General features: G+C 38.7%; 1 protein-coding gene across 1 annotated transcript; it reads right to left on the minus strand.

Annotated features, from left to right (window-relative positions):
* Nucleotides 1-1,657: 1,657 nt before the first annotated feature.
* LOC146000525 (disintegrin and metalloproteinase domain-containing protein 10-like) lies at nt 1,658-39,731 on the minus strand. The gene is made up of 6 exons (XM_083138271.1): nt 39,688-39,731; nt 35,619-36,292; nt 33,939-33,951; nt 27,841-28,580; nt 11,439-11,632; nt 1,658-2,506 (listed from the first exon to the last, which is right to left on the minus strand). The coding sequence occupies exons 1-6, from the start codon at nt 39,729-39,731 to the stop codon at nt 1,835-1,837; spliced, it is 2,337 nt and encodes a 778-aa protein (XP_082994397.1). The 3' UTR covers nt 1,658-1,834.
* Between the last annotated feature and the right edge of the window lie 22,267 nt (nt 39,732-61,998).

Raw genomic sequence — 61,998 nt, forward strand, 5'->3', positions numbered from 1 at the left:
ACTAAGAGTCTCTTGCAAAATGATAGCGAAGGGTCAGTCTGCCCGCAAGTGTCCGTGAAGAAAAACATAAACAGGAAGGGGAGGGGAAAACCTTTAAAATGTTCGGCGCGGAACTGTCCCGAACCCGCAACATCCAAAGGCAATAATTACAAGTCGGAAACTGAGAAAGCAATACTTTTAATAAAGGATGTCAACTTGACTGTGAGTGTGATGTGCAGTTCAGTTAAGCTAAGCACACGTTTTCCTCAATTTATATTTCAGTACAGCGTTCATTAGCATGTGTTATATCGTGTGGTAGTCGTAAGGAATGAATTCATCTTGATAAAGAGAATTATATTGTTCTCATTCTACTATAATTATAAAGTCTAAACTGACAGTCAGTTGTAAAATATAATTCTTATGTGTGGTTTCAATATAAACTTAATATGCATAATATCTTTCTGAGGTGCTACACTGAACTATCGGAGTGAGAGAAACCACACCATAAATGATATGACTGGGTAATTATCTTGAGGATATAAAGTTAAGGGTGTGACCTGACTTTTCGTCAAGGTATCGTATCATTCAGCTGTTGATGCAGATAAGATACTGTGAATCTAAGTATAGAAAGATACATTAAAAAGTTTCTTATTTGATCGTACTTTTCATGATAGTGCATGGATAAATAGACTCTTTTGAAAACAGATGTAATAATGAGGAATTTGATAAATAACTTTTTCTTAAATATATTTTCTGAAAATATTTTAATACTTGTGCTTCTCTGAATGTTAGTGACAATGTGGTTCTTTATTAGCATGCAATGCAAATTGGATATTATCCATTGTCTAGTGCTTATACTGTGCTTATACCTACGTTTCGAGAGAAAGCATCTCTTCTCTCGTCTTCAGTAATAGCCGGGTCGACTTCCGTGGCGGAGTGGTTAGCACATCGCGCTACGACGACAAGGATCCCGGGTGCGAATCCCGACCTGAGCATGTTCTTTGTGAGTGTCCCTTCATCCATCCCATCTTATCATCATCACTCATCCTCATTTTCGCGAATTGCCCAAAAGTGGCAGAAAAGCGAAGTAAAAATACCAAATTAAATCTTTCAGTTGGTGGTGAGGACGACAGACAGGAGTTGGTTAAAGCAAGGGATTTGTAGTAAAATCACAGGTCTAACGTAGGTTCGATCAGTGGCGTGCCCAAGGGGGTTTGGTGGGGGTTATAACCCCCACATTTAGCCCAGTGTTCCTAAAAAGAACGTCAAAAGCAGGAAAGGAATGCAAAATGTGTACTGATTACTAAAAAAATATATACGTAACCCCTCCCTTTCAAAAATCCTGGGCACGCCACTGTCTTCGATCCTCACTAGGCTTTTGGGTCGAACTCTAGATAAGGCATGGTTAGGCCTATATCATTATATTTGTTCCATCACCCAATTCATCAGTTCATATTCAGATTCACGAGGACCTCCTCGATGGCGCAGTGATAGCGCCGTCACTTGTAATCAAGGGGCCCCAGGTTCGATACCCGGCGGAGGCGTGACTCGGATCCCACTTTAAACTGTAAGTCAATTCCCGATTAACCTTACTGTGCATAAAATGGACCTCAAACACCAACTCAATCAATCAGTCTAATAAATATGCTTGATTCCTTATACGAGTTTATTGATTTTCTGATTACAAATTACACCTAGGTATAATAAAAAGTATGGAAATGTATTAAAACGTAATGCGATCTAGCAATTAAAATTTTAAAGTTTTTGAGAAAATTGATACCTGTTTTGTTTTTAAAAAAAGCTACAAATGTGCTATCGAACCTACTTTGATAACCAAAGTTAGCATCTTGAAATTTTAAACAATCAAATGGGCAATAAAGTAATGAAAAAACACATAAGATAGTAAACGGAAAAATGATAAAAGTGAGAGCGAAGCCTTTGATTGGTAAACAGCAACGCTGGGGAATATTCGAACCACTCTCTTGATATCACAGGAACCCTTATTACAAACACCAGAGTGGCCATTTGCAACACACAGCGAATCTGTTTTCCATATCCTGAAGAACACTGTTACACAGTCCTTGACAACGCAGTAGGTCTTTCGAAGAGATATTATTGTGGAATTTCCATCCAGATAAGGGTCGGTGATGATTCTTTCAATGTCCTTGGGATTCACTGTCTCTATTTGCAAACCGTTGCCGGTGCCGTATGAACCTGGTGCTTGACGAAGTTTTACCCACAATCCACCGCTCTGGTTTCGCCCGTATTCTGCAGCAAGTTCGTCAGTCAAGTTTAAAGCTGGCAAGCATCGTCCGTCCTTCGCAGAGCAACAAGTGACACAGTACTTGGTGTGTGCGTCATCGCATGTGCACTCGGTGAGGTCCAAACGCGTGCACTCCACGCTGTGGCATCCTCCCCGATCCGAGCAGGCTCCGTATCCAAGTCCTAGCACGCCGCACGGGATGGTTTCGTTCCGCGTCGCCAGATGACTCTTCGAGCAAACGTCGTTAAAATCCTCGTTGCAATTCTGCAAAGTGGAAAAAGAACGTCACAGATATAAACATGGCATCTATTACCGAGAATTACATGAAATTCGTGAAAATGTTAATTCAAACCAAATGAAAATAGAGTTTAGTTATATAAATGGTAATGTTCACGCACATTCATCGCCTAATGTACAGTGGGATGCACAAGTATTGAGGACTGAAAGTGGTAAACGTTGTAAGTGCCAAAAGCGAAAGTGTTGGGAAATCGCATCGTTCAGCACATCAGCCCGTAAGAACGTTCACACTAGTGACCTCTTTACACGCCCTATGAACTACTTAGAGGGCTACCAGCCACATTTCACATATACCACATGATAAAGCATGGTACATTTCACAGTTTAACGTGAAAAACGGTGTTTGAATTATTGTGGCACTTACAGCGTTTACCAATTTTAGTCTTCTATTGTTCGGCAAATTGTTCACGACTATTTTCGTTAATTTTTCTCTTGCTTCCTACATGTCGTTAAGCAATGGACCCTTACTTGATTGTAGTTTTGTTCCACTTCTTGATCTCACTGGGTAAAAAAAATAGAAAAGAATATAGTGATGGACAAGTAGCTCGGTAATACTTATGAACCCCACCGTACTACTACAATAAACTTGCTTTCATATACTACTATAATTTATTAATTTATAAATTATTATCGCTTTATACTTATAAAACTAGGATATCTGAAATTTTCAGATCTCTAGAACACTTTTGATCCTAGACCCCGAGCACTTAATAGCTATGCCCCAGACTCACTGTCTACCTGAGTAAGGTAGATGAATCAAAGGTGACTCTAGTTAAGCTTCTAGGGCAATTTACAAGTCTCTAATGAGAGATAAATTTCTGATATTAGAAGAAATAACTCCTATTACTTAACAACGTTTACCAAATGGATATTTTCTAACATTCCTTGTAACTTTTTTAAAAAAAGATTTACAAAACCGTTACATTTGTTCCCAAGGTGGCCCACGGCCAGTGATGTGCGTCTACGCGTAAACAACGATTGTCTACATTCTACGTGTAGACAATGTAGACTATGTAAACTATGTAATCTACGTAATCAACGTAGACAACATGGCGCTCGGCGTTCTCCGTGCAAGGCACTCGCATCATTCTAGAAGCAGCAACCAGCATCAGCAGGTGGACATAGAGAGCGTCAAGTATTAAACTCTCCAGAAATTAGTGTTTTTAAGTATTTATTTACATTCAATCAATTCAGTTGGTATTAATTGAACTGCAAAATAATCTTGTCGCGACATACCCCAAGAAATGCGATGTCCATAGAATGATAATATTTGTTTTACTTCTATTACCACCATTTCACGCGTGGAAAAATCTACTTTAAAGACAAATGCACTTTCCTATGCAGTAATAAGACAAAAAAATATTTTTAGCCTTCGCTTTTGTCAGTGTAAAACATAATGTCAGTTTTCACTATGGCTGTCATGTTTTTCTTCCGGCAGTCCCTTTTCCCCTCGTTAGTGAAAATTCAATAACTTTGATTACGTCCGATGGTCTAAGTTGGTTATAGGCCCAGATTATAGACATATTTGAAGAAAAAAATACTTTCTCTTTCAAAGACTACTGGGATTTCCTTTTTTCCCTGTTGTTTGCATTGTCTACAGTAGACCAAATAAGCCAATGTAATCTTCGTGTAAATTACGCGTAGACAACGCATGTAGACGTAAACTAATAGTCTACGGCACATCACTGCCCACGGCTTGTAGTTGGCTTAGAAAATGATGCTTAAGAAAACATATTCATTCATGTTTAATCACGTTTCTACTTCTTATTAGAGAAAATTGTTGGTTTCAAACTTTTGATTGTTGGTTTGAGTTTGGTTTGAGTTTCTGTTTTAAGTCCACTTTATGCACAGTAAGGCTATACGGGACTGGACCTACAGTTTAAAGTGGGATCCGAACCACTTGTGCCTCCACCGGGTATCGAACCCGGCACCCCTTGGTTACAAGGCAAAGACGCTACCACTGCGCCATGGGGGAGGCCTTTTTGATTGTTGACATGCATTATATACGACAGTATATATATGTCTTACAGTAACGACGAATAGCCGACCTCCATGGAGGACTGGTCTGCGCAGTCCCTACAACACCAGGGGTTCCACAATAACTAAAATAAAATGGCTGCTGGAGTTCGTTTTTTGCTTGGTGCACCTGAGGGGGACTGCGTATATAAATATTAGCTGTGTTAAATACTAATATGATTTTCGTAACGTGGACCACCTTGGGAACACGTGCTACCATTGACTCATCTACCTTACAGCAGTCAAGAAACCTATGGACGCTGGGAAATGTGAGTGTGCATACATTTATATTAGGGGAAATTGATCAGGTGGAGTAATACTTGGCCATGCGATAAAGGCATCCAAGCAAGGTTTGTTCCATTCTCATTCTTAGCAATCCCTTAGCTAGAGTTGACCTTTAGAGGGGAGGTACGGGCTACTGGGGGAAGTGTAGTGGCAGATTAACAACCTTCTCCTGTGAGAGGTAATTTAACGATTTTTCATTATAAGCCATGATATTCATTGAGGATTTTTGGTTACCTTTTGCATCGCATCCTTTCAGTGTTATCGTTTGATTTTAGGTGACGAGAGAGAGAGAGAGAGAGACAGCCGCTTGAAGATAATTTTTCTTCGGTTGGGCTCAGGGGAGGACCAAAGCAGGTGGACCCAGCTTGGGTGGTCATGGCTACTAATATTTTCTCTATATCGCTTGCTTTACCTCTTTCTGTTTCTCTCTCTCTACGTTTTCTTTCAATCTATTTCTCCCTTCTTCCCATCTTTCTTATGCTTCCCTGTTCTCTTCTTTCCTACTTTCCTTCCCCGCTGTTCATTTCAATTTTTCTCCATCTATTTTTTTCCTTACATATACGTATATATTTTCATTCTTTCTTTCTTCTGCTTTCACGTCATCTTCCCTTCTTCTCTGTTTCTTACGTCTCTTCTATCTTTTCTTTCTAACCATCACTCTTCTTTCTTTCTTCTCCTTCTCTGTTTCTCGTTCTACTATCTTTTCCTATTTCTCTTTCTCTCTCTCTCTTCCTCCTTTCTTTGTTTTCATTCTTTCTTTCTTGTTTCTCTATATTTCTCCCTCTGTTCTTATATCTTTACCTTCAGTTTCTCTCTTCCTTTCTTCTCTGAACCGAGTCCGGCCCATAATCTGTAACATCTTGCCACAAATTTACCTTCCAGGAACATTTTTTTTTTTTTTTGCACGGTTGGATTTTCAGAGAACAAACAGCGTTTTCTGCAAGTATGGGCACAGTGAAAGTCTTTGGTATATGTATAGAGGCTTAAGGCACTTGTAATGTCCGGCTGCTGCAATCATGGAGAGACTCTTCAGCATAGTTTGCAAGTGTAAATCGCTCACGAGTTGGTTTTATCAGCTATTATCAAGTTACATGCAACGCTGGTCATTTGCTGATGATCATATTTTAACTACATCTTGTCCACTGCCCAATAGTTACGATTAAAAGTCAATGGGTTTGTACAAATATTTCCACTTAAACTAAAAACTAGTTCATCCACTCCTGTTTCGGAAAATGCTGAATACATACGTACTTTAAACATGTACTGTACAGTGAATACAAGATAAAAGTGAGGTAAAATTCCCCCCCCCCCCCATATAGCAACGTGCCGTGAAGGCCTATTTAGGGGATGTGGGTGTGGGACTCCATTCTCGATCTCGGCCATTTTGAAGACCGCCTTTACCCTTACCAGGGTTGCCAAAGGTATCCATTTATTTGAGGCTGGGTAGGCTCCAGAGCCGCTTTATGCGGGAACAAGGCCGAAGACATTCCGACCTTAGATCACACACCCCGGGAATCGAACCCGGGTCTCCCACGTGGCAGTCAGATGCCATACCGACTAGACCACCGCGGCTCCACGTACAGTAAATATAACCCAATAAAATTATAAACGGCACCGCATTGCAAAATATACGTTAGTTATAGCAACGGAAAATATATTTCTGTGTAAAAATTTGGGGAAAATCGTTTCGGATAAACAGCATTTTCGGATTAGCATAAACATGTTTTTAGTGCTTATGAATTTAGCAAATGTGAAAATGGTTGCAATGTTTTGAAAAGAATGAATACGTCCCAGAAGAAAGGATCGATCAAGTCATCCTACTCTCTTGACCCTCTTGAACGTAGCTATACCATATTATGTTAGGTAGAGGCCTACAACGAAGAAGAATAGCACGCTACGCTAATTATAAACTTTGGAAACACGTCATTCACAAGCCTTGGTAAAAGAGGAAGAAGAGATATGGATTGCATCATCTTCCCTCCCTCGATCTTCTTCTTGTTCCTTGATAATGCCCAACAGAAGCTGTCGAAGTTTGCAAAGTTTTAAATTGGAGCTTGTTTTTAAATTTACTTGAACAAGAATTCACTTCATCCACGGGTATCTGTCGGTACAAGTTGGAGGATGTTTTTCAAGTTTATCTTATCGTGGTCATGAAGATAATGAATTCAGTGTCAGAAATGGCAATAAATAATGTGTGTGTATACTGGATCAATAGATTTGATATGTGACTAATGGTTTTAGCCTCTGTGCGAATGGCATAGACACTTTACTTACTTTTTCTCTCTCGAGAGAGAGAGTTTGTGTCCTTTTGTGAGTGTCCATTCATTAATTTCATCTATTCATCCTCATCGTCGCGCTGAAGGAGGTAGAACTTGTCGTAAAAGAAGAGAAAACATCTCAAATACGTCTGTCTTGACCTTAGTCTGTCTCTAAGGCGAGCCACAAGTGTCAATAGAAACGAACCTTTAGTAATAAATGCAACGTTTCGCACTGGAATGAGAAGGCAAGCTGCAATAGTCTTTTGTCGCTTTCGTGTCGCTTGAACTGTACTGTTTTCTCATGTCGCCTCGGTCTGTCGTCCAGGCCCATGCCGCTTGTCACTCAAGGTGAAACATCCGTGTCGCGTGTCACTGAATACTTCCTAAGGCGAATTGTTTAACGTAGCGTTATACGAAGTTAGACTTTGAAGTTCTATTTGAACCAATGACAGTCATCAGTACGTCCTTATGTGAGTTTGAGTCTTTATTTTTCATTATCTATTTGAACCTTTTTGATCCCAATTGACTTCAAATAAACAGGAAAATCTATATAAAATAGGTAAATTTACACAAATAAATTAAGTGACTTAGTCAAGTTCCCTTCACCAACAGTTTTTAATAGACACAACTTCCAGAAATTTACACCTAGCTAATATACCAATTAGCCCATTGGATATTAGCCGCAGGGGGGGGGGGCGAGCGCTTAAAGTGGCTGACAACCGAATATTCCGGGTTCGAGTCCTCGCCTGGGCAAAGACGTTCCTCTGCTAAAGTATCTTTATCAAATTGGTCTAATCCAAACTCATCCTTAAATGCAAATCCCAATTCAATATTAACTATTTAATATAATATTTTATTTTTATTTTCTTCTTTCTTTCTCTTGCTGGTCTGGGTAACCAAAGTCCTATCTGCGACTATAAAAATTGATCATTCCATCGCCGATGTGGTCTTCCTGAATTCATTTTTCACTTTGGGCTGTAATTTAATAATTTTCGAGGCAAACGGGTATCTCGCTTCCTCAGAACATGTTGATCCCACCTTATCGGATATACAGTAAAACCTCGTTAATCCGGACTAATGATGATGGGGGGGGGGGGTAAGTTGACCGGGACTTTGTTGTGTGTTGTTCATATGTGCTTGTGATTGTCCTATACGTCAATTTCCTTTTATCACCGGCAATTCCCCGATGGCGTAGTGATAACGTCGTCGCCTTGTAATCAAGGGGTCCCGGGTTCGATACCCGGTGGAGGAACATGGCACAGTGGTTCGGATCCCACTTTAAACTGTAGGTCCAGTCACGATTAGTTCTCTGTGCATAAAGTGGACTTAAGACAACAATTCAATCAATCAATTCACTCAAACCTTTTATCACGATTCATTCGCGATTAGCCAAAAGTAGCAGAAAAGCGTAATAAATGAGCTAAATGAATAAACCAATTTTTTTTATTTACGTCATTGTAATGCATTTTTGGCTGTTCGTGACGACGGCTCACAAATGAACACCCATGATGAGGACATGACTCGAAACCTAAACGTTAGGTGGCGAGATCGTGAGTCGAACACTCAACACACCTTCAGCCACCATGTAGGGAAACGTAAAGGTTGTATAATCTATTTGCCTCTCCGTCTCTTTTGGCGTTATTACAAGTAAGAGGGGAGGCTGATAAGTATTCAGCCTTACCCAGAAAAAAATGAGCTAGGAGGATTAAATTTGCAGGGTGTACTGGCCAGTTATTCTATATGCAATCGTGCAAAAAAAAAAAAAAAAAAAAAGGGAATGTAAAATCATAGAAAGTCGATTTGTACACCATTACATGTAGAGTAATTGGTCAGTACACCCTACAAATTTCAGCTTCCTAGCTCATTTTTTTTCTGGGCAAGGCTCAATACTTATCTGCCTTCCCTCGTATGTACTCTCTGCGTGGAGAGTCATGATCAAATTGCCGTACGGAAAGATATGCTCAGAAGGTCAGAATCAGTTTTCAGCTTGAACATCAGTCCTGTTTGGCATTTTCTAGAGACGGCACTACAAGTCGATCAGATTGTTGTACTTCGCCATTCGATTCAATTCCATAGCCTTGGCCGTAGAAGAACCTCTGCGGGGTGATTAAGACCAGTGTTGCCACAATCTGAGGGCACAATTTCCCTTCCCAAGGGGCAAAATTTCCCTTTTAGGACCAATTTTTCCCTTCACCTAAACAAATATAATAATTATTATTAATATTAGCAGTGCCCTAGTAGTAGCAGCAGTAGTAGTAATGTTTCCGTTGGTCCATGCTCGTATGAATAAAAAATGAAACAAAATGTTCACATACATGTCAGTTTCATCGCTTCCTGGTCAGATGCCCCAGGATTGAATCCTGGTCAGGAATCCAATAAATCGTTAATTCTCATCGTTACAATTAGCAGAAGATACAGAAAAGCGACGTACAATAAACTTAAATGGAATAGAAGTAGATGCAGGCTTGTATTCAAGGGAGCAGAAATAAGAAGGAATAGAAAAAAATTAAAATGTGGATATGAAAATGGAACTTATAATGTAGAGTCAGATGTCATAAAATTTTCCTGAAATTGTGGCCCTTTTCCCTTTTGGATAAATTTTCGGTCCAAATTTCCCTGTAAAAGGGAAATTTCCCTTCATGTGGCAACACTGATTAAGACTTTCAGTTCAGAAAGCCGCACTGCAAAAAGATGCTTGCAACATGGACCCCGGGACAGCACGGCAAGCTGATATCTGCAATACAGCCATATTAACTCGCAATGTTTGGATACAACTTCAAAACAAAGCGTACAACACAGAGAAATGTAGCTCACCATGAATTAATGATACCATGGATCAGTGCTCGAAGTGAAGAGGTGTGTGGGGAAATAGCATCACTCCAACTAGCGACATTCTCATTAACTGTACACTGAAATGCCCCAGGCCGGTAAAGTCTCAGAGCATTCCAGGTGCCTAATTTAATATACTTATTCCTAATGTAGATCTTATCCTTAGTTCAGGGACCTCCCAAAGTAGTCCCCGCCCGAAGATCCGAATGGGGACTTTGTTTTGATGTTGTATCCAAACATTGCGAGTTAATATGACTGTATTGCAGATATCAGCTTGCCGTGTAGAAAGATTAACGTGCCCGGGGTTCCATATTGCAAGCATCTTTTTGCATCGCGGCTTTCTGAACTGAAAGTCTTAATCACCCCGCAGAGGTTCTTCTACAGTCAAGGCTATCGAATTGAATCGAATGGCGAAGTACAACAATCTGATCGACTTGTAGTGCCGTCTTTAGAAAATGCCAAACAGGACTGATGTTCGAGCTGAAAACTGATTCTGACCTTCTCAGCATATCTTTCCGTATGGCAATTTGATCATGATTTAGCTGTCTCATTCTCACCATACTAAACCATAGGAGAATCCTCCCTACCCTCATGGATTTTAACATGAGGACCTAAGTCAAAGACCATTATTATTCAATCTTGTGCTCACAAAGAAAATTCCCTGCCGAGTGGTCGATTGAAGCCCTCGCCACCAAAAGATCCGAGTTCGAGTCTAGGTCTAGATATGAGTGCTTCTTTGTGAGGGTCCTATCCTCTAATCATCGTTCGTTTTAATCGTCGCCATTCCCTAAAGAGGCGGAAAAGCGACGTAAAATAAGACAAATACAAAATAAAAGCAAACCTACAGAAAATATTAATGAATGCAAGATACCTAGTAAATGTACAACACACTCATCCAGTATTTCCTTTACATATCTTTTCAGGAAGAATATGGAAATATTACGTATAATACAGGAGCGTATATTTTAGGCTAGCTAGGCTATCTGCGAAGCCTGGAGTCTAGAGAATAAAATACAGGAGAACAGTCGATCAGAAATTGTAAACAATATTATTCATATCAGTGAAATGATGATGGTGATTCTGGAGTTGGCAACCTGATTTCTTGTGACTTGATAACCTGATTTCCTATGAGTTGGAAACCTGACTTCTTAGGAGTTGGTAAACTCTGTATTCATAGCCTAGGACCACGAGACATAGTGAGATAGCCCAGATCTTGGACTCAGTATACGCCACTGGTATAATAGCTAATAACTATGTGCAAATGATGATGATAATAATAGTTGGAAGATTGATTGATTTGGTTCATTTACCTCGCTTTTCCGACACTTTTGGCTAGTCGCGAGGATGAGAATGGGTGATGATATGATGAAGGGACACTCACAAAGAACAACCATGCCCAGGCTGGGATTCGAACCCGAGACCCTTGACGTCGTAGCGCGCTGCGCTAACCACTCCGCCACGGGAGTTGGCAATAGTTGGATCACAGGATGCTACTCAACTAAAATACTTACCATCCCCAAATGATGGAAGTCGTTGTATTGACACATGTCATTACAACAGACACTTTGCGACGGGTGGCACTGGAAACCTTCCTCCCTGTTAACGAGGCACTGGCGAGTACTCCCTCTAGGAACACAGCAAGCATCGCGCTCTATACAGTCCACGATGTGTCCACAATCGCATTCTTCACCATCCTCCAATAGACCTGAAGATAGAGAAGCACCAACAATTATTTTTCAATGAATGTTAAAATATATTTTTCTGTCGAAGTTAAGTTTGTGGATCTTTTTTATACAATTTAAAAATATTTACAAATTCGAAATGTATGTACAGTCACCGGCAATAATAATGTGACACGAAAATTCTGAAATAGTCGCTTTCCTGCAAGGCGTTATGTGTGTGGCCTAACTCTACGGAGGTGGTAGAAGTTGCCATTGAAAATTTGCTAGCCCCACATAAGATTACACTGGCTGTGAGTCCAGACGCCAAAGCCTCGCTAGTCTGCCAAAAAACAGTTCAGGATGTATTAATAGATAAAGCAGATCTAATTCTCTTCTTATTACAGCTTCAGTTCCCATCTTAACTGGCCCTTTGGTAGGGGTTTTCATTAAATAAATATTTATTTTATAATTACTAATTTCAAGTAGTACTTTACCTAAGTAGGGACCGAATAAATAAACGTTAAGAAAAACGGAGAAAGGTCTAGAAAAAGTCAATAATTATGGATGTGTTATTTTAGAAGACACCCTGTTATTGAACTAAAAACTACCCAAAATGAATTTTCTGGAACCATTTCAAATTACGGTAATTGCTGAATATTTGTTTGCCATTACAAGTCATAATGCAAATGTTGAGAGAGTACTTTCATTACCATCAGCACAACAGACTCACGAGAGAAATGATTTTTTTCATAAAGTCTGTAAAATGTTTGGTACTGGTCCATAAAATTTCAAGAGTTTGACTGTCCACTCTAACATAAATATATTTTGACTAAAGCTGAAATTTTGATAAAAATTGGCTTCAATCATGTAGTAAGAGGTGCATTGTTTAGTATGATTGCAAGTTTTGCTTTTAAAAATTCATTAATAATTCACTTTTTAAAACTGAAAGTGTCATTTTTAATTACTTTGTAACGTGTTCTATAGAAATAGTATGTAACCCTGCCCTTCAGCAACTGCTTACACTGGTTGAAACATTCAAAATTAACTTTAACAAACTTTATAACCTTTGTGCTATTGAAATGTGCATACCCCCTTCAATGGCTGCTTGCGGCAAATCAAGTGTTACCATCGTTGGTTGAGTGCTCTGTCTATTCTGTCCTTTGAGAAGGAGCTTGTAAAATCTTTGGATTTTAACAAGGTTGTAGCTGCTCATGAAAATATACGTATCTTACAGTACTTTCTTGCTGTGCTCATTTTTGCAAGAAAAAAGTACTGACACTCTTTACATAAAAATAGTATTACGTATAGTATTTATACGTATGTCCAGCGAGTTGATAATGAGTGTAGTTTTATGGTGTATTTTGTACTGTTCATCTGTTATGTAATATTCCACTCAATAACGGCTTAGGAACAGAAAACAATATAATTATTGCATTGTATTTCACATAGAAGATTCGTGCCTAAAGGAAATTTTGTATATTATGGACAAAATGCAACATCTCCGTTCTGACTTCTTCTGACTTTAATATATGTCACTGGTAAAATTATACCGTAGTATACTATTAACTAAGTACCTTTTAACCGATATTAGTGTCTCCCGAGAATTTGACTCCGAAATCTGTAGCCCCCCTACTCATTTCAAGCTGGAGCCGTTACTGTTTATGAGGTTGATACTAAGTTACAGACTTGCCCTGTGTTTACGCGTATATGTATATGTACATTATGATTACTTACGAACATTCTCAACTTGCCAGGAAATGTCTTTCTCTGTGATCCCTTTCCGAAAAAAAAATCTGCCTACGCCACGCCACTGTTATTGTTGTAAGTTTTGCGATAGTGTTGCCATTACGAATCTTTAAATATAGGATAACCTTATTATTAATGAGTTTCTCTTTGTTTCCTCATTTCAAAATTTGTAGGATGTAAGTATCGCAAAAATTAGAAGAAAATATCGAAGGACGCACATAAATTGTCTGTGCATGGTAGTGTGTGTGTGTGTGGAGGGGGGAGTGGCATACCACAATCCTGCCTGTGGCACCAAAATATCTATACTCTGTCCCGTCTATCTCGGGAGCGAGTGAACCAAAACAAGTCTTTTCGCAAGTAACGACGCGAGACGGCTCTGCCAATAAACACGTGAGAGGGAGCAATGTGTACTGCTTCGCTCTGCCCACTCGATTTCCCCCCTTCTCTGCCTCTATGCGCGGTCTTGCTCCAGAGATAACCGGAACAGGGTATAGCTATGGGGCTCAGGAAATCTAGCACATTATGACTCATCTCGAAACGTGGTTTTGCCTCTAGCTATCTGTTGCTGGGGTCGCGCGTGTTGAAGCGATTGAATAGAATTAACTCGGCAAGACGCACGCAGAATACCAACGTGCTACTTTTCTCCAGTTTCGAGAGATCGTTCGACGCTCGCGGAAATGTTCCCAAGGGATAGGCGGGATCTTGCCGGATGCTGGTCGGGCATCGAACAGATGTACTCTGGAGGGAAGCCGGCGTCATCTGTGAAGGAAACGGTCCGGAAATCGATAAATGGATTTTTTGAAGACAGGAAGAAAGAGAAAGCACAGATAAGGGTGGAGAAAGTAATATAAAGGAGGTCAAGTTCGCGAGTTTCTGGAAAAGTTTAGAGGCCGACTGGCTTGGGTAATAAACCGGAAGCTCGTAAACGGAAGTGACGAAAACATTCCATAAGAATACGGCTGGATCTGTTGCTCCGCGTTTGTGTATCGTTTTATGGAAGCAGATATCTTGGGATCGAATCTGGGGAAAGGTATTGTCAAGGATCTTCAATTGTTGTAAAGAAGAAAGATGGCTGTCAAGTTTTGTGGTGAATCCAGATGTTCGACTACGATATAGTTTGTAAGCATTTATAAGAAAGGGTACAATACGATTGTTAAGTGACCTTGTGTGAACTTGTGCTACATCGAACCGACATTTCAGCATATTTTGGATTTCACTGAATACTTTTAAGTTCGAGAATATTATTTGCGAATGCATCTGCTATAATATGCTAATAGACTAAAGTTTTCTTAAGAACAGGCCTAGCCGAAAGTGGGTTCATCCTTTATCAGAAGCCGCCATCTAAAGGCGAAAAATTCAGGAAGGGGCTGTAGAGGAACTGAAGATGAATTTCTCAATATGTTGCAACTTATTATACAAGATGATTAATCCTGCTAATGAAGTAAAATTACCACTGTACACTTTTGAAATTAGATATTTGAAGGATTTCGGGGTTCTTCAGCCCCCTGACCCCTTCACCTGGCTACATGTTTGCTTCTGAAATACCTTTCAGATCTTATATGTGGTTATTCGTATGTTTTTAAAAATCAATTTTTAGAAAGAAAATCACGGCGTTATCATATATTTCAATTGTGACTTATTTTTCGATATCAAATTTATCGATACAGTGAATCCTCGTTAATCTGGACCCCGATAAGCCTGACTTCGCTTAATCCAGACAGGCAAAAGGCCAAAAAAAAGCAGAATTCAAGGTTTTAAATGTGGCTATAGAAGTCAACAAGAGAACTTCTCAAAGAAAAGGCAGTCAACCACTGATTAAATTCTGTTTCCCGCAGACTTTGTACTGTACTGTATAGTGTATTTAGGCCTATGCCCTTTAAATACACCATAATAAACGTGTTATGTTGCTACAAACGGAGTTTTAATGCACTTTCTACTGTTCTTTTAGGTTATTTCAGTTAATCCGGACTTTCGTTAAACAGGTCCACTTACCCCCCCCATTAATCCGGATTAACGAGGTTTTACTGTATCAATATCCGATATAAAATACCGAACATTTGGACGGGTTAAAGTTACAGTGGTGTAAGTAACTTAGACACAGAAACCAGATCTATATAAGTCAATCTGTTAACAGAAAACGTGAAGTAAATCAGAGATTCATTCAACTGTCAACAGATGGCAGTTTAAGGGTCTAGTGATAAAGGAAACAGCTGTTGTGTTGATCAGCAAAGCGCTGCGAGTCAGACTTCTTTTTCTTTTTAAGAAAATGACTTACACCACTGTAACTTTTACCCGTCCATTTCACGAAGAACATGAATTACTCATTCATTCCTTGGTTTCTGTTTGTAGCTAGATAAAAATAAAAATAAAATATTGCACTACAAAATTACGGACTACAAGTTTGAGACAATAACAGGTTTCGTTTCTTTCTCTTCTGTCTCAATTCCAACCAATTTATTTTCGATACGTAATCTGTGACTTTACTTCTCGTTGGTTTACTCAAGGTTTTACCCGTTACGTTTAACAAGACATAATGTGTTTGCTAGTATGTCACTTCTCGCAGAATAGGTGTGCCTTGCAACATTGGCACGTGCCGTTTCACGACAGGAAGGTAAGTCACAGATACGATCAAACTTTGTGTTGGGTTGCAAGCGTGCAGGCGTCAAAACGGCCTCTCTTGAACGTTCGTAGCGCTGAAACGATGCATCAATGACAAAAATGTTGCTGAGAAAAGTTGTTTGTTCTGATGTCCTCTACACGTTTCTGTGGTCCGCGGGTGCGAATTTAATGACACCCTATATATAGTCTCTCGTTCTCGTTTCCATTTGTAAAAAGAAGTAGGCTCGGTCTCGGACTCGCCTCGATACCATCCATAATTGTACAATGATCATTATTGGTGTTATTATATACGAGTGCTACATCCTGGTTAATATGGCTATCGTTGAAACTGCATAATTTATTATTATTATTTTCCCAGAGATGTGATTGTGTTCGAGTTTGCTTTGCATATTTAGGCCAACCGCGACGACGATGATGGGTAGTGATTAAATTTATATAAATTTATAAAGGGCTCCTTTAATCAGTTCTGAAGAGAGGCCCAAATCTGTTATCAGGGCCGGATTAAGGTGGGTGCTATTGATGCTGCAGCATTAGGCCCATTCCTGAAATAGGCCCAGATGAAAACAGACGAGAATTTTCCGAAAGCTGAACAGTTTTCTTTTGCTATATTATTGGATTGATTTGGTGTTTTAAAGTCCACTTTATGCACAGTAAGGCTAATCGGGACTGGACCTACAGTTTAAAGTGGGAACCGAACCACTATGTGCCTCCACCAGGAATCGAACCCGGGACCCCTTGATTACAAGGCGACGTTTTGCTATATTAACCTGAAAATAAATCTTAGAATGAAATTTGGAGCCCCAATTTTCGACGCCTAGACTCAGTGTTACTTATTATACAGTTACTATTATTCTTTGCGCATCAGACCCAATCTCGTCTTCATCCGGCTCTGGCTGTTGGTACATATTAATCGTCTATTAATATTATCAACCTGTAAATATCAAGTAGATACAGTCCTTATTAGTCTATTTATGTTAAACTTTATATTCTTTGTCAATCTGGAAAGGTCATTATCGAAATATTGCTATTTCATGTTGCTCGAAGTTTTTTTTTTTTGTTCGTTGCAGTTTCAATATATCACCCCTTTTCTGATACTTACCTCTTTTGGGGGAAGGGGCAAGTGCCTCTGTATACCCTGCTATATCTGCCAATGCGACACAACATATTAAAAATGTGCCCCCTCTAGGATTGACTTCGCCGCCCCCTACAAAGAATTCCTGGCTACGGGCCTGCTAATATCGGTCGTTTTACATGTCACCCCCTTCCCACCCACACTCCTAGGGTTGCCAGGGGTGTCTTGGAGTTGAACGGCATTGGGAGAGTCACTATTCATCTTAGCGACCACGTAAACTATGGATTCCACACTAATATCGGTCATTTTCGGAACACAAAGTCATATCAGCGTTGTGCTGGATTGCATAGAGTCACGGATGTCTGTTTGTGCGGAATTTTATATCGGTCGTTCGAGATTACTTTTACATGTCACTTCTTCCCACCCCACCCCTAGGGGTGTCAGGGGTGTCTTATCCCAAACATATTATTTCCAGATTGCAAGTGATAAGTGTGCCAAGTTTGGTTGAAATTGCTCCAGGCGTTCGAGAGTTATGCCGGAACAAACATATATTATATTAGTTTTCAATACCGTACCAATGTTTCGTAAGAGAACGATAAATTTGGATATTAAGTCTCGGTCTCCTCTCGGTTTTACAGAAGTGTGTCTCGTTCTCGGTCTCGTCTCGATAAGTCTCGAATTGTTCAGTCTCATTCTGGTTTCAGAAAGGCGTACGGTAAACCAATATACCTAGGTACCAACGGAAGAGAAACGATTTATCTGCCGTAAACCTGGCACATGCCACAACAGCTTTTCCATTCATGTGTGTGGAGAGGAGAAAACAACAAAACGCGAGCGATCGCCGAATCGTTCTGATGCAGGCAGGGCATGCGAGCACTCGCCTCTCCAAGTCAGTCCCGATGGGTGGGTAGGTGGGAAGCTCCTTCTCTTCTCGGCTATCGACAAACGGGCAGACCCCCGAATCGATTTCTCAGCCACTGGAGGCAAACCGAGCCTGGTCCGTGACGAACCCCGCTGCCGCCGTCAAGAGAGAGAGACGACCCAACTCTTTCGCAGGGTCTAAGCGAAAATTAATACGCACGCATCGATACGAGTCCGCAAAACGTGTGCGTGCATGGTCGCACGTAACGAGGTCGTGGCTTGTGTACCCGCGCCCCCTAAAAAGCATGTTCTGGTGTCCATTTGTCTATAATCGGCAGAGAAGCGAGCATTAACAGTATAAGGAAACACACACACACATAGAATTGACATTCAATGAAGCTCATGAGTAGGGAACGAATTTATCAGGAGCGTATATTCTGGGCTAGCAAGGCTATCTGCGAAGCCTGAAGTCTAGACAGTAAAATACAGGAGAAAAATCGATCAGAAATTGTAAATAATATTATTCATATCAGTGAGATGATGATGCTGATTCAGGAGTTGGCAACCTGATTTCCCATGAGTTGGCAACCTGATTTCCTATGAGTTGGCAACCTGATTGATTATGAGTTGGCAACCTGATTTCTGTTGAGTTCGCAATCTGATTTCTTAAGAGTTGGCATATTTATTTCTATTCATAGCGCAGGACCACGTGACATTGTGAGATAGCCCAGAGCTTGGACTCAGTATACGCCACTGGAATTTATACAGTAAATATGTGCTAAATATGTAAATACATATTTAGTTATTTTCACCAAAATATGGAGTTAAATATGGACTTAAAATTGTAAAAAATTACCTTTTTTAATAATACGAGACACTACACGAGCTATATATATTACAGTACGTTTACATTGACATTAATTGTCGAACAACACAAAATGTGTTTTCATTTTCCCTTTCCGAAACAATGAATAACAAAATGTTATTGTAAGTGTTCGATCATGAATTTCCTTCTGCTGTCTCTCTAAGATGTATTTATATTGACTAAAACTGCGTTCAAAATTGCAAGAAGAAATGGGAATGTATTGCAAATTTGTCAGTTATTCGCAAGAAACTCACCCAACTATTTTGGATATGGAGTATATGTTGGAAATGTTCTGGAATATGAAAACAATATGCAAAAATAACAACAATATGTAAAATATGAGCCAAAACCTAATATATGTAAAAATATGGAAATTGAGAACTGAATTTTTCGAGTCTACATACCATGATGCGCAAAGATAATACGAAATATAACTAATTTAAGCTACATACATAAATATGAATTTACATTTATGCTCATAAGTATCCGGCGGGAGGCAGTCCATAGCCAGAATGTTATTTCGAGGGAGCTCATTCCTTATCAGCAGTATATTAGAACTAGATGTTTAATCCTGCTAAGGAAGTAAAATTAATTACCACTATACACTACTTAAATTAGATATTTATAGACTTCGTGGGAGGTTTCAGCCCCCGAGCCTCCCCTGGCTACGTGACTGGGGGTGGGTAGGTTTGTTTCATACTCGCCACTTTTAAGTTGCTTTACAATATTAAAATATGTGTGTGTACAGTTACAGTCAATAGAAATGGGACACCTATATCCTGGAATACCTGCTTCCCTGCAAGGCGTTACGTGTGTTGCCTAACTCTACGGCGATTGGTGGATTGAAATATCAACGTCTACCACCGCCGTACAGTTAGGCAACACACACAATGCCTTGCAGGGAAGCAAGTATTCCAGGATCTAGGTGTCGCATTTTCATTGCCGGTAACTGTACATAAGGACACAACAACCACAATATATCACATTTATTAACATGTGAATATATTTTCATTTTAAGCAGTAATTTGTCATTAAATTAGGGGTGCAAGGAGGTGCCTCTTTCTGAAGGCACCCTAAGTTCCTTGGTTCAAGATTCGATCTGGGCGTAGGCATTCTTTGCGACTGTCCCTTCATCAATTTTCATCAATTAAAACATTTTTTTATTGGGCACAAATAGTTAGCACATTATATTTTAGTGATAAATTGAATACAGTTAAGCGCAGAAAAACACTGAAAACACTTATTCACCTTAATATTTCAAATCACTGACTACTGTCATGAATATGTGATTGTGTGTGTGTGTGTGTGTGTATGTGTGTGTTTTGTTGTATGCTCGTGAGTATAGGTTAAGTTTATATTCCCGTATGTATTTTTTTCTTATCCTTTTTTTTTTGTAATTTTATATTTCTCTTTCTTTATTTTAATATTTACCTTTCTATGTAATGGTTTAGATGTTGTTTTCTAATTTTCATATGATCAAATTTCGATGTAAACATGGTTAAGTGGTAGAAAAGGCTACAAAGCCTTAACTTCGCCATGATAAACAAGACGCAATAAATAAATAAATAAATAAACATCATTCATCCTCGTTGTCGCGATTTGCTTAAAAGTGGAAGAAAGACGACGCTAAATAACTAAATTTTAAATTACAGTTCGTGGCAGCAAGACAAAAAGTGAGAAGGCCGCAGATACCAGCACCATCCAGCTTACGGAAAGAATAATGCCAAGGTTGCATTTCCGTATTATCTTTATTTGTATTTCCTTCTTTTATATATATATCTCTCTCTCTCTTCGTCTTTTCCTTTTTCCTTCTCACTCCACGCTTATCTTCTCTTTCGTTTTTCTTCTCTTCCTTGTTCTTTATTTTCTTTCTCACTCTCTTTCTATCCTTTTATATCTCTTTTGATCTCCTTCTCTCTGACTCTTTAGTTCTAACCTCTCTGTTCTTCTTTGTGTTCTATACTTTCTCTCTCTCTCCCTCTCTCCCACTTTCTATCCCTCTCTTCTTTCAGTGTGTTTCTCTATATCTCTGTTTTTCTATCCTATCTTCTTTATCTCTGTTTTCTATTCCTTTCTGTCGCTCTTTTCTATTCTTCTCTCTCTGTGTTCTATTCTTCTGTTTTCTCTCCTTTATATCTCTCTCTCCTCTCCATTCCTCTGTTTCTCTCTCTTCTATATTATCTTCTCTTTCTAACCAGCCCACTCCAATTTATATCCCTCTGTTTCTCTCGTGTTTCTTCATTCTCTGTCTCTCATGCGTCCAGAGGTGTGCGTTATTCTACAGGGTGTACCAAAAATTCCATTACCCCCTCTTTGAATTGTAGACAAACCTGCAAAATGTTATTTTAACAGCATGCGTATGATGAGAGGATGGTAGCTATACCATTAAATCAGTCCAATGACCACTATTTATTCCAGAGGATCTGTGTGCAAACCGCCATTTTCATGGCACAGTATTATTTGCCTCCAGGTGCGATGTGAAATTCTCCGTAACGTAAGATGTCAGATCTGGATTTCGGGGTGGCCATTTTAAGATAATTCCTCAATGATGTGTTCAGAGACAAACGGATTGTACGAGGATCGCCAAATTTACCAGCACCTTTTAAATGGTCACCCCGAAGTCCAAATCTGACATCATGTGATAATGCGCTATGGCGGCACATCATACAGAAAGTCGCCCATAATCGTTACCAGACAGCTGAGGAACTTCAAGAATCTGTTCGCAGTGCGTTTGCTTCCTTCACGCCAGCCAAGTTACGGAGGATTTAACATCGCACCTGGAGGCGAATAATACTGTGCCATGAAAATGACGGTATGCACACAGAGTAAATGGTGGCCATTGGTCTGATTTAATGGTATACCATCCTCTCATCATACGCATGCTGTTAAAATAACATTTTGCAGGTTTGTCTACAATTCAAAGAGGGGGTAATGGGACTTTTGGTACACCCTATAGAGCTGTTCTACGAACAATTTGGAGAATTTCTCATGTAGCCTTTTGGACTTGCCAAGTCTCTGAGATTAGACTATTTCAAAAGCGGAGACAGTAGGCATACACTACGTTATACGATGATAAGATTTTTTCTGGAATTTTTCTCCGACAACTCTCACAATTACAGAGGAAGCTTACTCTGTAAAAGTGGGGTAAGAGTCATGTCCAGTGCGTGCAAATAGGGGTTAAATCCCCCTTCCCGCATCAATGGCGAAAATAATATCTGATAGCAAGAAATTTAGGTTTGGAAAGCAAAGGAAGAGCCAGTAATATCTCCTCTCTCTAGGAAACCCACATCACTTCTTGAAGAGATGCTTTAATGGGGCAGTAAATCGAGAGCAGATTTGATGTAGTATAAACTGCTTCCTCACATCTGTTGAAGCCTGTAAACGTACATACACGTATGGTTATATGTTTCTGGGCCCATTTTTAGAGTTGTTATGTGGTTAATGCACTTTCAACATTGAACAAAAAGAGAACCATCGGTTCGACCAGGACTCGAACGCAAACATCTGAGCATCCCTTAAATTTCTACGTTCCAAGACGTGGGGTAACATCTGTATTTGAATTTTGTTATATTCTGCCGAATATAAGAGCATAAGCTTTCATAGCTTAGAGCGGTCATTATGACAAACAATTTCTTCATATATTTCTCTCTGACGCAATGAACCCAGAAAAACGGAATTTTCACGCTACACAGGTTAGGAATTCCCACTTTAATTCTTCTTCTTCTTCTTCTTGCAGGTCTGGGTAACTAACGCTCGTTCTGCGACTACAAAAAATAATCATTCCATATGGTGCTCCTAAATTTCTTTTTCCCTTTGGCCTGCAATTTAATAATAATTGAGGACAAAAAGTGGTAAACGTTGTAAGTGCCGAAAGCGAAAGTGTTGGGATATCGCATCGTTCCGCACATCAGCCCGTAAGAACGTGCACACTAGTGACCTCTTTACACACCCTTTGAACTACTTAGAGGGCTACCAGCCACATTCCACGTGTACCACATGATAAAGCATGGCACATTTCACAGTTTAACGTGGAAAACGGTGTTTGAATTATTGTGGCACTTACAGCGTTTACCAATTGTAGTCTTCAATTTTCAAACGGTGTCGTCCTAATTGCGAACAGTCCTAATTGCGAACACTTTCTGCCTGAACAGGAATACACTCGAAGGGGTTCGTCCTAATTGCGAACACATTTTTCTGCCTTGTGACCTACAACTTTCTCTCAATTTCCTGAGTCCTTTTAACTATATTTTTAAAAGAAACTCAGTGCCACAGTTAGGACTGTTCAGTGGCCTGTGGGTCACTGGTGGTGTAAAAGTTACACCTCAAATTGAAGCTTGTCAGTTGTAACATGAAATCCGACATGATTAAAGCCTTCGTCATACATTATACATATTGTACAAAAAGAGCTTATTCAATTAATAATACAATTAATGACTTTGTCAATTATTAATGCGATGAATGTTACGACGTAACCTAGTCTAATTTCAAAACTGTTCTTAAAAAAATAGGGATATTACCAGTCTCCTTGTATTTGTCGGTGCTTTCTGCTATCCTCTCGACCAACAAAACATATATTTTCTTCCGCTTGACACCTTCCAGGTTCAATTCTATTCTCATAATTGTATAATTTGACTTTTCTACCTCACCATCTCAGCATTTAATGAGCTCTGCCACTCTTGAAAGTGACCTACCAAGCTCGCTGTTGATTTTATGATTCCATCCCTCCACTGCATTATTTTTTCGGTGCCTCCTGTTGAAACAGTTTCACATATCTTTTGGCAGTATGGGGTTTTCGAGCCACCGGTCCACAAAATAGTCGAAGAACTTCACAAGGTTTTCATTGCGAGGAGCTAGCTTTTCTAAACCTAGAAGATCTTGAAGAATGATGGCTTCATGTAATGAGGCTTTTATCAGTCACATAGTTGCACATATTATTTTGTATCTTCTGATCCCATTGCAGTCACAGAATGATTTTTTGATATGTTTTAGAGTATGGCATGATGGACCAAATATATTTTTTTCACGATTTTTGGTGTCATACGGATGCTCCTCTTTATTTCTTCATCTTCATTGTAAGATATAGTCATGCAAATTTCTTGAACTTTCCTCCAAAGACTTTGTGTAATGTGGAAATAACAACCGTGAATGTTAATCTTGGTTAAAACCTCTTTTAAAGCAGAAATAGCAGCAGCCTCGAAGTCAATATTCACCGTTTCCACTCTGGTATTTCCCTCAAGATTAATCGAAACAATCGTAAATAAATGTCTTTCTTCTTGTCTGGTGGAAACGCAAAGACTAGAGGTACGTACAACAACATTTGCTTCTAAATTCGTACTTCCCAAGTCTGCATGTATGGTAATACTCGTATATTCAAGAAAAATGGCTAGCACAGCTTTTGAACGTTTCATCCATAAAAAAATGTATTTTGGTCTTCAAAGTCTCTCTTCCTTTGGTGTTGGCAAAGACCAGAATTCTCGTGTCTTACTTTACCTGTTTTTATAAACAGGTTTTCAGTTCTATGTGTTCGCAATTAGGACGTGGAAATATTTCTCAGTTTCATGTGTTCGCAATTAGGACGATTCAGTCACTGTTCGCAATTAGGGCTTGGAAATATTTCTCAGTTTCATGTGTTCGCAATTAGGACGATTCAGGCACTGTTCGCAATTAGGACTGTTCGCAATTAGGACGCAACCTTTTCAAACGGCTATCTGTCATCCTCAGAACATGTTCATTCCACTTTAACTGATATTCTTTAAAAATTTCTTTCACCATTGCTTTGACCTTCCATTTATTTCGTAAGGTTACTCTACTTAAAGACCTCAAAAATCCCATTTGTGAACAATTTATTATACATGTTGACGAAGAGTCCAACATTCGCTACCATATAGAGGAGTTAGTTTTGAAATTATATTATGGTGTCTAATATGAATGTTGTTTCTCATTTGTCTTCCAAATTTTATTTTCAAAATTCCATTTAATCTATTGTATTTTATTAATTTCTTCTCACTTTGATGTTACAATAAACAAAGTATTGGACTTTCCTGTAAGATAGATATCAGCTTAGGATGTCTGCATAAGTCGCATACTCAATTTTGGTAAAGTTGATGTTTCTCAAATATAAACACAACTAATCTTGTCTCGATTTTAGAGAGATGTCTCGTTCTCGGTCTCGTCTCGGCAATTCTAGAAAGGTCTTGGAGAAGAAAAACATCCGTCGAATTCACAAAGCATCGTGCAGTACAGGAATCTCCAAAAAGCACAATAGAATGATTCGCAAGGCTTCGTGCCTCCCCCTCTCAGAGACAAGAGAGTGGGTGAACATCCATTCAGAGGCAAGGGGATGATAAAGCCATGAGAGGGTGGGGAAAAGGGTGAATCACCATATTAGGGCGAATCGGTATACAATGAAATAGAATCTACCAGTTCCACTGCGCGTAGCAGACGCAATTTGAAGCTTGTAACTGATATCAAGCTGAACATTTTTCTTAATGAACATTTACTCCATGAAACCTCCATTTCGAAGCTGTGATCTATTGTAAAAATGTTTTATCCGGTTCATATGCAGGTACATCCAGTGGGGAAACAATCGTATACTCGGTGTAGCTAATGCTATATGCCTAGTAGCTAAAACTGTGTTTACCCAGTGAAAAAAAAATCGCTACTATACTGATCTACATGGAAGAATTATTGTCTAACAGCATATACCAGCTCAGCAGGTTTTTAAAGTTGAGACACAATATTTTTTTAAAATTTATTTAGTCTTGAGTTTTAGTTTTTAAGTCTTCTTCGTGCACATTGCACAGATAGGAAAATCGGGACTGGTACAGGCACGTAGGCAGGGGGAGGGCTACTGGGGCTCAATCCCCACCAGAAATCCTACAAATATCTAATTTAAATAGTGTCTAGAGGTAATTAATTTTACATCCTTAGCAGGATTATTAAACATCTTGTGTAATAAGTTGTAAAATACTGAGAAATTCATCGTTAGGTTTCTACCCCCACTTTTTCGCCTTTAGATGGCGGCTGCTGCTGATAAGGGATAAGCCCTCACCTTACAAATAAAATTCTGGCTACGGGCCTGGACTGGAACTAAACTTTAAACTGGAATCCGAACCACTATGTCTCTCCACATGTTATCGAACCCGAGACCCCTTAAGTACAAGTTAAAATGCGACAGAAATACCACTAGGTCATTAGAAAGCCAGATTTATTTAGTCCGACAGGAAGATAAGTCACTCCAACGCCCTCCAGTAGAGGGCCCCCTAATGCCACCAGCAATGCTCTTTTAGCTAAGAATTTGCAATGTTTGCACGGTATTGAATGGTGTATTAATGAGGCTGCTTCCAGAAACCATTTGCAGCCCATCCCTGCTTCCTCACTTATTTTTATGGCGCTCTCACGTTTCTTTATGTCTATTTTCTCATCCCTTAAAACGTTATGAAAACACGTAAATATGACGTCATTAAATCATACTTGAAGGCACTCTTCGATTTTCGACTCCCCCTGTTGGTAAATATTTTCTGGGTGCCCTTGGATACCGGGTAATTTAGAGCACATATATCGGGTCATCTTTGTAGACGAAAAACAACACTCAAGACCATAAGCATTAGCAGTGTTTGGAAGTAACTAGTTACAAGTAACAGTTACGTTTGAGGAATTGTAGCTGTAACTAGCTACTTTTAGAAGTAAGTAACTGTAACAGAGTTACTTTATCACAATAGAAGTAACGTTATCAACAGTTACTTATACAGTTATTTACGACACTTGTACTTGAAAAGTATGAGTAATTCTAACTGTGACTCAGTTACTTCCAAAACGTAACTTTGCAACACTGACATTAAGAATGTCGAATCAATTAACCATGTCTTTGAATCAATTGTCAAACCAAGTCTAAAGTAACCCATTGGAAACTTTCAAGCCGTGTTATTCCTTGTAATTTCCTACTGGTTTACATTGAAGAGAGAAAATTGGCTTCCCGGTTCTCTACGTTCAACCTTGCACCATCATGCATATTAGCTGCTTTCAAGGTCGATCCCTGCCCTCCCCCAGGGGTGCAATCTAAATCTCCCCGTCTCCACTGCAATTTGAAACCACTGATTTCCATTGATTGAAGCTACCGACAGCTGGTTACTCAATTTACACTCCCGGGAGGAGGCAGGCCGTATATAATTACCTTGAGCCAACTTTAAAGCAGAAACTTCAATATTGTGAACAACAACTGTTCTTGAGGGACTCGCCCCCCCCCCCCCCCCGCTCCTCCCGGGTAGAGACAATGTCATCATTGATTGATTTAGTTTATTTTACTACAATTTTCTGCCACTTTTGGCTAATCGCGACGTTGAGGATGATATAATGAGTTTTTTTGTTGTTGTTTTAACACCTCTTTGTGCACAGTAAGGCTAATCGGGACCTACAGGTTAAAGTGGAATCCGAACCACTATGTGCCTCCAGCGGGTATTGAACCCGGACCAATTATATAATGAAATTGATGAAGGAACACTCACAAAGAACACCCATGCACAGGCCGGTATTCGACTCGGGACCCCTGGCATCGTAGCGCGCTGCAAACGTTGCAAACTTATAAAAATTCGGGTTGCCAACTTCTAAAACTTAAGGTTACCAACTACTAAGAATTCAAGTTGCCAACTTCAGAATGGCCATATCTTGTTTTTGAAATCAGGTTAATTCACAGTTTCTAATCGGGTTTCTTCAGTATTTTACTTTCTAGGTTTCAGGCTTTGCAGATAGCCTTGATATCCTGGAATATACGCTCCTGCTACAAAGGTAAATTTAGAGACCCAACTTTACAGTAACATGGACTTTTGGTAAAAAAAAAAAAAAAAAAAAAAAAAGCGGTATTTTTTTTGTGTGAACATTTTAGAAGATAATATGAGGTTGTTAGGGATGTTGTTAGTGTTTCTTTCAAGGTACGAGTAACTAACCTTTCCGAACACATGATTTCTAAATAACATAATCATAATAATTTTCTACAGTAATCTCCGTTATAGTGATGGTGTCAAACCAATGCACAGGTAAGAGTAGGCCTACGATGGATGAAGTTGAATGTATGAAAGAAAAAGCAGCCCTACCGTTACCGCAGAAGGGGTGTTCAGAGAGTTCAAGGCAGCTTCCTCTTCCCTTTATCACTGGAACCATCGAGTCCTTACTGCACTTGGAAAACTTGAAGTTGTTGCGCATGCCCCATTGCGAATACGGCGCCATGACGTAACCGGGCTCCTCACGACAATGCCTCACAGTTTCTTCACCATCGTGGTCGCTGCCAAAACTGTGACCTATCTCGTGAGCCATATTGGTGACAACCACGGGCATTGGGACCTTGTCTCCAGATGACAACTTCAAGGACACGAAGACAGAGTTCAGGTAGAACAGCTGAAGGTCTTGCTGCTCGTCGTACATGTACACTTGCTTCTGGCACATCCCGCCAGGCGGATCCCCCGAGGGAAACGCCATCCACGAAGCTCCGAGAGACTTGTCTTCGAAGGTCAATTGGGTGAATCCTAAGGTAAGACACGAGCGATCGTTCATGTACCAAACCTGCGAGAACTTGCTCAGGTACTTTGTGGCTGTAGGAAACGGTCCGTCGAGGAAACTGAATTCGCCCGCGTGGACGAACGCAAAGTCGACGACGAAACCGACATTGTCTGGAGCGCCGTTGTCGTCGAAATCCGTCGATCTGTAAATGGAGTTTACCTCGCTCAAGGGAATGAGCATTTCTCTGACGGCCCTTCTGACGTCACCTTTGGCAGATTCCTTGAAGAAAGTGTGGTCGGCAACGAGTATCACTGAACACAGGACAGACGGAACCACTCTGGAACAAGCAAAGAATGGTCGTAAGGCACTGAACGGTACTATTGGTGTAATGATCCAGATTTTTTATCTTCATGAGAATTTGTTTAAAAAAATTCGAAACAAAACAGAACAGTGTCAATTATAACTGTCATTCTACATTTTTAGATATATATTTAAGTCATGTGAGTGTGTATATACACGAGGGTCATCCAAGTGGAGTGTGCTGTGTCCTTTCCAGAAAGAACTTTTCCATGGCTGATGAACTCAAAGACGCTGTTACCACATGGTTGAATATATTGGCGGCAACCGAGTACAATGAGGGTATCAACAAACTGGTGTCACGCTATGATAAGTGCAAATATGTGCAAAAGCTTCTGGATCACCCTCGTATATATACATATAAACGAATCCTTCTCTTATTTTTTTAAAGTGACGATTGTATGTGCACCCATAATTTATTTACAGGGTGCCAACTGTTGAAAAAAATTAATAGGGGAACCATGGTACTCCTTAATTCATAAGCGACGTCTTATTTGTTTAATGAAATGAAATATCACTACGCTACATCATGATATTTCAATGACAACGATTCACGACCTTCTTCTGTCTTTTCTTATCACTAGCCAAGTAGGGCCTTCCCGATGGTACAGAGGTAGCATCGTCGCCTTGTAATCAATGGGTCCCGGGTTCGATACCCGGTGGAAGCACATAGTGGTTCGGATTCAACTTTAAACTGTAAGTCCAGTCCCGATTAGCTTTACTGTGCACAAAGTGGACTTAAAACATCAACTCAAACCAAACCAAACCAATAGTGGGCCCGGGTTCCAATCCTGGGAATGGTTGTTCTTTGTGAGTGTCCCTCCATCAAATTCACCATATCATCACGCATCCTCATCTTCGCGATGAGTGAAAAGTGACAGAAAAGCGAAGTAATATAAACCAAATCAGTCAATCAATCAAGCCCTGCACCTTGACCGTGCGGTCTAAGGCGTCATGCTTTGGGCTGAGGCTACGGGACGCACTCTGATTCGAGTTTTCTGGGGGAAACAACTTCTCTCGTGAGATTTAGGCCTGTGTATGGGACAGGTGGCCACCCACCAACATGAGGAAGTTGGGGAGCTAGGAATGAGTAGCGTAACTCGGTCACGGACACCTACAACAACGTCTGGGGGTTCGTCGTGCTAACCACACGCCCCTCCGTAACTGGTTGGAGGATCGCCCACCTCTGCGAGACATCTAGAAATGAAGCCGGCAGTCGGTAGGTGGGCCCTGGCCCTTACGCGGTTTTGCGCCACGGGAAATGCTACGCATGTTATATACTAATCAAAAGATAGAATTTTCAATTTAGTACACACATATTCACCATGGTGGCAATTGTAAGGAAGGAACGATCTAGCCGACCATCGTCGAGGAGTGGTTAGCACACCGCGTTACCTGCCTGGGCATGGGTGTCCCTTGTGAGTGTCCCTTCATAAATTTCATCATATCATCATTCATCCTCATCTTTGCGATCAGTCAAAAGTGGCAGGAAAGCGACGAAAAATAAGACAAATCAATCGACAAGAAATAACGCTGTGGAAGGCGGTTTTAAAAGACGGAGACAGATCGAATTCCAGGGAAGGAATGAGGCATTACTCGTATCTAGGAGGAACTAGACACCCGCCTAGCTACAGGCTTCCTTTCGGATCCTTACTGTCCTTACCGGCAACCGAGATCCATTCTCAAGAAACGCTCGAAAGAACTGTGGGGAGTAATGTGGATGAACGGGAAGTCCTCAACTGTTGCGTAAAGAGCCAACCGATTCACAAAATTCCGGCTAGGCGAATTTCCCTCCCTTGGTGTATGAGCGACGCAGTGACTTTGTGTCGATCAATATTCCCATCGCTTCCTTCTGCTGTGGGTTCAGATGAATACCATGCGTCTTGTTAACTATAGGACTACTCTCGGAACGGACGTTCTAGAGCACACGTCCACCACAAGAGCATCCCTTGTTGGAGTGAACCGCTGTACACGAATGTGCGGTAAGAAAGTCGCCGACACGATCCGGAAAACGTTTTCTGTTTTATGGGTGCACCGAGACGGATGCGGCCTCGTAAAAATCGAGATGAGGCCGAGAAAGAGACTTGGTAATGATATTTGAAAAATTCACCTCAATCAAATTTGTCATACTATGCTACTTCTTCAGACATACTAAGCAGATATCCATCTGGTAATTTGTAGACAAGTCTTACTTTTGTTTGTGCCATGGGTCCCGGTTCGAATCCCAGCCTGGACACAGGTGTTATTTGTGAGTGTCACTTTGTCAATTTAATTTAATCATCGCTCATCCTAGTGGTAACGTCTTCGCTTTGTAATCAAGGGGTCTCGGGTTCGATATACATTGTTCGGATCCCACATTAAACTGTAAGTCCAGTTCCGATTAGGCTATCTGTGCAAGAAGTGTAACTTAAAATAACAATTCATCACTCATCCTAATCGTCGCGATTAACCAAAGTGGTAGAAAAGCGACGCTAAATAACAAAAGTCAACAAATATATTCTGTTTGTAATAATTACAAAATGAATCCACTAGTGACAATTGTGGACTCTTTCTCCGAGGGGAAATTAGTGGTTAGCACACCGCGCTACGACGCCAGAGGTCCCAGATTCGAATCCAGGCCTGGGCATGGATGTTATTTGGAAGTGTCCCTTCATCCATTTCATTATATCATCACTCATCCTCATCTTTGCGATTAGCCTAAAGTGGAAGAAAAGTGAAGTGAAATAGAACAAACCCAAGCCATCCATATCCAGGGATAAAATCAGTTATTTCGAAGGGTCATTGCCTCGAAGCGAGGCTAAAACAAGGAACATCTTACAAAGATATTTTCCTTGTTGTGAATTTGAGTAATTTCACCTAGTTTTACTTGGCCTTTTAGAAGGTGTACTGGTTAGTTAATAGCCTTCGCCAGTTGCATATAGGTACAATTACTTGCTCACTTTTAACTCAGTTGTAGACACTTACTTTAAAAGTACATGTATATGCATTGGCGGATTTAGAGGTAGTGGCACGTGTTCCTCCCAAAAAGAAAAGTTAAATGTTATTGAAAGCAATATCATTATATCCCAAATTCGAACAACAAGTGATAGGATCCTTTAGCAACCTCCTTCGGTTATATATACAGAGTGGACCAAAAGTAGGTGAACAGTAGGTGATGAAGCTTCTTTCAAATTATCCGGTCATATTAACAGACATAATTGTGTTTACTGGTATAGTGAGAACATTCATTTAACATTAGAGCAACAACTAAACCAACCTGGTGTTACTGTTTTGGGTGGTATTTCAAGTTCTGGTGTATTAGGACCAATAAATGTTATCATTTACTATCCACCTACTATTAGTTCACTCTGTGTGTGTATATATAGCATAAAAAGTCTAATCGAAACTAGATTTTCTAGGCACTGGATTGTGAGCCAATAGAAACGAATCTAGGATGTCTTGATCACTCAAAGAATAAATTCTAGATTATAAATTGACACACACACACACAAACACACACACAAAGTCTCTCTAATGTTCTTGACACTTTCATCTTCGTGCTTTCTTTTTAAAATCACTGTTAAGACAAGTATTGTAGAACTACTTCACAAAATGCGCTAACGCAGTCACCTTGTACTCAAGAGGTCCCAGATTCGATTTCCAGTCAAAGTACAGTCAGCGGCAATAAAAATGCGACACCTAGATCCTGAAATGATCGTTTACCTGCAAGGCGTTATGTGTGTTGCCTAACTCTACGGCGGCGGCAAAAGTCGCCAATGAAAATTTGCTATTAAAATCCACTTATTGCTGCTGTCTGTACATGGAACGATGGTTTGGATCCCACTTTACACTGTAGGCGCAGAATGAATTAGTTTACCTGTTCGCAAAGTGGATCTAAAACAAATTTTGAGAAAACATTTTCACACACACACACACACACACACACAAACGATAGAACGACGTGCAAAATGCTACACATTGTATTTCCAGAGTTACACCCTACGGTGTCGGTATGCTTATTCTTGGCTTAATGTAATTCTGTGTCCCTCCCAAAAAAAAATTCTGGATCCGCTTTTCACAATTGCTTTATCCTAGATACGATTTAATTCGTCCAACATGCATAAACTGCAATCGGGCAGAATGGATGATGTGGAGGCAAGGACATTTCCAATTTCGGACATTTTGTGGGGGTGGTGTGATTAATGCCATGCTCAAACTTGGGATTTGAAACAGGCAACTTCGGTGGCGAGATAGAAAGTCGACCATTTAACGTGTTTGCCCATCGAACCGGCTGAAAGATAGAGATAGAAAGATATAAAAGAATAATGCAGAAATTAATAGAACGAAGAAAAAAGGAAGAAAGAGAGACAGAAAGAAAGAAACAGAGAAATGAAACAAAGAATGAAATAAACAGATAAAGAAAGAGAAGAGAGGGAGTTATAAATGAACGCAGGGAGAGAGAGAGAGAGAGAGAGAGAGAGACAGAGAGAAGTAGATTAAAAATGAAAGTGTACTACAAGGAAATGAAAGAAAAAAAAGAAGATAATCTTAGCAGCTATATGATTATCGAAGTTGAGGCCAATTCAAATCATTCTTTTCCGTCTTTAAGCCCACCTATAAACATTTCCCCCACATTTGACCCCATTAGAAAGAATCCCCGAATGACCGCTACTGATACTGACTACTGAGAAAATGTGGCTTCCTGGCGAATGAATGCAATTTTAAAATGTTCAACTGTACAACTTTTACGCATTTTACATGAGACATCCAGTGCAATATTGAATGTTCCTGCTCTCCACAGGCGTCGTTGTCAATGCTTCTTAGTTTCATCAACGTAAAGTAACCGCATTTTCCTTTATTTCCCTCAGCAGTACATCACGGCATAATGCCAATGTCATGCACTCGCAACTTGACCACTCATTGTAAAGCTCGATACACGATAGAGCCACCAGTGCCATCTTCCGCCGGACATTAGAATTATATTGTGCTACGAGATGCTCTGCGGTGAATCGACACGTTCATTCCGAAAGGAGCAGCTATCGACAGATTGACTCTCTCAGGTGAACAGATTCATAGGGTTTCAGTGCATAATTTCGTTTCTGGATACAACAGTCACATTATATAAATAACATTGTCTAAGATTGCCTGTTTTAACTGTTATATTCTAATTCGATTGTTAGTGCGTGTGGCACCCTAAAATGCCCCAAAAAGGAACATAGAATAAATAATGTATCAACTGCGAAAAGTGTGTTTTCGTGGCCGTGAAATTTTTTGGGTTGAGAATAGATTTTTAATTGAAATATGGTCTCATTGTTTCTTGTGCAGGTGAGATGATTTTTTTTCTTGAATATAGACATACTCTGTATTACTTTCTGAAAGAATAGAAAAAAAATCATGACTGGAAAGTAGCTTAGAAATTCTTAATATACGCTACAACTCTTCATTTAATCTAAATGGTTTTAGAACTGGGGATTTTCAACATTTTTATATATAAATACACAATACTGTTTTTGTTATTCGAAAATTATACACTCGTTAGTGACTTTTGCCTGTCTAGAAATCGGGGCTCTTATAATTACCAAGAAAACAAAGAATGCGATCCAAATTTCGACACCATAGGCGCACCGAAAAGAAGTTGTGGGAATCAGACACCTCCAATAGACTTTACTATGTTGAATAAAATAAATCAATTTAAGTATTATGCCCAGTAATCCTATTCATATGATGGTGGAATTGCACAAAAAAATCCAAGGGTGTGATCGCAAGGCATCGTTGGACCTTTCATATGACCCAGCAGTTACTTTTTAGAAGATTTCTCATGTTTTGAAAAAAATGTCGATATAATCCAAATTCTGAATTTACATCTATTTAGAATTCCTTCTAGATCATTCAAATTAATCTTCATCTTGTTTGATTTCGTTCTTCTCTAGATATCTCTGATAGGAAATATGGTTACGGCCAGCACGGGGGCATAAACATTTTAGAATAGGTTCCAAGAGGGTTGCAAAGTGGCAAATAGGGGTATGTAAAAAAAAAATTCAAATTAATAAGTTAATAGTGAGACTATTACATATCAATAACCAAAATATTGTTCCTAAAATCCGGGGAACGATGGAGGAGGGGTGTACGTTTCCACTTGTTACGGCGGTACGGATCTATTTCCACCTCCTTTTTATTACGCTCATGGACACTATACCAGAGCCGTTGTATCTTCCGCCGTGAACCCTCCTCTTTCATCTAAGCTGTTGGCTCACTGGAGTACGTAGACGACGTGATTGGTTACTTACGGGATTGTCTATCCTACGTGTCACCGTAGGCGCTCGAAACAGCCAATCAGCTCGAAACAGCCAATCGAAACAGCTCTTATGCTATTGGAGGCCAGGAATAACGCCCGGCCGTACTTCAGAAATACAAAAGAAATACACGGTACTAGTGTTTTTACTGCTAGTGCCTTGAGTGGGGTGATCAACTGCCCCGTATTTCCTGGTAACTCCTGTATTATAGTTATTTCTTATCCTCTCGGCTCCCGTATATTCCATTAGAAAGGAAGATCTCAAAATTTAAATTCATTCCGACATAATAGGAGTTCGGCGAGCCGTACAAAACAATTAATTGCGAGTATAGTTCTAAAGTGTTTTTGAAATTTGTCCATTTAAAAAAAAATGCTTGGTTCTGCAGCATCAGTGGACAATGTACAGTCAGAACTAAGAAACATGCAAATTTGTAAAATTTTATACTGTATTGTGACCCTATATTTTATATAAAATGTAAATTAATTCTTCTCTTGAATATTATCCATCCCATGAACATGTGCGAAAAAATTTTCGCCACTAGATCTCCCTTAAATTCATGGTCGAAGGTTGGTCACCTTGAGAGACAATATTTGAAGACTGATAAACTAACCCTACTTCACATAGTATAGATCTTATAAATGCATTAGTCATACAAATACGTGCCCCTCTATGGTTTCTTGTACAACTAGACACTACCAAGTATTTGAAAGCATTACCGTTTCCACAGAAAGGTTCGTGTGACTCACGCAAACAAACTCCCTTCTCTTCAAGTACCCTAGCTATCTTCCTTCTGCTGCAAGAGGAAAACTTGTAATTGCTGCTGTCTTTCCCCTTCAGGACATTTTTATGCATGATATGAACGCCATCTTCTTCACACGTCTCGTCGTCGTGGAAAGCTCCGAACATATGACCCAGCTCGTGTGCAAGGTTTAAGGTTCTCACCTTCTTAGGCAGCAGATCCCCTGACGGCAGCTGCCAGGTTACTGCTAGAGCGTTGTGGCTAGTTCTATCTACGCGCCTCTGGCAGATACCGCCAATCGTTGCTTTGTCACCAGCGACAAACGAAAGTCCCATCACGGCATTGACGAAGGTGTGGTAAGTGAATATAACCCCTACGCAAGCGTCGTCGAGAGTGTAGGTGCCAAATGCCTCGAGAAATACCAGAGGATCTTTATTGCCATCACCTGGAAGTATGTCGTGCTTCTCTTTCTTTGACGTGAGGACGATCACTCGATGGACAGAGAAGCCAATGTTGTCCGGAATGCCATCGAAATCGAAGTCTGTCGGGCGGAAAATGGCGTCAACTTCTGCCAGAGTTTGCACCATGAGGTTGACGGCTTGGTTCACACACTCCTCCGCCATGGCCAAGTAGAACGAGCTGTCTGCCATAAGTATTGCTGAGCACAGGGAGGATGTCGTCCTGCAAGACAGTGAGGCAGAACATATCATATCTTAGTTACAGAATGATGGTGCATTAACATTTACGGTGGTGTTTCCATTTCATTTCTTCTGAATACTACTTTCACGAGTTGGTCTCGTGCTCTTGAATGTCACGCTATTAACGATATTTTCTAAATGTCAATTATCTTCCAATCAAAACTGCACATTAAGTTTAGAATAACGTACATATGTCATTATTTCATCCTTTGATAGATATTATTTATTATTCCTGCTCAGCAATCTCTTTTCTCCCTGATGCAATCACATTGCCCAATGCATAATTCAATCAGAGATATCCTTGTATGCCTACTACGCGTACTCAGTGAAGCAGTGTTGTCATACCTCATCCAATTCAACTAAAAGGTCACGATTCCAGGAACTTTTGGATGCTTCCTCATATATGGTGGGAAGGAATACAGTCAATTACTGTCAGTAATGCAGTTGCTTTTCATTTCACGTATTTGAAAATTCTACCTCTAACAAATACGAGTTAGACAGTGAATCATTCCAATAGCTACATCAAAATGTGTGTGTTTATGCAGTGGCGGTGATTAGGGGAGCGTGTGGGGGTTAGCAACACCCTATTTTTTGACCCCATACTATGGGCTCTTAATACTAAGTCTTGTTTACCAAGAGAAAGTAAACTGTCCTTGCCCTCAGGTTTTGCCACCAGTCGCCGCCATTGTGTATATGTATGTTTACAAATGCACCAATGCCTGAGGAAATCAAGTACTATGAAAGAAAGGGTAAACTTCAATAGATTCCTTCAACCAGTTACGTGATCATATAGCCTATCGAATACTAGGATGACTCTTCAATTCTACAACATGAGGAAATGTTCACATTTCTTACATGTCATTTGATTTTTTCTTATTTAAATCTCTTTTTTCTACCTCTTTAGGCTAATCGCGACGATGAGGGTTAATGATGATTAGATAAAATTAATTAATGAAAGGACACTCTCACACTCACTAAGGAACACCCGTGTTCATTCCAGAACTCGAGCCGTGAAACGTCGCTGCCAAGATAATGAGACCAACTCGGTTACCGAAGAGTCCATAAGGAAATAAATCTTACAGATAAACTATACATTTAAACCATTCGATGTGAGAAAGCATAATTGCTTTGGAAGAGTCCGAATCTGTTTTAAGCTCATTTTTATGCACAGACAGACCCGGATTTCCCAATAGACCTCATAGGCCCGGGCCTAGAGCGGCACTTTGTTTGTTTTAAATTTATAAGGAATACCCAATTCTTGGATTGCCTTTTCTTTTCTCCGGACACACGAATCGAATGACTTAATGTAGTTGTTTTGTAAATATAAGTTAACGAAGAATATTTCTTACGAGAGATAGGCTGGCAGGGCTCGGAACTAGTTTACTAATTTATTGTTTTAATTACCGACGTTGTTGCTTCGAATGTACAGTATTGTGCTGAGCCGGGTCGGCGATTGTGGCAAGAACGTGGAGCCTGCCGCTGGCTTTTGAAAGACCGGCTTGGTTGCGTTCCAGGAACGCCGTTCCTTTTTACTGCCGGCATTGGCCGCATATCAAAGCATGTGATTCGCGTTGAATTGTTGAGAATTAAACTGTTGGCGCAAGCATTATTAAAAGGGTTTCGGATTGTACTATTCTACTGTTAGTTGCTCGAAAATATTATTCAAGAAGTAGGTGGTGCGTCGCGTCTCGCGTGTGTCAGTGTCCGACGTGCGTTTGTGGGGGGTAAGTTTAAAACGTCATTACGCTCATTATGAGTGATCAAAGAGTATGACTTATGTTATATCGCTTTGTTACATTTTTGTATGTAACTATCATTTAATTAATACTGCATGCTGTTAATAATAAAAATAGTAATACAGAAAATAATGATTTTTTTCATTCTTGATAAATGGTATAGGGGGCAGCAGAGCTTGTTTGGCCTAGAGGCGGAAAAGAGGTAAATCCGGCCCTGTGCATAAATAGACTAATCGGGACTGGGTGGGACCCGAATCATTGTGCAACTTGCTTCCACCGATTATCGATGCCAGGGTCTCTTGATTACAAGGAAATGACATTATCACTTTCAGCAACAGAAGCAAATCATAACTGTGAAGGTGAACTTAATCTACCTTATACGGACTTTACTACCATAGAAGGTAATTGACTCCATTTATACTTAAAACCTTTGCAAATATTTGTCAAACTTTGTTAAAATTCAAGTCAATTTTATGCACAGATAGGCTATTCGAGACTGGACCCTATCAGCCTAGAAATTAACACAGATTTTGTAAATACCAGTGTTCTAATTGGTCAGGGAATTTCACCCTTCTCCATTTATTTTTCTCAAGTTCTATATTCCTCAATTCTAAATTCTGAATTCGTTATCAATCGGAGAAACAAAGCCTCTCCCTAATTCTAAGAGGGTTTTCTTTCTGTCATCTAAATTATCATATTATCCATCAAGGAGAAGAAATCTGAAGCTTAACTTTAATGACAAGCGATAATTGTACTACTAGGATGTCAGAAGTTAGCTGATCGTATTACGTTAGCACGTGTAACCCAAATTCTTTATAAAATATTAGTTCATTGTGATTATTACTATAATGAAACGACTTGAGTTGGTAGGGCATAATACTTATTTGAAAAATTAGTGTCATGTGAAAAGAGAATGTTAATACATGTTCTTTACTTAGAACGTTCATAAAATGCTACTACATTTCTATTGGTGTATGCTGGAACCTGATATGCAACGACGGAAAAACAGTTAGAACCTATTCGTACGTTTGATTAATACTTACCACGACTTGTGAATATACATTTTATGATCATTTGCCACATATCCAAGCATTACCGCAGTTAAAAGTATATGAATATATATATTAATTTGATAGCATGATTTTTTAAAAATAATACGTGATCACAAAATTCTAGATTTGTTAGATATCTGGTCCGAGCATGCGCGTACCCACAGATTTGTTAATTGAAAATGAAGGAAGTGCATGTTTATATCAAAATATTGTTATAAGTCCACTTTATGCATAGACAGGCTAATGGAGACTGGACCTACAGTTTAAATTGGGATTCGAACCACTGTGCAATGTGCCTTTACCGGGTATCGAACCCGGGACCATATAACAAAATATAACTACTAGAGCTTCAGTAATATATATTTTTTGAACATTCAGAATTAACTCTACAAGAGACATGAAAGCTTTTAAATATTCAGCTTTCAAAGAATGAACTTTTGTTCCAGAAGGTAATATTCATTTCTATTTCAATTATAGTACAAAATACCAATGTGCTATGATAGTTGGTTCTAGTTGATAAAATTTTTAATCCACTGCTCTGTAAGTGAGCATGTAATTAGTACATAAAGTATTGTAGCATTAGAACCTACCCTTTCTTAGACTGTTTTGCATATGGTGAAGTCTTCAGTGACATCTCAACTGGTGTTTTGCGAAATGATTTTCCAAGTTTCGGTTCAAATTCGACAGTTGTGTTTAACCTGCTGAAGTAAAGACCATCCTTTTCCAAAAAACTATTAAATTCACCATTCTTCGTCTCATATAGTAGTCCTAATTTCCTTTCAAGGTGTATGTTCTTGCTTCGCAAATGTTTCATTATCGTTGGAAATTTGGTAATTTGCTCGACATAATATATATTTTTATTAACGTAAAGTTTTCCGAAGAAACTATTCCCTTCAATATATCCATAAACAGCACTGGAGTATGGATGATTTATTTCGTATCCGGTGGCCACGAAGATGTCCAGATCTCTCAAAGAATAAACATTTCTGTTTGACAGTTCCAAAACTACAATTTTCGTGTCAGCACTTGCAATATCCATTTCTGCCAGTGGCTTTTTCATTACACAGAACTCGTGAAGTTTTCTTTGTATATTTATACGCAAGTAATAACAAGTATCGTGACTTCTTATGTTTCTTGATGTATGATTCCTCTTTCCAGAACCACGTGACAAATAAGTGGAAACTAATTTATAGTCTTTCAACATTTTTGCACTAAATCCAGCAGTTTGTCTTGCAAGTCGTGGTGTAGTGGAAATTAACTGTTCCCTCAAAACTAGCAACAGAAGCAAGTACAATACGTAAACATATGCCATTATGTGTTTAAAATGCAAATAATATTTTCAGAACTTCACACAATATCTACAGTTTCATAATCAATTCTTGATTATAATTACTGTTGTAACTACATCACTAGCTTATTCATTGAACGCGATGTACTATAAATAATAACAATATTAGAGCTAAATTTCTTGATATTGCACTTCATTTTTCAAATAGTGAACAGATGTTCTAGTTCGATCCTTCCACTAGGAGGCACAACGATCGATTAAGTAAGTGAATCATAACAAGCCGAAAAAAAATTAAAGATTCATATTAAATAATAAAATAATTATAAATCTGGAAAATTGCTAATCGTTTTCATTCTCATCCTTATATTACCGATTTTCAATACCATGTCTATACTGGCACGCAGTGGCGGGGATTGAGTTCCAAAACTGGGGGCAAGAACAGTTTACTTTCCCTTGAAATATAAAGTTTAGCATAGTGTGGGAGCAAAAGTGGCAAAAAGTGTGGGACAACTGCACCCCCCCTAATCGCCGCCATTGCTGGCACGACAAAGGATCTTTGGTTAGAGACCTGCTGGATTTTTTTGCATTTGTATTATGTTTAGGTGTGTGCGGAATCACGAAATGTCAGTACTGGATCGGAAAAAATATTCTCGTCCCAATCCTGACTTCGGGAAATGATTTACCGAAACTTCGGAATCATCAAGAACAAAACAAAATTAAAAAGAAATAAATTAAATAAATATATAATAAAGTTCTGAGCACACACAAGAAATGGGAGAACTGTAATTCCGAGAAATTGACGTCCTGGTTTCATTTCAAGGTGCCAGGACATAAGTGCGAATCCTTGAACAGAGGCGCAACCAAGAATGTTTGTCTGGGGGGGGCAAGTACCAGGATAAAAGTACTACTACTAATAATAATAGCATCATTATTATTATGATTATTACTGCTGCTACTACTCCTACTACTACCACTAGTGGTAGTAGTAGTAGTAATATCAAAGATGTTATTATCCTCATAAATTACGTCAAAAGGGAGTAGAAGTCGCCAAGTCGGTGCCAAAGCATTTGTTTGGAAGAAACGATCAATATTTCTTCAACTAAGAAATTCCTAAGATATTTCTTTTGTACATAACATGTATAACTTTCATGTACAAGATATGTTTTACACATATGCAACATGGAGCGACATAAAATGAGAAAATACATATGAAACATGCTAACACTAAATTGTGTACGTATTCAAAGTTTATTCAATACATATATACAACACATATTATGTAAATATATTACAGAAAAGAATGATATTTGCGAGCAAGAAAACTTTTAGATCCAATTTTTGTAACTGAAAACAATATTGATTTAATAGGGTGCAAATAATTTCATGAGGCGCCATGGCATTCTCTCTTTTACAACATTTTTAATTGAGATATCTCGGCTCCTCTGTGACCCCCCCCCCCGCACGTGCCCTTGGCCGTCAATGTTTCCCCCTATTTGTCCCTAATAGGGCGAAAATAATATCACGGGGCGCCATGGCGGACTCCCTCCGCCCCTCAGCTACGGCTCTGAAGTTGACGATACCGAGAAAAGAGAAGCGAGCAAGATAATTTTACGAAATGTATTTTTATTTGCATAAAACTTGAATTCGAAGGGCAATTGCTCCTCTGCAAGTTCCCATGGACGTCATCGTTTGCCCCCCCCCCCAGAATTGACTTCCATCGAAGGTTTGACCCCCTGTGGTTGCGCCACTGCCCCTGAATGTATGTGGTTCGAGGCAGGAAGGCCAGGGGGTTCCTCCCTTCTATTATTTAACCCAGAACAGACACAGGCACAGATGTTTTGACTTTGACAAATTCTGCTCCGTGAATTTGGACTTCTTTTAGTACGGTTGTGCTGGTACCACTGCTAAACGTCACGTTACACGAAGTCGCATGTCTTTTGTCTCCGCTGTTCTTCCGGCGGCGAAATTTCTTTTTCCACATAGGACAGGACTAGCACCGGAAGTGATGATGAAATCCTGATTAAGGGGCCTCACGCAATCGTCATGTAAACAAATGAAGATCAGATACCGAAGCGTGTTGTTTGTTGTTGTCCTATTCTGTATATCAATTGAATATATGTTAATTATAAAGAAGAGTGTGAATAATTTGTCGATTGATATCATTTTCAGGTGAAATTCTTTTACAAACTCCCGAAAGTTAGTAGACAGTTGAATCAATAATGATGATAATGCAATAACTGGAGTATAAAATTATATTGAAAACTGCAAGATACAAACTCCCGAAAGTGAGTAGACAAGACAGTTGAATCAATAATGCAGTAACTAGAGTATAAAATTATGATACTGAAAACTGCAAGAGGAGCTGTGAGGAAAGAAATGTCTGTAAGAGAAACCTTAGCATTCGCGTAATGATCGTTTAGTGCAAGATTCCAGCAATATGCAACATGTTGATATGGGTATGTACTGCGAGGCAGTGATTTATCAGCACAAACCCCACATTTTTTCACAAATGCCCAATTTACAGTCACTTAGTTAATGATATTTTAGTGCAACCTTCTTGAAACATGTTGATATGAGTGTGTTACGTGAGGTAGTGATATATCCGTACAACCCCCACATTTTTTCATAAATGCCCAATTTATAGTGATTTTGGGGCCCAAGTTCCTTTTGTTTTATTGCGATTTCATCATGCTACGTACGTAATTTCTACATGGTTCGATTCCGATTTACGTCTGTTAACACACACTGTGGAGTTTGGTACCCATGACCCTGTGTACACCCCCTATAGAATGTGAAAGGTTTTGCATGGTATATGAATATTTTGTTGTTTGTGAACGTTTTCAGTTGATTTTAGCTCGCGAAAATGTGCTATAATGTACCAATAAGAGCCTGAAAGCTTCGTGCAATTGAATCTAGCACCCAAAACGACATTCTACAACAGCAAGTATAATTTTACATAGTTAAGTTAGGTTTGGTACCAATAGTTATTATCGACTTGTTCTTTTGCTATTTGAGTTGGCATATAAAGGGTTTCAATAATAAAAAATTGGCGGAAGCACTCCAAAATGGCAGGTTTTTGCTTTTGCTGGTCATACTTTATGATCGAATATCTCAGTTATTTGTGTTTTCCACACGCTGCAACTAATATTATATTACGCAAAACATCAAAAACTGTTGATTAATATAAATTTCAATGTAATTCTGGAGGGGTATGGTGGGTAAACGGCCCCATGTGCTTGACACCAGTCATTCGTGTATCAAAATGTTTGAAGATTTTGTTCAATACCCTTCTACAGGTGCCATGATTGCCAAAATACTGCAATTTAAAGGTGTTGAAAAAATTGCACATTTTGCACTCATACTTTCGTAGTTAGGTGGGTCAGGTTTAGTTCTTTTACCATTTTCACATGGAATGACCCTGTTTAGAATTTGATGATAAATTACAGAACACAAAGTTAATATGCCATTATGTCCATGATGAAAAGGACCAAAATATATACTTTAGGAAATGAGTTCATGTTAATGCTAGTATAAATTCTGCGTTTGGTAACAGTTATATATAGTGAAAACAGAATTCTTCAAATTTACAGGAGAAATGATGGGAAAGTACTTGTGGAATTGAGTTCCTGTGGACTTTTGGAAGCTGCGAATAGTGTTCTTTCGATTCGTGCAACTTATTCGGCCGGTAAATAATGTCATTTTCGACATTAATGTATCTCTGTTGCACGATAGCTCATGCCACCATTACCGTCGACTACGTGAATCAAATGTTCCGTGCATTCGAATATGTAATCCCCTGTCAGTGTAGCAACCACGCAGTCGTTTTACAAGATGACATATGAGCGAGTTTTTTTTTTACCAATTTAATTTTCTATTTTTGCTTAACCTAACCTTCTGTGAATGGTTTGTGGATCAATGTTAGCCTAAAAACCATCATTTTTCGGTTAATAAGTGTTAGTGTAGCAACCACACGGTAGTTTTACAAGATGATGTGTGAGCGGTTTTTTCCCCCAATTTAATTTTCTATGTTTGCCTAACCTAACTGAACCTAACCTTCCTTGAATGGTTTGTGGATCAATTTTCGCTTAAAAACCTTTTGTGAATAGTTTGTGCAGCATTTTTTGGTTCATAAGTTTGGAAACACTGCATATCAGCTGACGATAGACAACGTGAGTCAAGATTTGCCCGCCATATTGTGTGTCACGAAAGCGAATTAGCAACGACCAATAAATACTTGTAATGTGAAAAATTACTCTTTTTTCAGTGAAAAAAAACATAATCCCAAGTTGAAAAATGTTCCGCTATGCATATAAGGTAAGTACAAATGTAAATAATTCGGAAATAAACGAGTTAAATGTGTTTTCACTATATCTAACTGGTACCCTGCTTTTTATACAGTAACGCACAGGTTTCTGAAAATTTGATCTGGTGTACCAGATATAGGCCTATGTAATAGATGTAATATATGTAATAGAAGAAAACACTAATGAAGGCATGCTAGTAAATAAAAGAAAATGGAAATCCAACAACTTCAAATTTTCTGCTTTTTTTTAATTTTTCATAAAATTACCTCTTTACCTACAATTGGACATAGGTTTCCCTGTACCAAGATAAATTTCCCTTCACATAACAACACTGCCTCTGCCAAGCACCCTGAAGCCTCATGTTTTTAAATAACCACTCGTCCTACTTTATTTTCGTCTCCCGTACCTACAATCTGGGAGGAAACCTGGTCATCAGAAGGGTGTGATGGAGTCCAGTTTTCAAGTTTTTTAAATAATTTACTTAAATTCTGGTTTAGAAGCTTGTTTTCGTAGCTTGCAGAATATATAATGAGCAATAAACCATACTTTAAATGAAATACAATATGAAAAAAGTTGTAATGTATGTAAACGTGGTAATTGGAGAATGTGCCACTGTAATTTACATACACAGATATGGACATCCGAAAGGAGCCAAGGAAAATGACTGTCCACCTAAAAACTACATATTTCACACATAATTTCATTTCAGTCACCGTAATTCATGTTATTTATTATAAATTCATTGAAGAAACATGATAATTTCAGACTGAAATAGTGTTTTTTTTTTGGAGGGGTAAAAATATTCCTGCCCACCCCCCTCGAAAAGATCCTGGAGATGTCCATGTACACAGAAGTAAGACAACTTATAGTAAACTTTATTTATATAAAAAGGCTAGGCAATACCAAATTCAAAAAGTTACATATATTTTCAACCAGATATGATGCATCATATACATAGCTTAAACAGTTTTTAAATATCAGTAAAGTAAAGTGCTCCCCTGTGTTATGCACCAAGCCATGATGGCGTATAGGGGGTGTGAGGTTAGGTCCCCACAATATCTTGATCACAGCCGAAGGTGGGGGTGATGTGATCAGCACCACGCCCCTGGCTGCCTTTACCCCCCCCCCCTGAGTTTTCTCTAGGTACCCACTTTATACGATGCTGGGTGGGCATCGGAGCTGCTTGAACAGGTGGAAAAATTCCTGGTTCTCCCCCGCCGGTGATCGAACCCGGGTCTCTCACATGGTAGTCAGACGCCTTAATGACTGAGCTACCGCAACTACTTTTAAATATCAGTAAAGAAATTATATGGGTCATTCCTTGTCAGACCAATTTCAGAAAGTCTTGGATTTGGATGATGGTCCAGTTATGTATGGAAAGGTTCTATACAAATATTAGGTTTCTCTGAGAAATAGTTCTAAAGCTATAGCCTGTGGAAGAAGGTGGTGCACAACAAAAATTGTGACCCATATTTGACCAATAAGTATTGTAGCTAACTGCAAGGTTCAATAACTTTGGAACTATTGATCAATCACAACTTGTTTAGCAAATACAAAATCAAAATATGTGTTAAAAGGTCTTGCATGCCATAACAGGCATATTTTGTGTGCATAAAGTTACAACTGTAATCCACCCAGGATCATGGTATTAATAGTAACACTGATGTCGGCTGAATAGACACACATTAAATTATTTCAATATCTATCACATGTGGCTGAATCTACTAGAAATGGAAGAATCACTGGAAAATGTAGCACAAAAAGGGTGATATCCAAGCCAAGTTAGACACACTATCTAATCAGACTTCTCCTTAATGAGTGACATAATACTAACTTGTTATTGCAAGGCATTAGTGTACAGTAAAGGTTTATAAACATGTATTGGGATAGGTGATGTAAACAAAGTTTTAAAAATGTTGATTCGAAATCTCCTTCATTGCCATGTGCCATGATCTCATAGGAAAATCATTTGTAAATGATGAAGCGTCGAAGGTGAACAAGAAAATGGATGCTCTGAACAACAGTGGTTCTCTACATTTGTAAGCCCACAGCCCAGTAAATTCGTATTTTCAAAGTTGATGCTCCGATCCCAACAATTTTTCTCGCAAATATCATCCTATTTTTTTCAACTTTATACATTAATTAATATGTACCCTTGAAATTTAACATTAATACATGAATTATGGAATATTCAAAGAGAGTATCAGGCCGTGTCCAAAAGATGCAAGACCGTACTTGAAGCGAGTATACTTCGAGAATGATCTTGCAGTGTGGTCTTGAAGGCGTTGACTGGAAGTGTAAATCTTTCAAACTGCACTTCGACTTCAGTGCCAAATACGATCAGTAGATATAACCGAGAACACGTTGCTTTTCCACATTTTAAACACTTGTGTTTCACCACAGAAATCACATAGCAAATGTTCTTATACATACATTTCCACACATTTGAAGAACTGCAACAAACAACTTGCTGGCTTTCTACCTCTGCAATTTCAAACAAATGAACAACAACTCCACTTGTCATGTGACCAAGCATGTAACTTGGCGTGCTCTTTAAAATCTCTGTGTACGCCACTTGCAGCTCCACCTTGAATAACACACAATAGGTTATAAATTATGGTATTTTCCCTCAGGTTTTTTTATCACCCTGTCTCTGAACCGCCCATCCCAATTCTTCCATCAGGCATTAGAACACACTCCGAGCTACCCACATATAAAATTGGTGGGAAATTGAAAGGGGGGGGGGGGTATTGCACGAAATTTGCTATTGAAGTAAGTAATTTATTCTTCTAAAAATTACATGGAACTATACATAAAAATACATGGTTATTAATACATTCATCTGAAACCTTATTTGAATGAAAGCTTACACCATTTTTAACAAAAGAAAAGAAACTTGAAGTTTCTACGGCAAACCTGAGGAAAGATACTATCATTTACAACCTAATGCGTGTCATTCAAAGTGGATCTGCAAGTGGCGTACACGGAGATTTTAGAAAGTGCGTTAACTTCTGAACCCCTAGGCCAATCTAAAAAATATTGTCGTTTTTGTAATCAGCATTAAAAATTGTATAAGTATACTGAATTTAATCAAAATCGGGGACGGTGGGTGACATGACCTGGATGAATTGACATCCAATGACCCCGAAGCAAGTGTCGCTTGTTACTTGGCCTGTACTAATTTCTCAGGGAACTTTCAGACCGAAGCAACAAGTGACATGTGTCAGTCACTTGGAAGCAGACTCTCAGTAAACCATTCAACCTTTTAAAACAAAGTGTGACAACGACCTAAACATGTTGCTCGGACTGCACTGTTTTCTCAATGGTATGCACGGTGAATGTTTTGCTTTATACTGAATGCGACTGTGTCGCTCGTCATCTGTGACTTCAGTCTGAAAGCTCCTTCAATGGCGCACATCATTTCACCTCGGTCTTGCTTGTGCATGCATGGTGGATGCTTGCTTACAGACTGAAGGGGCCCATGTCAGTTGTCATGGCCCCCCCACTGTCATGTGTTGGTTTGGTCTTAATATTCTCTAAACTTAACAAGATTGTTAGCTACTTCATCAGACATTAAGATTTAATTTAGCCTATAAATCACAGAGAACAAATTGCTAGTACTATTGTTGTAAAAAGGCCGGCTTTTTGATAGAAGTTTCCTTTTATAATCACAAATGGGCCTCTGGAGTGGAATAAATTATTAATGTTGCCTTGTAACAAGAAGATTGAACCTCAGTGGTCAGAGTGCTTCGGATCTCATTTCAATCTGTAGGTCCAGTCCAGAGTTCTCAAATAGGATTTTTTTTGCTTGACATTTGCGACCAGTCTTATTTGCTTCTGCTTCAGTTTTAGTGCCAGTGTTTTTCAACCTCTGGGCGGCAAAAGGTCCGTCGTCCAGGGGTTGACGACTAATTTTTTTAATCTAATTTTGTATTTGACAGCAAGTCTATACACAATTGAACCATGATTATGCCAGAGTTGATATATAAATATTAATTAAGGGTGCATATTAATTTCCATATAAACTTTAAAGATCAGAAATGTATTTATCAGTGAAATTGTTGGCATCAGGGCATCGACTTGTAAGAAATAAATTTACTGGGCTGAGGTCTCACAAATGTTGAGAATTTTGCAACAAGCAGCGAAAATACACCACTAGTTTCTCTGTGACCAGGGTTAGCAGCCATTTATCCAAATTATGCATGATGTACTGGAAAGCCAGAATACAAATATACATATTTTACTGAACACAAAATTTAATATAAAGAGATTTGATACTAGACTTTCTAAAGGTAGAGCAGTATTTTCTTTTTTCAAATTCAAACATCGTAAATAGTATCTTACTGATCATACTATTAGGTTAAATTAAAAAAAAAACATACAAAACTATTCTAATTACATAAATATGTTTATACTACAAAGATTTATTTAATAAGCCAACCAAAATATGAAGATAACACTCGGTAGGAACCGTTTCAACAATGTTTATGTCTAGCTACGAATTTCATATTGTAAATTGCATTTTATATTATGAAATGAGTGTCCGCTTTACAGTAGGGAGCTAAACGAAAACAATGAAACAGGAAAAATACTGCCAACTCCTGTATTTTCATTGATTTGACACACTTTTGTGAAAAAATCCGCAGAAAGCCATTTTTTCCCGACCATTTCCAATTCTAATTCTGCATGGATTTTTCTGTGCACGTGAAAATAGCAACTTTTGTGAATCAAAATTCCACTGAATTTATACAGGTCTATAAATTCACTGAGGCACGTTTTTCACAGTTCAGCTTCATTTTATCAAAGAAGGAAAAGAAAGCTGCGTGGAAAATAGAACAGAATTCTCTCAATCCGTTTACTTTGTTAGTATCCTTTGCAGAACAATCTATCTGACAGATGGAAGATTATTGTAAGCTAAAATATCTTGAAGTTGATGTTAAATTGAGTTTGAAATTTTTATGCAATTAACAATCTTTCATAGATTAGTATATGCCGTAACATTTGTGATTTATGTTTGTAGATGCATTTCGAGTCTTAGTATGTTAAATGGCAAATGTAAACTCTGCACCATAAATTAAATATTTTTTGAAGTATGTACACCATTTAATTGAATTAGAATTTTTGGATCCATTGGAATGACTCAGATCCTTTATATTGTTACTATATCTGTGTGTGGGTGGTGAGAGACGGTACTAATATGTAGGATTGAAATAGAGAGAACATCTATCTGCATGTACCCTTGAATTTTTGGAAAATTCGCCTTTAAAAGTGGGAATTATACTTGAATATTACCATGGTCCTAAAGTTGCCATCCTGCAAGATCACTTAAACAAAAAAATAAATGTTTAAACAAAAAAAAACAAATGTATTTTTGTTTAGTATCACTTTTCTGTCACTTTCGTCTATTCATGATGATGAGAATGAGTGATGATATGGTGAAGATACAGTCATAAAGAACACCCATGTCCAGACTGGGATTCGAAACCTGGGACACCCGCCATCTTAGCACACTGTGGTCACTCGCTGCCACAGAGTCAACTAAACAAATAATGAATACTGTTTAGGAACAACACAGCAATAGAATTATCCAAAGGCACCCAGAAAATTCAATAGTGGTTCTTTGCAAACAATTTTTGTCAGACAACAAAGAACAAGGAAAAACATGTTATGGTGAATGATGCAATGGCTAAATGTAATGAAGACAACAGTATTGAGCCATGGGAGATAACACAGGTCAATACAAAAGAAGTAAAATAGAGGTTTGTGATAAGGGATGGAGTTCAATCCAAACTTAACAATTGTAATGTGGTACAAAGGTGTCCGCAGGATTTTTTCTCAGGGAGACTCAAAGTAAGATTTCATATCTTGACCCTCAGTTACAGAAGTTGTTACCTTGTTATTAATTTTTTACAAATTATAAAATTGAAATTGAGTGAAAATACCTTGGCGCTGTTGACAAATTCTGACTTGAGTCCACTATTTAAATAGAATTCGGATTCGCCTTGTTTCCTTTACATAAATATCTATCACTTTGATGATGAACAATTCTTTATCATTTTGAAATTTTTCATGATGCATTGATATCAAGCAGAGTGCACTTAATCTGCTCTCCATCGTGGCACCAATGATCAATGTTTTTATGCATCAAAGGTTACTGTATAAAATAAAAGTAATTCAAAATGACAGCATGAGAATTGCCAACTTGGGGAAATGATTTTCGACTTTTCGAGATCCCGAAAAATCAAGAAATTCCAAAGGATTGTGTTGGGAAATGGTTATTTCTTGGTATTTTTTCTGCTAAAAGTGTCTAAATTTTTTTTAAATTAATGGCTTTTTATTTCAGAAGTGCAAAAACAATCACTTAAGAGGGAGGGGGATAGTGTGTAGAATTCAAGATTTTCACGGTGAGATCTCTTCGTCAAGATGGGGGAGGATTTTCTCTTTATCGTTAATCAAATAGACATGTGTGCCAATTGTTGCGAAAATAGTCGCATACTCACAGCCAATGACTCCAGCTCCTACAGTTCACAAATATTGTAAGTTTCCCAAAACATGATTGGGGAGGGAAATCTTATCATACGGAACTGATAAAATTTGCCATTTCTGGACCAGTTTCGGGAAGGGTAAACTTGCAAAATTTGTGAACATGGTGAAAATCTTGAATTTTACACATGTTCTCATCACAAATTTTTATCCTTGGACACCCCTAGTTATGGCAGTCAAATGTTCTTTCCTTACTTTGTTCGACATGGCAGTAATTGCTATAACTTACAGTTTGCAAGTCACAAAAAAATATTACTCCCTCTGTCCCATAATTATTGTCCAGTACAACTTTGTTTGTTGTCTCATAATAATTGCCCGATATTCAAACTGCGACATTGATGTAGGCAGAAGAACATGAAACAAGGGAATGAGTCATACAACTTTACTACTCAAGGATCAGTACAAATTGTGCTTTCCATCTGCCTCTTCGGCTGTCATTCCTGTACTACCATTTTGGCATACCGGACTATAATTATGGGACAGAGGGAGTAGTATTTATCATAAAATGTCACCACTTGAATTACATGGTATTTTCTCATATCTTAGCTTTTAACAAGTCAGAATATTTTAATAGTTTAGTAAAATAACATTGCAATTATGCTATTTTAGTTATGGTAAGGGCTGGACCCCGTATAACGTGACAGGTGCAAAATAGCCTAGGTGCTGACGCACCCAAAATTTTAAGTTCAAATTCAAATAAATGTATCTCCAGAGTTTTTTACTCCTTAAACCACTCTATTCTTGTGAAAACATTGTTGCGATTGCTGTACAGAAATCTGAACAATTTTGATTGAGTTGGTGTTTGAAGTCCACTTTATGCATATTAAGGCTAATTGGGACTGGACCTGCAGTTTAAAGTGGGATCCGAACCACTATGTGCCTCCACCGGGTATCGAACCTGGGACTCCTTGATTACAAGGTGACAATGCCATCGGGGAGGTCAGAAATCTGAACAAGAATTCATAAAAACAGTAGGACGGAGCCATGTTAGTATCGATAAGTATCTTTTGAATTTTCTCCACTGTTGCCAATGATCTTGAGTGACTAGACGAGCAGCCAAGAGAAACAACTCTTTAGTCAAGATATGTCATTTTCAAAGGTTCCTTCACCTTTGTGACTTGGGGGTCCAACACAGGAAGTTCCACATAGATTTTCGAGAAATGCTGTACCCTTCTGGAAAGCAGATGACAAGTACCAAGGCAGAACTGATGTGCTGCACCCAAATGTGACATCGAAGGCATGTAACTGCCTAGTGGTCAATGCTATGTGGAAAAATGAAACAAATCATCCATTGCCAATTCTTGCTTGCAAACTCTTGGGTAAGAACGTGGACATTTTCAAAACCACCATTATCATCATGTGGGCCGATTCCAGAGTTCTTGATAAAGGAATGAATGTCACTGTGTGGAGGGAGGGTTGTGGATTCCTACCCTTCTGTGTAAGTCTTTTGTGGGACTGCTGACTGATACCTACACTGCAGCGGCTTGTTCTTGTTGCACATGACAGAAAAGAATGAGCAGCAGGGGCATAAACAGAGCTGGTCAAATTAGCATTATTATTTTTCCGTATTTGTATATATTTCTATGCCATTTTCCTCTCTCTCCAGGTTAACCCAAACAACAAGAATCTTGATTACATCAAATTGAATAATAATCCACCAATTTTTCGGTGTAACTGCAACACTTTAAAAAGGTTTGCAAACTTTCAAAAACTTCTTCTTCTTTTGCATCCTGTGGGTCTAGAAAGAAGTTCACATAAAATGTCACAAGACATTTTAAAGTGCTATAATGCTACATGAGAACAATTTAGGAGTTATTTAATGTGATGTGATGAGTTGTCATAACTCAGTAACTAGACTTTCTTATTTTAAACTGCTGAAATTATATAATCACACAGCCCTCCATTTTGGGGGAAAAATTTGGATGATTTCAAATCAGTATGCGATTCTGAAAGTATAATAGTATTTTGAGTGCAGATCACAGAAATGGCATCCATTTTTTCCACATCATGACAGGATTTTTCAAAATTTCACAATTAAAATTCTCACATTCACCATTCCATTACACTTATTACAGAATGCAATAAACTAAATTTAAACATGGGAAATTTCGGTTGTTTACAAACCAAAAGGAGATTCTGGAAGTATTTTGAATGCTGATGGAGGATATGACAAATTTCTTCCCATCATGTCGGATTTTTCTCCATGTCATTAGGTTCAATTAAGCGTCACCGTATTATAACATTCTGTTTTCAACACCTTCCCAAACACTCAATGTGTAATGAGAAGAAAGTAAAACATGCCAATAATGTTTTCTCTTTGGAACAGTTCTTCATGTTATGAATTTGGTATAATATCACATCTTTTTTATTTGGAGTTCTTCATCTTGTTTCATTTATACATACGTGTATACATATCTCTCTCTCTCTCTCTCGCACACACACACACACACAGAGAGAGAGAGAGAGAGAGAGAGAGATATGAAGGAATTGGGAGCATAAAAATTGAAATCTCCATTTGTTAAAGCATAGCTCTGAAGCTCATTGGTTGAATGCTCATTCACCCAAATTTCTACCGGATGCAGAGCCTAGTAATAAGAAATTTCCACTCGGCTCTGCACAGTCAGCAAGGCAACGACCCTTACCAGCAGTGATTGCACCTCCACTATAACTTTCCACCAGCATCAAGGGATACCCCTGGTGAATATCTTGAGGTGCAAAGTCCACCACATCTCAAAGGAATTCTGAAGTATAAAAATAAACCTGGAGATGGTAAATAGACACCATCGATGCTGATTGACAAGATCACATCATCACGAGGTCGCAACAAGCATGCGGTACGATTGCAGCAGTCTGGACTACAGAGAGCCAGAAGCCAAGAAGCCAGCCCAAGTCCGGAGAAGTAGTAGCGGTCCAGCGATAAGTCACCAAAACTCCTGCTGCCTCCTATCGTTGTCAACATCTAGGCCAGCAGTCTCCAGCATCTCCAGCGCACCCATCTCTGCCCAACTGTCGCCGATGCCAATAGCCGAGGGCCAAATCATCACGCAAGTGGTGAGTATCATTAAACCGACTAAGGCTCCCAACGTCCTTAGTCCACACCATTCAGGGTAGAGGTGGTCAAGCGTGACCCAAATTGAAATCTTATGTTTATTTAATTGAGCTACGTCCCGGCGTGACTCGATCCCATAATTAACCAGATGCCACACTACAATATACATACATATGTGTGTGTGTGTGTGTGACACACTCACACTCTTCAGATTGACCCTGCAAAAAAATAGTCCAATCTCATTAAAGAACATTACAGGAGGCAAAATATTTGTTGCTATTTTAATGTTTCAAAGGCATTATACTAAAATTCTGTGCAAAGAAGCTGTTTAACAACACCTGGTACGAGTATTTTTTTGGTATACTCAATCTAAAATTTTGTGTCAAGACATTCTTCTGAGGACGACAACTACCATCTTTCTTTAGATGACTCATGCACTGTAAGTAGACTTCTGTCACAATATCTTCTCAACTTTCTAAACCCAATCCTTAGACTTATTTATGCACAACCATAATTCCTATTTTCCATATAAGGAAGGGGGAACACTAAAATTTTGTTGAAATTCAGTTGAAATAGCCATGCTTACGAAGGGTTTGTGGTTGCTGTGCATGAACAACATGAGTATGATGATAAAATACAGTTATGTGCCCAGTTTCTTCATTTACTGTGGCTTCAATTCTTGCTGGACAGTTTACACGTTCGATTGCTAGTTGACGAACATACCACTGTTTTATGCATCCATCCTGAAATGTTTTTTGTCCTGATCTGTTGAAATAGTTGGTTCTATTCAGTTCCTGTTTCCACTTCAAAAATTCTACAAGAATTGTACATGCTTGCAGTTGTAAGAAATGTAATCAGTGCATTAAAATCTCATGGTAATAGAAGAACCATCACATCAGATAATAAATACTTGCAGTAGTGGAGTGTCAATAGAGATGGGAGACAGTGTCTATCTCAAACTTTTCATTAGTAAAAGCAAATAAAATATATATACTGATTTCTTTAAATGCTGTATCTGGCAAAAGGATGAGTGTAGTGCAGTTCATAATCTGACAGTAAAAACAGAACACTAATCCAAAACAAACTGAACCATACCTCGCCGGAGGCTGCAGCAGGAATGGGATGAGTACTGATGGATGATGTGTGGTTTCTATTTAGACAGGTTTCTATTTGCTATGCAGAAGTAAACTAGCTGATTGGAAGAATTTATTTAATTACTAGTATCGACACCATCATTCTTGACCGATCCTCTATTGCTTGACCAGAAGTTTTGTGGAATGAACAAATGATGTAATTGATTATTCAGTTTGTGTCCTTGATTTCTTTGTTTTGAGCTTCCTCCATTGTTTGTGAATCCACTAGGTTTGGAAAACAATGTGTATCTTTTCTTGTTAGGCACAGTGCCAATCATTATTAACTTCAGTAGTAAACATGGTATCCCCCAGCTAGCAAAATTTTCCCAAAGCATCCTTCAACAGTCCCATTGTCACCATGTCAAACCATAAGAGCATCTCCCACAGGGTGTTTACCACAATAACATCCAAAATTCTTGACTTTTTCATGACTTTACATTTTCTTGACCCCCCTTTTTTTCTTAACATTTATTTAATTGTCCTCTAATTAGGTGTAGTAAAGAAAATATATATTTTTATTCAATGAAAAACCCCTACCGCAAGGCCAGTTAAGATGAAAATTGAAGCTCTACTTTAAAAAGAGATTTAGACTTGCTTTAATTATTAATACATGTAAAACTTAATGCTTCAGACTTCATCATGGATGGGGAATGGCCACATTACTTTAATAGTTTTACAAAACTTCACGCATACAAGAATGTAATTCTTGAGAAACAGAGTGAACAAATCTTTACCACAACTCAATACAATTTATCAAATCTCAGTACAATGTACATTCACTATACTGTAAAAAAAAATAGCAACAATTCTTGACTACAAGCATAATTTTGTGACTTTTTCTTGGCCTACCTGTTAATTTCTTGACTTCCTTTACATTCCTAACTGATAGACACCCTGCCCCAGATAAAATTTTCAACTTCAGTGCTAGTTTAATGCAAATATTACATCAAACTGCAAGTTACGCCTGCAGGCTTCATTGCCAACAATTTTTTCTGGCCTTCACTACATGCATATTTATCATATTGGCAGGGCCTCCCTGATGGTGTAGTGGTAACCATCTTGTAATCAAGGTGTCCCACGTTTGAAACCCAGTGGAGGTACATACTGGTTCAAATTTCAAATTAAACAGTAGATTCAGTCGCGATTATCCTTACTGTGAATAAAGTGGGCTTAAACTCAAACTCTTAGTGGGTATTGTCGATGTTAGATACAAGCCTTTTGATCATATAAGCAAATATCAGGAAGTAGTTTGGCCCCAAGCAATATCATTAGCTCAGGAGCTTGACAGTCAACATGTTAAAGGATCCCACATTCAATTTGAAATGGAGATACATTACGCAGTGGTTCAGATCCAAAGAGGCCTGAAAACAAAAATTTGGAGACCTTGTATTATTCTGTAATACTGTTTACCATCAAATCGAACATGGCTTCATCACGAATATTTGTTTTAATTGTTTTTACTAATATGCATTTTAACTTAGTGGGTCCATACACATGGTTTAAATTCATGTAGCAATAAAACTAATACATTGTGCGAGAGATTTGCATCCTTCAAGACTCTTATTCGTTTCTCAGACAGTGTATCCACATAAAGTTATTGTGTTCAAATGTAAACATAGGTTCCCTTGAGTTTGTTCTGAAGAATAATCCACATTTTTGAGAGATCTTAGGGAGAATTCACACCATTTCGTCATTTCGAAGTGACACCAAACTGACAAGTGATGGGAGACACTTGTAACTTGATGATTTCACCAATCAAATGTGGCCTCCAATGGTGCTATGGCTTGGAAATCTCCCTCAGTCTCATCTTAATGGACTTAATCACAGTACACCCAATCTGATTCATTTATCCTTGAACAACTATTCCCCAAAGTACCAGACAGTGTTTGCTTCATCTCTACTTGTGGATATTTGCCTTCTGTTATTGAAGGCTTTGTAATTTTTCAAGTATACGCGAATGTCTATAATCATATACAGGGGCATATCCAGAAATAGAATCTTAGGGGGGGGGGAGTCCAGCCAGGGGTGCCCATTCCCAATGGCATGCCCCCCCCCCCACATCAAGTATTTAATGACGACAGCGTATCTATTATTAATAATAATAAAATTTACTACATACGAAGTGAATCATGTTTTGCTTAAAATCATGTTTCACACACTAACAAATAGTGTTTAATAGAACGAAGAAGAAAAAACAGTTTTGCGGATAAAGTGAGTATTAGTTTCTCTGTATTTAAATAGTGTTTCTTACTGCCTGGTAGTAATGCAATATATTGTTTTTAGGAATTCACCACTGCATGTATTATTCTGAAGGAAAAAAAACAACTTTACTTACTGTACCAAAACAGTTTCTCACGGTGGAGTTCGACATGGCTGAAGATAGGGCTACATTTACAGTATGACTGGCACAGTGTGCACACATTCCTTTTGGGTATTGTTGATTTATTCACAATTGAACACATCTGCCACTCACATCATAACCTTGACCTGTGATTTTTTTCATGTCAAGACCAAGTTTGTGACATTGTTCAAAAAGAACTGATGTCAGATTTTCAGCTGACATATCACCACCCAGTGTGTAACTTGTAAACTTTTAGTGGATATTATTCTCAGAATCCACAAACCATGCACACAGAAAGAATTCTTCTATACCTGCTACATCGTGTCTCATCAGGAAGTATTATGAATCAACCATAGTATTTTCCAAATTTGGGGGGGGGATGGAGTTCCAGACCCCCTGGATATGCACCTGATCACATACACACATGTATGCATGAAACAATATTAACTAATAATAAGCATGGTCATTTGAAATGTTGTGTGTTCATTTATAAGAAAGTGATTAGGGTGGAGGCACCAGGGCATGAGTTTACAATACCGGACCACTCTCCAATTTCTATAAAATTTCGCCTACTTACTAATTTCGGTGTCCTGATGACGTAACTGTAGTTCATATTTGGCAGTCACTTGTTAATATTGTACATTTACGTCTAGAAATTGTAAAATAACCTTGCGATTTACCACGGTGATTGTCCCTACACAGCAATTCGGAACTATCTTTCTTTCGCATTTCATTAATGGTGTTCCTTTATGCACAACAATCTTGCTGACGTAAGACGAGGAATACCTAAGAGGTTAGGTTAGGCCTGTTGAGTTAGGTTCCATTAGCATAAATACAAAGAAAAATTATTTTAACTACGAGAACTATACCTTGTCTTGCCTGTTGATTTCTTCATGTTGGGAAAATGGCATCTTCCGTGGAGCTATTGTTCTTATGGTAGGGTTACGTTACGTTAGGAAAACACAGTTTATTTAGTTTTTTCCTCGATTTCCATACTTGACCGCCAATTATTACATGCAGATTCGTGTTTAGGAGTTCACAATTAGTGAGTAGGCGACATTTCATAGAAATTGGAGAGTGGTCCGGTATTGTAAACTCGTTGCGGCAACGATTATGGTCACCTTAAGACATTTTTGTACTATGTAATTTTGTATCATAAAAAAATAGATATTGATTTTGGAAGATTTGAAATGTATAGTTTGAAGTTTTGTGAATCTTGTTATATGGTCAAATTTATTCTATACATAATTCCCAAAAGATGAAAACATTTTAAATTTTTGATGACATGTTTTCCCACTTTTGGCCACTCTGTATCTAGTTATGGGCATCACTTTCTCCATCTCTAGATTCTCTAGATTTTAGAAATTTCTTTCATAGGGGAGCTACTTTATCTGTGCCTTCACTGCCCCTGTTGCAGCCTCCCGTTTAGACAGAAATCTGTGAATTTGACCTTGATGTCATAATCCACATTCCTTCCACATCTGCGTCAAAGATCAACAGCTCACAGGTTTTGGGAAGGAAGGGCTGGAATACATGGTAGGCACTATGATTGAATATTGTGCATTCATTTTGTATGATGTATATATCTGTATCATCAAAATTATTTTAGTAGTCAAGTGTGTAGTAGAGGATGATGTCAGTAGCAGTCAATTAACACCTCAAGAAATGTTTTAGAAGATACATAGAAAAACTAGTTTTACAACACACACATTTAATACTGTTAAATTTTGTTAATTTTAAATACATTTAAATTTTGACTGATTTTCATCTTTTTTATACATTTTTTCCTTGCTGTAGAGGATATTGCAACGATGAGATGAAATAGAACTGTCTCACTGCAGTACATGGGCTGCTTTTTTCCTCTAAATAGACCAACAAAATTTATATCCCCTGAAAGTACGTACCTTCTACATCCATTTTCCGGTGGTACTTTTCCGATTACTATTATATTATTGCGCATAAAAAAAGTTTTTCCTGCTACTAAAAGCAATGCATTTCTCCATTTGTTCGCGTCCATATTGTTTACACACAGTTGCTGTCATTTGTTTCGGGGTCTTCCTCTCCGCACAAGAATTTTGCTACCTAGTGTTCCAATGTCAGATGAGCAATGCCTGCAAGGTTAGGTGAGGCCTGTTAGGTTAGGTTCCATTAGCATAAATACAATGAAAAATTATTCTTTGGGCTAAGAGAACTAACCCTAACTACCTAACAACGTAGGCACTTTTTGCTTTCACTAGATTTGTGCAGAAATGTGTGCCACTTTTTCCTTCCAAGAGCGCCCAACCTGGATACGAATTTCTAGTTTCTTTCAAAGAAAATTTTTAATCCGCACCTTCAAACTTACTTTTCCCGATTACTAACTACAAAACATTACCAAAAAATTATGAACTACGTTCCTCCTAAGCAGCCCATATTCTGCAGTCTTACCGATCTTCCACTCGTTTCTCATATCCTGTGATATTTTCAGTTTTGGAACGGTCTCACTGCAGAACATGGGCTGCTTTTTTCATCTAAATAGACAAACAAAATTTATATCCCCTGAAACATCCATTTCCCGGTGGTACTTTTCCGATTACTATTATATTATTACGCATAAAAAAAGTTTTCCCTGCTACTAAAAGCAATGCATTTCTCCATTTGTTCGCGTTCACATTGTTTACACACAGTTGCTGTCATTTGTTTCGGGGTCTTCCTCTCCGCACAAGAGTTTTGCTACCTTGTGTTCCAACGTCAGACGAGGAATGCCTGCAAGGTTAGGTTAGGTTCCATTAGCATAAATACAATGAAAAATTATTCTTTGGGCTAAGAGAACTAATCCTACCTAACAACGTAGGCACTTTTTGCTTTCACTAGATTTGTGCAGAAATGTGTGCCATCATGTCACTTTTTCCTTCCAAGAACACCCAACTTGGATACGAATTTCTCATTTCTTTCATAGAAAATTTGGTAAATGTCTGTTATATCGGAGACACATTTCTTCATTTTTACGGAAGAAACTATTACGGAAATGAGTTTCTGTACCATTTGGAAAGTTCGTGGAGGTATTTTCTCACCGTAGAATGCTGCACAACAAGAAACAAGCACGTTTGATATAATAAACTTATGTGCAAAGCAACATTATGCTGTTGTTTGCATTATGTACCTGCAATGGCGCGAGCGTCGAAAGTCACGCAGTCTCGCCAGTGTTTCCAAAGGTGCCTTTTTTTATGAGATTTTTTTTAACTATGCTTACCTAACCTAACCTTGCCGGAAATGGTCTGTGGGGCTATCGTGAATGGTTTTTGGGGCTATCCGTCAATGGTTCGTGGGGCTATCATGAATGATTTTTGGGGCTATCCGCCAATGGTTTGTGGGGCTATCCGTCAATGGTTTGGATGACATAATGAACATGAAAGTAGGCATTTTTCGGTTAAGAAGGTTGAAACACTGCATACCCACTCCAAATCGACAAAACACAAGCCCGACGCGCGATGATCCACAGCTGTGCGTGGCATATTGTATGTTCCGCAACGGAAGAAAGGAACCAAAAGATTTACGTAATCTGAAAAATCGATGTTATTTTTGTGTAAAAAGCATAATGGCACCTTCAACTATGTTCCGCAATACGTAGTTGGTACGTATGAACCATCCGAAACACAAAATATCCGATTTTAATGTGTGTCCGATATAACAGACATTTACCGAAAATTTTTATTCCGCACCTTCAAACTTACTTTACCCGATTACTAACTACAAAACATTACCAAAAAATTATGAACCGCGTTCCTCCTAAGCAGCCCATATTCTGCAGTCTTACCCTAACAACACACACATTTAATACTGTTAAATTTTGGAAAAAATGAACTTTGAGATCAATTCTAGCTACAGGCTTGGTATAGACTTTGAGATTTTGGTACTATTATAGTATAATGGAAACACCTAGAAATCATATATTTCGCACTTTTTTACATTACTAAAGTACTATTCTGCATTGCGGAACATTTCCTAAGGTGAAATAATGAATTTCTAACGAAAATAATGTATATTTCTTACATTAACGAGTACTTACTGTTGTGCCTTATTTCCCACAAACCATCGACGGGTAGGCCCCAAAACCATTGATGTTAGCCCAAAAATTCACGATAGCCTCACGAATCATCACGGGGACGAGGTGTGCCTACTAGGTTAGGTAAGGCCGGTAACAGTTTCATACATCGGAGACACATTTCTTCATTTTTACAGAAGAAACTACTTACGGAAATGA

Source organism: Lepisma saccharinum, chromosome 16 (assembly GCF_977018435.1).
Source record: "Lepisma saccharinum chromosome 16, izLepSacc3.1, whole genome shotgun sequence".
Lineage (NCBI taxonomy): Eukaryota > Metazoa > Arthropoda > Insecta > Zygentoma > Lepismatidae > Lepisma > Lepisma saccharinum.

Coding starts and splice junctions, on each gene's coding strand:
- LOC146000525 (XM_083138271.1), bottom strand. CDS start 39,731: ATGTCACTGAAGACTTCACCATATGCAAAACAGTCTAAGAAAGG. Junction 36,293..39,687: donor GCAAAACAGTCTAAGAAAGG/GTAGGTTCTAAT, acceptor ACTGTCTTGCAG/GACGACATCCTCCCTGTGCT. Junction 2,507..11,438: donor ACTTCCATCATTTGGGGATG/GTAAGTATTTTA, acceptor TCCACTTTGCAG/AATTGCAACGAGGATTTTAA.